We start from the raw sequence: 72,089 nt of genomic DNA on the forward strand, positions 1-72,089 counted from the left end.
TCACAGCCTATACTAATCCAGTCACTTGGATTAGGTGTTCTGATCCTCACTTAACTATTAGGCAAATTCATTTCTGTCAAACATCCAGCATTTTAAATGCTCCCCCCACCCCCTCCCGTTTCCACAGTCTCAGTGCTACAGTATGTAGCCTTAATGCCACTTTAGATAAATTCTGCAGTTGTTTTCTATTCCACTTTATCCTGGATTAGGATCTCATCCTCATCACCAATTTGTTGTGGCTTTACTTCTTACACAGTACTAAAGGCATGGGGAAGCCGTTGTGGGACAGTTAAGTATCAGATAACTTTGCTTAATGTTAAGTGTATCTGAGCTAACTAGCCGTATTCAGTACGTTCTGATAAAATGGTGATAGCATCCTTTTTAGAAGACTACATGACTCCCAAACTGTTTAAAAACCCATAACTGAATTTCTGCACATAGCAGCACTATACAAACAGAAGGATGAATTTGTAATAATCTGCTTTCCATTGTGTATGAGTTCTGTCTTTAATCACACTTATGCATATACGTTCTGATTCAAAGGTACTTTGCAATTACTACGGGAGGAGTGCACAGAATGGATAAGTAGCTTTTCCATTACCAGCATTGCAGTCGATAGGCTTACTAAACCAGCTGGAGTAGAGGCTACACATTTTGTACACAAGCATCTTTTCTTGCATTCTTCATGCCTTCTAAGAACAGTAAGCCTCTCAAAGATAGAACTGCTCCAGGAACAAAGCTTTACCTAAATGATATACCCCCTTTTTTCCTAACTGTGGTTTAGACTTTCAGTGAGTCTGTTACCACTATCAGTGAGAAATTTGGTTCCACTAAAGTGGTTTAGATACTAATTCAAATGCAGTTAAAACTTTTTTTCTCCCTTTAATCTTAAAATATATGGTATTGTTGTGCAATTTTGACTTGTTTATTGTGTCAATAAAGCTTTTGACTGTGCAAATCCTTGAATTGCATTTTTCTTTCGTAGTTTACACAATGAGTGACAGGCTTTTAAGCAACTTAAACAAACTTCTGCTCGAGTTTGGTAGGTCATTACATCTTTTTTAATTAATAATAACTAATGCAGTCCATATAGTGATGTTTTCTGCTTTAAACAGTTATATTAACTTCAAAGAAATTTATAATATTAAGGTTTTGATGTTTGCCTTCATAATGTTTTGTTAGCTGTGAGGTTATGGAAAGGGGTACTAACAGCTATTTAATAGTAAAATTGCTATTTAGATATTTTGTTAAATTCTTTGATAATCAGTGTTTGTGCAATTAATGCTGCACAACATACATTTGTTTCACAGCACAACTCATATATATGTGTGTGTGTGTGTATATATATGAAAAAGTGTTTATTTTCTTCTTAGTTTTCCAGCTAGAACAAACTTCTTATGCTAAGGAACATGTGATTCAACAGATAAATTGTGAGTAGTGATAAATTATAATTTTATTAGACATTGAACACACGGCTTTTGTTTCATTAGTCCTGGTACATGTTCTGTTTCAGGGACGGAAGCAAGCCTAATAATGAAAGCTGTCCCATGTCCTGCCCTCACCCTACCTCATCTTTTGCCATCAATACTTGCTCATTCTCCCTAGCAGACTTTGCTTTTGCTTGCGACTTTTAGCTAATGCTGTTCAGCTGTCTCATGGACAGCCAGTTTCATGCTGCGCCATTTCCTGCTCTTACTCTGTAGCTCCTCACAGTCACTGGCAGTTCTTTGATTCAGCTGTGCTTGCTCAATACATCTGCCACTTGCCTCCCTTTCTTTCTTCATGTTTTTTGTTCTTTCCAGATTTGGACCTCTGCCTCGCTGCTTCTTCTCCTTTCTGTTTTCTTAAAATAATGAAAGTTCTCTCAGTTGCTACTACCTACTCAAGCCTGGTTCTTCTCTTTTGCAATCAAGCAGCTGGTAATTTTATTTGAAATTCAAAACAGTAAACCCAATGAGAAAGTCTTGCTCTACGTCAAATTCTTTTACCCCAGGACTTACAGGCAGCATAATATTATGGACTTAAGTCTGGACTGATTTTTTTTTTTTACCATGCTACTATGTGGAATCACTCACTCAGGAGAATAGTTGTGGTAAACTATTCTTTAGACAATCTGAGGACATCTGTGCTCATCACTTGTACTTCATAGGTAAATAGTGAAGCTCATAACCTTCAGGAAAAAGAACAAGACAGAATTCTGGTCTAATTGGTGTTCCTCTTGATGGCAACATTTCTAATAATCTTGACTGATACGTCCAAGCAAGTACTTACTCATTAAGAAGATTATCAATATTAAATTGAAACATCTTAAACATTAAAACATCTGTAACACTAAATCTGGTACACCTAGAATTCTGTTTTAACTCTTCAGTCACATAATTGAACCTTAGAGTCGAGGTTTTTCTTAACATTTATGCAAGCTTATGGTAAATAAGCATGCTTTTAGGGAAAATCCAAAGGCTGTGTAGTAACATGGCATAGCTATTTGCGTGTTCAGTTCAGAGATACCTAAATATGTGTGAACTCACAACCAACACTCAAACTTTTAAAAGTTTGGGTTAAATCTTTCAAAAACTTACTCAGAAGTAGTTCCACTGATTTAATTTTGTCTTTGTGTGAGTATTACTTGGCAGAGGAACAGTTGTAGCATTCAGCCTTGGACTTTTAGTGTGAGATTCATCAGGCTTTTTGGCTAGAGTCCCTTTATAACAAGTGGAGGGAAATAGGCACTTTTAGGGTGTGATTTGTCTTATCCTGAAGAAAGAGTTTAAAGTAGGTTAGATAAAGTCAGCTTTAAAAAATGTCCGCTTGTCTCCGCTGAGTGTAGCTGTAGCCATGGGTGTCTAGTTCTGAAGCAGGTGCCTGCATTGTAAAGTTGGGTGAGATGGATCTCATCCACAAGGTCCTTGCGAAAGCAAAGGGTGAATAGAACAACTCACACTTGTCACCGAAGTGCTCATCTAGCAAAAATACTACATGAAATGTTAAGTGTATAGCTTTACTTATGTAACAGATATTTTGTTAATACAGTTACGTTATACCTTGGTAAATCTCAAAATGTCATCTGCAGGATACTTCCAAATACACCTGTTTTTTTACAGAAATGAAGCATAAATCAGTTGTCCAATAGTTATGCTTCATGCTAAGTAAAGGCAAGTTACTGATTTAAGATATTGAAAATACTAAGATACTGAAGATATTCAGGATAACTCAAGATATTAAAATACATTGAGAATCTTTTGCTTTTCACTGTCTGATGTTTCTCTGGTATAAATGCAGCTGCCATTGAAAGTGAATATATAACAAATACTGCAAAACCAGGCCCAAACTTCAGGATGACCTGAAGGTCTAGAGCAGTAATTCAAACAACACAAGACACATCTCGCATAACTAAGATGCCCTTCCCGGTTAAGTAGATGAGAAGGGCAGGATGTCTGTGATTGACTTCTGTTTAGGGCCACCAACTTTGGCATATAGCACATCAGGGAAGCAGTGATGGCAAGGGATGATTTGGCACTAATAAATCTGAAACCTTGTATGAAAAAATAAGAAAGAAACAGCACAGAGAAAAAAAATGTGCACCTAGTTGTGCTCATTGTGTTGCAACATGAGCATGCATGATAGCTCTCACAGCTTTTACTGGTGAAAGAGAACACTGATCATGTTCATCGATATGGATTCTCTACTAACCACTCATTCGGAAAATGTTATCAGCTGTCTGCTGTTAGAAAAGGCCGAATTAAGAATCTGCCTTAAGAATCTCTGCCAATATCGTAGTGCTTGAGGATTTGTCGTTATAATGTATTTTTTTCATTAATTAACCTCTGTCTCCTATATTAATTTATCATACATTACACATTCCCACCTTGAGTAAGTTCCCTTTTTATTTTAATTTCTCTGTTTCTGTTTCTAGTGATAATTTACTTATATGCCTTTAGTGATGTTTTTATTTTTCCCTTCTTGTAGCCAGCTTTCCCATTCAAAACATTTGTGTTTCTGGACTTCTGTAAAAGAAAACAAATGTTTGAAAGAGACCTTTATCTCAAGCAACTTTTGTACTTCAATCAGTCTCCCCAGTTGCAAGCATTACCGAGGGCAAAGTGCCTTACACTCTGGTTTCCCTGTATACTGCTTCTAGTATCTGCAGACACTGTGGACTGCAAAAAAAAGAAGGGTCAGCTCTAACTGTTGAGTGCTTTGCTTTCTACCACTAATAGTTACTTCAGTTTTATATAGACTGGGATGCAGAAACAGCACAAATAATTTTTTTCTTCCAAAGTCAATCTCACAATATTAGATGATAATTAAGGTACTTGCCACACAGCTGAAATTCCCTAAGTTTTTACTCACTTTGTTGTTGCTTTGCTTAATTGCAGGCTGTCCACTCATCTGGCACTATTGAGATTAAGTATTTTGAAAGAAATACTTAATCATTCTGAATGTAGACTTTTTATTTCATGGATATGTTCAAAATACATATGCTTACTTTTTTATTTTTTTTTAATTTCAGTGTATACTGTAAAAATCACGGAAAAAAAGAATGAAATCGCTAGGTTGCAGGAAAATATAAATAACAGCAATGATGCAATTGCTGATTTGCACAAGCAAAATGAGAGTAGTAAGGAGAACTGTAATGCGTAAGTATAATATAGCCTGAACTTTGGGTTATGGATGGCATTAAGAAAGTCAGTGAGGAAGTAGTGTAAAAACATGTATGTGTGTGTTCTGACAGGAGTGATGTTAAAACTCTACTATTCTCCTATTTTTTTCAAGCTGCAAATCATCAGGTACAAAAATTGCAGTATTACCCATCCCCTGAAAAAGGAAATTATAGAAAAACAGACTACATTTAAGTTTGTTTTAGTTTTTAATTAGAATCAACAGTTTTCAGAGATCACAGGTACTGTCTTTGCAGCATGCTAAAGTATTCAAGTAGTAAGGTAATAGAAACATAATTTTTCTATATTTGGATGCACCTGAGTTCTGTCAAATTTGAACGTTATTAAGAATACTGTTCAAAAAAAGTTTTTTTTAACTAAAAAAAGTTAATAACTATCAGTGACAATAAGGCTCCATTATGTTCTTTGTTTAATTCTGAATTTGGCTTCCTGAAATCGAAGCATCTTTCTATTCTTTGTTCACAACATGTTTCACGTTACCTTTTGTTCTATACATATTCTCTCCTAAGATGTGTCATAACTGCCTCTACATACAGATATGTGTGTACTTCTACTAGCAGATTTTGGTATAATTTTTACTGCAGACTGCAAAATTGTTCTTCTAAGCATACTGTTTTGATGAATGCAATGGGCTGCAGTTCACAGTTTTCTTCACAGAAATTTTTCTATCAGATTATTAGTGCATGTTTTAAATGCAGATCACCTTTGGATCTTAGTAAGTAGAAGTTTCTCAAGCAAGGATCTGGCTACAAGGCGTTTTTTCTTACTGAGATGGAATGTCTCATTTTTAAAAATGGAAATCTCAGGTGTTTGCAAGGGTAGCTAAACAGGTAAATCTGTATTTGACAGTACAGGGAGTTTGGCCCAGACGATATAATCCTGTCTTTTCATTGCAGCGTTCATCTCTCCACAATCTGTCTAGTTCCTTGGCAGTTGAAGTGATGATTTGTTAGCAAATTCTATCAATTTTGTTTTCTTGCAATTCTATACCTAAAGATAAGTACTTGAATAAAAATGTTTATAACATAGATTTGAAATTTTTTTTTAGGATGTGAATGGAGAATGTGGGTGTTTCTAAGAATAAAAAGAGAAGTAAAGATAGCATTGGGGTCCTTTCTAGGTTTATTTTGAACTATCTGAAAACAGAAGAAAGAATGGAATCGTTAGAGAATGAAGTAGGTACAGTGGCTAGCTGTTTGAATCAATTGCCATACCATACTGATTTGCTGCTTTATCCTAAAAAGAGTTAGGAAAAGATTTGACCTTAACAAGAAAATTCCAGTTTTCCTTTACATTAAATTCTTGCCTCCAATGCAGTATAAAATGAACACTTTTGTAAGTTTCTGAAACCATTCACAATACTTCCTTAGATATCTTTTGAAGTTGCAAATCTATGTGCAAATCACAAACTGTTAAGTGATGCAAATAAAGAAATAAAAAATTAAGGGTAGAACTAAGGATCTGATCTAAATTTTAATCATTGAATTCAATGGGTTTTGGCTCAGGTCCCACAAAGGATAATTAATGGCATTAGTGTAAAGAGACTGAAAATGAGAAGTGACTCATTAATGAATACGTGTATTCATAGAAGGACAATGCTTGCAGAAGAGTAGAGACTTTGTGTCTTAAATTATTGAAAATGTCATTTAACGACATACTGAAAACTGCGATAAACAAGCCCTAGCTATAAGATCAGACAATTAGAGCACTTATGTAGTAGAATCATCTTAAACTTCTAAAATTTATTCTAGTTGATACTCCATACATACTGGACATGATTCGAATGTTGATTTTGTAAATTCAAATGTTGTTTTGGAGTCACAGTCACCCTCATAGTTGACTAATTGCCAGTAATGTTCAATAGAGTTCTCAAAGAAACAACTTTTTGTCTGGATTACTAGACATGGCAAGAGTGTTGAAGCATGTTTGAAGACTTTGAACAAAATACAGAATTCTTGTATTCAACAAGTGTACAGAAAATATGATATATAAGACAGGTGTATTGGGATACTACTGTATCCAATAAAGAAATCCATATTGGTCTATATAACAAAGAACTGAAGGCACAAAATGACCAAAATGAAATACATATTTTTAGACAAGTGATGACATTTTTCTAATATTTATCTTCTTCAGTGATTCAAACTAGAAATGTTGATCCCAGAACAATAAGAAGTGGTGAAATACTGCTGATGGAACCTATTCCAATTTTATTGTTTCTCTTCTATTTTTTAAATTTGGGTTCAAGGATGGTGAGATTTCATGGAAATAAAAAAAAAATGCCAGATGACCTCAGAATGTTGCTAATTTGGAAAAGAAATTGTTGTCTTGTCCCGCTAGCTAAACTACAGGATATTTTTATTGCTTTCAGATTAGTGTGGGTAAAGATTTTTTATACCCTAGCTGATGAAGGGAGGGACAAATAAATGGGATGATAGCTACCAAGAACCTCTGTGACACAGTGATGCATTTAGCAAACTAGTAGATGAGCTACTTGAATCCTGTATACCTTGTTGTGTTTACAAAGCAGTGTTCTTGTACTATGTGTTTTTTGCACGTCCGCAGAATAGATGTGAACACAAAATGTAACGCACAACATGGTTTGTACTTTAATTAATAAAAGCTCTATGACTTTTTCATAGCTTGTTTTTTTTTCCTTCAAAGAAGGGCATGGAGTTTTCTGAGTAGAAGATGATCACAGTGTTTGTGTGCCAGTACATTTTTATATAAGTGTATAAGTATCTTGGTTTCTACTTTTTAAAAACCTGACCCTTTAAAAATTCAGCTTTCTGCTGAGTTTGCAGTAGATATGGTGAAGTAGCATTTTGTAATTACCTTTTTAATCACCAGTGGTGTCAAACAATTTATGCCAATAGTGCTAAATTTCCTGAATGGATGCTGCAATTTCTCATTCAGCTTTTTTGTTGACAAACTTCATTGCTGTTTTGAATGTTGATTATATGTTGTGTTGTCTCACCACCTGGAGTACATTATATTTTGTTCAAGGTTATTGGACTTCAGTTCAGCAAATTGTCAGGTCTTTGTTCTTTATTTATTTCCTTGGTGGAAATTGCATTGTTAGCTGTTACTGAAGCCTCTATTTTATTCCACCTTTGGAGTGATCATCCAAATGCACATACTTTGTGTGATTGCATGCTACAGACCCTCCGGTTTTGAACCATGGGGCATACTCAGATCCAAAAATGACCTTTACTTACCCTACTCATGAATATGCAGTGCAAAGTCCCAGCTGAAACCAGGACAACCATACATCTTCAGTTGCTCTCACCTGTCCCATAATGAATTATTTGCTTTGTTCAATTGCAACCTTGTTCTGTATTGCCATTTCTCCCCTCCTCCTCATTGATGTAACTCTTTAAATGTAATTGTATTTCTGCTGTTCCAGATTCACCTAGTCTCTTCAGGCCTTATGGATTTTTCCTTCTTCTATTTCTTCAATGTTTAGCTTTGATAGTATCTATGTATGTGTTCCTAAAATTGGGTTTTGTGTGTACATCTCCTAGGACAGACAGATAGTTCCACTCAGACAAACTTCATTGTAGGTGTTTGTGTTGCCTTAGGGTAGCTTGTATTCTGGACAAAAGCTGAATTTATAGATCACTTTAAGCCCTGACTAGAGAGAGGATGAGCTAATTCTTTCTATACAAGGTGCCCTTGGAGGGAGCATATGATTTTTTTTCATCAGAAATAGGATCTCTGTCCTACTCTAGCCCAGTCTGTTCAGATGATTCAGCCCAGCATGTCAGAAGTTGCCTGTTGACAACTTGTCATTAGAGGTTATTCTCTCTGAACGAGCAGAGTGCTTGTCAGTAGCACATAAACCTATTTAGCTCAGTAGACTTAAGTAATTTTTCTGTTCTTTCCTTCACCTCACAACACTTTGGTGTCTGTTAAGTCTTATTAAGGTATTACTTGCTGTTTGGAGGCTCCATGCACCAAAGGTTTCTGAATTTGTTTCTTACCATCTTTAACTGAGCAACATCCTGGCCATTTGTTCAGTTACAACTTTCTGTGAAAATGTCTTTTCTGATAGCTGTTACCTCAGCTGGGAGGGTAGGAGACACCCAGCCCTGGATGGCTCATGCTCCTTACACCATCTTTTTTCAGGCAGGATGCTTCTTTTTAAAGATCCATTATATGCCTCTCCTAAAGACCACATCTGAATTTCACTTGAATCAGAAAGTTTATCATCTGCATGTTTTTCTAAAGTTCCCACATCCAAGGAAGAGGCATCTCTAATACCTGGATGTTGAGAAAGTACTATTAGTTTACTAGTTGTAAGTCCTTCATGTATTCCCTGAAGATTCTGTGCTTTCAGTACAATCCACAGCATCCTGCTGTAAGAAAATCACTTTGGTGGGCTGCATCATAGCTCTTACATTATAAGAGGCTTGTGAAATGAGAAGAACAACAAAAAATGGATTAATTGTGTTTCAGGGCCGTAGGGGAGACACATGAGAGGAGATCCAGGCTAAGCATTACAGAATGTGGACCCATCAGTTTGCTCTAGAGGAATCTAGTTATGAGCTGGGTACGAGCCACTCAGCACCTCTTGTCTGGAGACCGGTTTCTGGAATGGGTGCATTTAACAATGTAGACATACTGTATAGCCACATACCAACTGCATGAAATATGAAAATATATGTGGATGATGACTTAGAGGTGGAAAAGAATGTAACTTCACGGCAACTGAAGCTCAGTTCTCGTCTGCCATTAGTTTATTATTAACTATTAGCTGGCATGTTTTTCTGAATCTGAGTTCAAATGTAGTCAGTAAGAGGTGGTATGTGGACCTGTGACTCCAAACTGCTAGGTCAGTGCTCCCAGTGTCTGGACTATTGCACTGAAAGACAGCATCTCTTTCTGGCTGTTTTCTGAGCAGGACTTGCTTAGCAAATGGAGGAAATTCTGAGTTTGTGACTGCTGCTTGCATTTAGGTATGAGATAGGTGCTGGTGATATCGATGAGAATGAAGCTGTGTGCTTCTCCAACAAGAAGATCATACATATCTAAAGGATTTACTGATGGCGCTGTTCTGAGTACCTAATATGTGGACTTAGATGCCTAATTGATTAGCATTAGGCTCCAAAAATTTGTGAAGCTCACTCTATTTATTCCTTAAAAAGTGCTTTATAATCTTTGTTAATCCTATATATATATTTTCTTGAATTTGCAGCTTTAAAATCTTAAGAAAATAAATGTATGCATGTAAAAGCTTTCTGTACTAAACTCATTTATGTTTTACTTTCAAAACATTAAGTAAATTATTTGTTCTAGTAAGCTAGCTAAAGTAACTTGATGTCTTAATTTCTGAATGGCTTTTTATTAGGAAAGGCCACTTATATGCTTTCCTTTTTTTTTACTTTCTCCACAGCTGGAAGCCCACCTATGTAATTCTTAGCAAGCATGAAGAATATTTGAAAAATGAACTTGAAGCTTTACAAGAAGCCACAGAAAATGAGAGGTATCTATGATCATGTGAGATGAGATTTCTAGCAGTAGTACTTATTGACCTGTTTAAACTGATCAGCAAAGATAGTGCAGTCTGCGTGAAAAAGTTGTTGTAAACTTTTCAGGATAATATAAGTAACTGAGTAATTAAAAGAATTTTCAGTTTATATTATTATGAGGTCATATGTTATTTTGTAGTTACCAACGGAATAGGGTAAAATATGTCTTGGTCAAATTCAATTGCTTCCCAAATGACTCTTATAATTTTTTAGAACATTGTTCAATCACCTACAATTTCAAGAAAAGCCCAAGAAATAAAAGCAATGAATGTTTCAGCTTTGGCAGAAATATGAAATATCAGACCATATTTACAAGAGCATACATAAATTCTGTCTATGAATGATTTTTTTGCCATTATTATGACATGTCTTCATGTATACTGTGATTTCAGTAGTTTCAAATATTCAGGTTTGGGAAGACTTTTTTTAAAATACACAGATTTTATGTTTTTTTCAGAAGCATAATTTAATTGAGCCTAAGCATTTAAATTCATATATGGACTAAGTAAGATAACAACTAGAAGCATTTAGATAATTTTATGCTTTTCTTTTTTTGTGCATATGAATTGCATCTGATCATTAGAATATACAAATCAAGGTTTTGTATACTGCTGTATATTCTTCAAAATAACCACAAAGCATACAAATTCTATATTAGATCCTGAAAAAAAGGGTGAGCGGCTCAGGAAAGCCTGGTCTAAAACCATTTTAAGACCAGTTGTGAGTAAGATGCTAGTCAGTATTGATTGCAAATTCAATTCTGTTCAGTAGGCATTTCAGTTGTTTCATCTTCAGTAATTAGATTCTGCATTTTAAAGAAATGATTAGTTGTGCAATGTAGCTGCCTACATTCAGTGGAATAGAGAACAGTCCCTGAAGATTTTCACTGAAATGTTCAAAATGCGGTGTGCCAAGTTAACCCTCTGAAGTTCTATTTAACACTCAGGTAAAATTGGTCTTCATTTTAGAGAGGCTGCTCACCTTTACTGATCTGCTTGTGAAGGGGATGAGGTTGGTTAGCCCTATGGTGAAAAAGTCATGGCAGACCCATCTAGATATCTAAATATAATTTAGAGGTGTAACTTTAGGTAATTTAAAATGTTGGCTTTGATTCTTTTGTAAGTGTTCTTTTTGCCAGTTGTCCAAGACAGCAGAAATTGCATGCCTGATAGCCTTTAATTAACTCAGTAGCTTATATGTCTTCTTCCTGTTCAGAGCTCTATATTTGGTGAAAAATAAGGCTAAATTGGCTTTCTATGAGTATATGATTAAGCCATTTTGGCTTTCACTAATTTGAGCTGACAAGCCAAAGAAGCATTACTTTTAAATTGCTTCTTTAGATAACTAGTTTCAGTTCCAACATAAAAGTGTTTGATCTGTTTTCCTGAGCTTAATTATAAGACATCATGACTATAAATCATACAATAAATTTAATTAATGTATTTTACAAAAGTGGTCTCTCAAATATAGTCCCTCTGTACCAGAGCATTTGATGATATATTCAAATCAGCAAGATGTACCTTCAGCAAATTCTAAATATTTAAATTAGGAAGAAAAATAAGTACATTTAGAACTTTATGCGCTGAATGTGCTTTTTAGCCAGGCATTTGGGGGCACTGAGGACATACTGCTTTAGATAGGAAGATGTTTTAAAACAAGATGGGCAGATCAGTTTGCATTTAATTAGGCACTTATTATGGAGGTTTTAAAAAAGTTCCACATTTTTTTGTTATTATTCATTTAAGAACATATAAAAACGCTTATGTGAACTGGTAGTTCCTCCTGAAAATAAGTGATACAAAGAAGGAAAGAGGAATAAATAGCTATCCACATAATGTTCAGAGGTTTTGTGAGTGCTGTCCTTTTCCCATTGTCATTAGATTAAAACTTTTTCTAATGGCTTTAACATGAACAGTGCTGAATTCTAAATAGCCTATGTTTAACTGCATGAACTGGAGGATGTGAATTACTGAGGAAAAATACTAAAAATAGTGACAATTTCTCAAGACTACTATACTATATTATATAGGGCCATAAATATTAATCTGTGGAAAATACATTTTAGGAAAGGAATATAAAGTTTGAGGATTATTTTCAGAAGCTTGAAATGCACCTGTTACAACAAATTATTTTACTTATTTATATTTTTTAAATTTATTTGTAATGCATTCTTAATTATATATCAGCAAATTTCTTTGTTGCTCACTTATTGTTTGTAGCATCTATTAAATTAAATAGAACTGAATATTTTCCATCTTTCATACCTGGGAAATTTTGTACAGTATACACAAATATTCAGTAAATCAAGAAAATTAGATTCCTGAGACCACCTGTGTAGAAAAACAAATCTATTAATGTAATTTTCTACATGAAGTTTGGGAAGTGTCAATTCCTTGGTTTCACAGTGTTGATCTATAACTTCTTTCCCCTAAACAGGTGTATTGAACTTCAGTCAATTTAACAGCAACTAGTGCCTGGAGTGTAGTTTTATTTGAAAATTAAGAGCTTTCTCACTTTTTTCCCCCTGTGAATTTTGTTTTCCTTTTGTAAGACCAGAAGATTCTACTATTGAATTTCGACACAAATTTTTCTCTCTTCCATTGCCTGGGCTAGCCAGCGGGCAGCCAGGAGTGTCTGCCTTTCAGTCATGCTGCATTTAAATGATTAATAGCAGTTTGAGATAAAACGTGTTCTTTAAAGAGGAATACTGTATGCTTTGCAAGCAGTGAGAGTCGTTCCTTAATGTAGGCTTTATTCATGGTGCAGGCAAACAGGTGGGTCTCTGGCTTTAGTTGCTATTATGCACCATAATTTGTTTCATAAAGGAATTTCTGGCTAATCTACAGGTGTACTAATGAATTAATATTTTTAAATTTACCTCTCTCTATTGTTCACATAACCTTTTCCTAGATGATGACATTTCCTTCACCTTCTGTGATTTTATATTGGCATATTCTAATATCAAGCAACTTTGTGTAATATTTCTTTCTCAGTTAAATGACTAGTCTGCGTTAATGGTACATGCTGGATGTCTGTAGCTGTGATATCTCTTTATAAACATATGCCATCTGCATAAATGCTCACCATCAAACTCTTAGTACGTATTTTGCATATGCCTAAATTTATCTTTTTTTTGGGAATAAGGAGCACAGAATATCAACATTTGAAAAAAATGACATCTTTTAATTTCATTTTAAGCAGTTATTAAGCTTTTGCTTTCAAATGCAGAGAGAAATATAGTTACTGGGCACTGGTTGTTATGATTCATCATTTTAAAAACTATTAATAGTTAAATCTGGTCTATGTTGGAAATACAGACTTCCTGCAGGTCTATACTTAGATTACCTGTGTGTGACATTAAGAACCAGAAACAGTTCCTTGATTGCATTGTTAGTTATTCAGCTTTCCCAAGAGATACTACTTTTGTACTGGAAATTACCTGTAATAAAAGTTATGCCTAGCAGCATTATTAGTGTAATAGAAGACTCATCCCAATGCGATAGTTGAATATTTGATCTGTCATTAGCAATTTATCCTCCAAATTCCTTGCCTGAGTGAGAAAACCTGAAAAAAAAAAAAGTCTTTCCCAATGTAGTCACTGTCATTGATTTAACACAAGAGGATGGCTGTTCTGTGCAACAGCACTTCTCCTTCTCTTCTTTCCAAACATAATATTGATCAATTTTCAGCTTTCTGTGATGAGTTACATCCTATTACTTGTTATGGTATTTGTTTGGTTTTATAGTACAATTTTTTCAAAAGCCAATTTAGAGTTTTAAAAATGTCATGAACATTAACTGAGGATACCTACCTTAATAATTTGTAGCTATGTACTCACATGATGTCAGTGAAATTATATTAGTGTAACAGTAATTTAGAGGGCAGTCCTACAAGAAGCTGAGCATTCTGGCTCTTTGCCGGTTAAACATTTAAGTGTTTGCTTAACCTTAAGCATGAATAGTTCTATTGTTTTAGTGTGACTAATGTGTGTGTTTAAGGCTTCCCTGAGTCAGATACAGATTACTCAGCATCTCCTTGGTGGCAGCTCTTAGTCCAGTGATGCATCAGGCTGCTCTAAATATGGGATGCGAGGCCAATTCTCTTTTACTGTAAGTTTGATACAGCTCCACCGAAACCGGTGGAGTTGTGCCAATATACACAAACAGAGAATTTGGCCTGCTGTGAGTTTCGTGATAATTACACAGGGAAAAAACATTTGTTATCTGCCAGGCTGCCTTTGAATATGGTATGGTCTACATTCCTTTCAGAACAATGAGGTTTGACTGTTTTGTACATCATGAGTGTATTCTTTGTTACATACAGCATAGTCTTGAAAATAGCTGGAAGATAAAAAATAGAGCTGAATAGTGGTATATTAAATATAATCCAACTTTTTTCCAGGGCAGCAGCAAGTCTAATTGAGCCGATGCCGTAAATTAATAGGTTTTTTCTTATAAACAATGGCTTTGTGTGAAAAAAATTAAATTACATGTATTTTTATAGGAAAATGTATCAGGATTACATAACACAGTATAAAGAGATTTTGAAGCAACACCGGGAAAAATATGCCGAAACCGCTCTTGCACAGGAGTATTACAAAAAAAAGAAAGAACTTGAAGAAATCCAAAACAGAGTTTTGAAACAGTCTGAAAAATATAAATTGAAAGAAGATGCTTGCTTGGATATTCTTGGTACTACTATTATCAATGCTTTTACAGTAGAGCCTGTTTGTAGTGCACTGCACATTAAAAGTGCTGTACAGAAATCCTCTAATTAGTTTTCCACGGTTTCTCTTAAGCTAATAAAAAGGTCTTTTTGTTACACCATTTTTAGGAAAAAAAATCTGTAGCAAATGGAGACTTTGAACAAGAATTAGAGTATACATACTAATATTCTTTCCTCCAACCCATGAATGTAATGGGGAGAGGTTTGCCATTGGGCTTCTTGGGGTAAAAAAGTCCTAAAATTACTTTAGAACTAGCCTCTCAAAATTTTAAATTTATTTTTCATATGTTTTTTAGTGCTGTTTTTAATGGCATTACTCTCTGTTATACTGCTGTTTCTGTTATGTATATTAAGTAAAGATAAGTGCTCCGGACCTATTAATTTCTCTTGTATTTCTAAAGAAAATTAGATTTGTGAATTAATGATCTGAAATTAATTTTTATTTCTGCAGAGCCTGTTCCTTTTAAATCCCTAAATGATTGGGCTTTACAGATGTATCCTTGATTTGTAGTGTTTATGTAGGTGACAGAAAAGAAAGTTTATATTTACCTTTCACAACTTTCTATTAGAAAGTATAGTCATCATTTATATATTTATGTTTAGAGTGGCAGCATTAGCATTTCTCTGTAAGAAAATTGAAGGTCAAATAATACTCTTCAGTTGAAATTTATGGGAGCATTTTGAGGAAAGAAAAGAAAATTTCACTTAATGACATATCTGTAAAAATTCTTGATTAAGGAGGAGAAGCCTAATTGAAGTTTGAAGATTTGTTTAGGAAATGTAGATTTGTCAGAGCTTTCTGCACCTCTAGCATTTGCGCTTATGCCATAGAGGGGTCAGGGATCTGATAGTATCCCTTGCTTGAAAAAAGTAATGTTGCAATCTATATTCCATAACATGAAAGTGCTTCTTCGAGGCAAAAAACACAGGAAATGTTAAAGCTTGCTGCAGTTGCTACGCAAGAATCCACTGAACTACAAAAAGAAGCAGAGGAATTAGAAATGAAAATTAATTATTTAAAAAAGGTAACTGTATTTTAATTTTATTTTATATAAATACTTCTTATGTATGTAGTTATATATACCACCATTATATTTTCTGAAACATAAAAATAGTAGTGTCTTTTCAAGCACACAGATCAACAGGATGATTCCAGTATTAGTAATTACATTTCTATAGCATCACATAGGTTTTCTTAGAGAAGAGAGGTCCATGAATGTAAAGGCTCTTAAAGCTTACTTTCTATTGACCTCAGTTTACACCATAATTTCCGTCAAGGTACTATGTCATGGTGACTTTCGTGCTAGCTCAAGAGGGCCAGAGAATACACTTCAAAATATAGCAGGGCCATTCCTTAGTGAGTCCCAGGGCTTAGTGAGTCCCAGGGCTTGAGTATACAGCTTTCACAGGCCCTACTGGTTTTTAAGGTTTTGTTAATATGAATGCGTTTAACTAAATATGCTTTACAATAAGAATCATGTAAATTCTGCCTCCTTCCCCCCCCAAATGTGTGGGTAGATAATACTCAGAGGTAAAACTGGCTGGTTTTAGACAGGAGATCAAGATAGCTCCACTGACTAGAAGAAGCACTGATTCCAAAGGGATGGTCTTCCAAAAAAAGGACTTTGTCAGGACAGCATTTTGACCCACTCCTCTGCTAGGTGGTAAAAGGTCTCTCCTAAGCCTGCGTAGCCCAGTAGGCCAACCTTGTAAAGAGTTTGGTAAGTTTTTATAGTATTGCATCAGGACACTTTTACCTCTCCGGTCCAGATGATCAAGGACTCCATTTACTGCTGTGTCAGCCGTGTCTGCTTCAGCCAGTGTTATGCTGATAGAAGCATATTGTGCACAGGTGGTGTTTTCTATTTATATTTTGTGATACTGTTTGACACTCATAGTTATAAAGTTCCTGATGTGGTATATGCTGTATGAACATACAGTAAGAAGGGACATGGTGAATTTATTTATAATTATGAAGGAGACCATGTGAGGAGCTCCTTGTTCTGAATAAATATGTAGAATCTGTGCTCAAAAACTTATGTGTTTATTCCAGTTGTTACAGTTGGTCCAACAAAAAATACTGCCTCTCTTTAACCTTGTTCTGCTTATTTCTTCAGACCATCTTGGCTACAAAAACTCTTCTACTGTGGACTAATTCATCAGGTTTAGAAAACATTTGCAGCACATAGCTATAATTTTTCAAGTTTTTTTGATTTTTATTTGTTCTTTATCCTTTAAGACATTTGAAGAGACTACAGAAGATCAAAATAATTCCAAAACGATTGAAGGAAAGAATCAGAAAAGTCTAGAGAAGCCAAAGGAGTTTAAAGAAAGGTACACTTAAAAATTATTTCTTTCCCTTGCTTTCATCCAGAGTACTATATCAGCATTTACACAAAGACTGACACAAAACACAAATTGTTGCTAAATGATGACTAGCAAGCTTCTCTAACCCTGGTCATGTGGTTTAATTACATAATTTTAGAAGTTTTATATTTCTTGGGGTTAAGATGGTGGCAAATATTGATTCTTGGAAGCTAAATGTATCTGGAAACATACTATTCAAAAGTATTTTGTAGAAACCTTTGCTCCTCACAGCTACTGCTGATAGATCTATGTGAATAGTTTTACGAGTTTTGAATACAACAACAGTGACTGTGCAGTCAGAGATAAAATACATTAACTCTACTAAATGCATATTTGGGAAAAAAGAGTCAGGGTTCCACATGTCATTTGTCTTCAGCTCTGAACTACTGAAGAAATTTAACTCTTAGTTTAGTTCTTAAAAACAAGCATGAGTGAAATTTTCATAGACAGGATTAATGGCTTAGTAAATTAGTCAGTAGTCAACAACTGGGACTCACTTTAATTTGAGCTCAATTGTAATGACTGAAAATCACCATCAGGACTATCTTGCACTTATCTAGAGTCCTTGTGAATGTTGAAACATCACCCTTAGAGCTGATGCTTTTAGACCAAAATCCGTTTTAAACTGAAAATATGTCCAAAAGACCTTGTCCAAGTGATTTTACATTATGGTGTGCTTGAAAAAGAAGCTTTTTAGGGCTTTAAATAGGGATTTAGTGGACTGTATCTATAGAAATGTGTCATTTTAATAATCCCTAAGATCCTTTCCACAGGGGTATTTTAGGTCTTTAATATCTTCTTACAGACCTGTGAATTATTCAGATGACTATTTTTGTGTGGTTTAAGCCTTTACACCCGTTCTACCTTCTTATGTAAGCTTTTTGTAATTGGCAAGACCTCAGAAACATAGGGAAGCAAGAAATCCACTTAGTTTTAAGACTAGGTAAAAAAAAAAGATAGGAAGCACTCCCTTTGAATTTTCAAAGAAACCCATGTATGTTCAGTCTGCAGAAAGCAAAATGCCAATTAAAGACCTATTATAAAAGGCAGAGATCTATGCTCTGCGCATGGAGGCGTAAGGAGCACTCAGTCAGGCTCCTCATGGAAAGGAGTTCATCGGGTGCGTTGCCATTTGTACATTTACCTCTGTGTCACGGAGTCTTCAGGTGCTGCTTGTACCTTCACCTGAAGTTGTGTCTTGATTGCATACAAGTAGATCTTTTTGTTGCTCTTACTGAAGCAATAATTCCATGGCTTTGCATCATGGTTGTAAGATGTTGTAAACATTTTACGCTATCCTAACTCACATTGCCTTTTAACCTCCATGTATGCATTTACATGATATAGTGTATGGTATCAGACCATAACCTGATTATTAATTGATAAGTTTTTCCTAGAGTAAATTTTAAAGCTTATTTATGTCAAAGATATCCATAACATAAAGGCTTGTAGAAAATGGCATAAAAATTGTTTTTAAAAATCCCTATTTGGCATTAGTGTATTAAAAAAAAAGTCTTCACTAGGAAGCACAGAGGTGTCTGATTAAGTAACTACTGATGTTGAAAATAGGTGTATTACAAATCTGTGATTATACACTATGAAAAAAACACAAACAGAAAATGTGCTAAGATAATGAGTCATATGAATTAAAACCTTTGCGGACTCAAGGCAATGTACAAAAATATAACAGCAGAATATGGGTACCAAAGGCAGTAGGCTCTTGTGAGCTGTTCTGCAGTCACTACAAGGTTACTACTGAGCAAAGAGAGCTTTGTGAAGAAAAAGGAGATATCTTCATCTTCTGCCACAAAAGAAGAAGAAGAAGGAAAAAAAAAGAGTTGTACTGTGAATCTCCATGAACTGATGGAGACCAGCATGAAGAGAAACCAGCAGCATCAAGGGAAAGAACTAAACAGAGCAATGAAAGCACGGAGCAGAACAATGTACAAATTAATACCCCTTAAATGCTTTAGAGGGCTACAAGACAAGAAACCAACTTGCAAGTTAATTAATAGGTGCTGATATATATGTTCTCCTTTGGGCAGGAGGACGGCAGTGGTAACTGTTCTTTTAAAAGGCTTGGAACATTTTAGTTTGAATCACTTATTGCTGGCCAGCTAGTCGTTGATTAGGCTGACTGCGAAACACAGATTCCTCTTCTCATACGAGCTGTTTTCTCTGATTAGTGGGCTTTCATAGTTCACCAGTTACACAGACAAGTATCATAGTTAAAATTTCCGAATCAAGAGTTCTCATCAGTCACCAAATAGGACTCAACTCTTTTGAAGCCCTGGTCTTGATTTCTCAATTAGAGATTATATTTATTAAATCGAAGGGCTGACACCTTGAACTGTGCTTTGGCATAAATCATGTTCATTCTCTCTGCTTTTATAAAATGTTTGAGAAAGCTTTAATTCCATTATTCTGTAATTCTGGGTTGGTTTTTTTTTGCAATTTGATTATGTATTAATTCCACCTCTGAATACCTAAAATATCTTACGTTCCAAGTGAGAGATTTTTGCTAAAACTTCTTTTAAAGGATATTCCATGGCGGATTATTGCAGTTCTTCTGGTATGTTTGCATTACAAGTGATGAGCTTTTACTGATCAAAGAAAAAACTTTGTAATATAATTCTTGGAAAAATACTTATAAAGCTGTTTCTGGACTTCTAAATGTAAACATATATGAAGAGTCAACCCTGTGCTCACCACAACCTTGTAGGCAGTTATTAGTTACTAGTTATTATGGCAGCTAGTTATTAAAAATCCTGCTTCCAAAAGGCCTTGCTGGCATGCGCCTGATTAGAATACTGAACATGGCTTCAGCAGAGAGTCCTGGTAAATACCACAGTAGCAAGTGTGATTCTTCATAAATGTAATCAAATACACTTGATTCCTATAGTGAAGTTAAAGTCGTATTAATCTTTGGGCTTCATTCTGCTACAAAGAAGAAACTACTGCTAAGGAAATGGGATTTTATTTTGACTTAAGAATATTTTTTTCTTTGCACTTTAGTAAAAAAAATATCTATTTTGCAGTATGGATCAAGATAAAGATTTTTTATCTACTCAGATGTCTACCAACAATGAAGTAGAGAAAGAAGAAAAATGATCTTTCATGTTGTTACTGCAATTTGGACTATTTTGAGCTTCAGTATGCAGTTTGATTTTTCTTTCAATGGTTATTAATTATGTCAGAGAAGATGCACGTGGGTTTTTTTTCAATAGTGTTTTTGAGGAAGGAAGGGAGCAGGTGTATTGCATATGCATGAAGTTTAACCGCAGGCTCTTTTGGAGGGTTTCGTTACTTAAAAAATATATATCTTAAGAGCTTCTGAGTCCTGTTTGTAACTCTGCCATTGATACATTCTTCTGAATAGATATGCATTGTAAAAGAATGCTTTATTTTGTGGAGAGTGAATTTTTAGAAATATAGAGTTGTCTGCTAGGCTCTACAGAAGCACATGGAAACTGACTCCAGGAACTTTTAAAAACACAATTTGGCATCCTAAGTTCTGTAAAAAAAATGGTTTATGGCAATCTAACTCATGACCTCAGCAGCAGCAGCCTTGTTCAATTCATTTTTGAATGATGACTGTGGTAAAGTGGCCAAATAAGCCATTTTGAACAAAGTGAACCAGTTTTAGCCAGGATTATGTGCTTAGCTCTGTTTTTATTTCTCGTTGTTTTTGCACTCTCTGCATCTGAATTTAAAGATACACCAGCCATATACACATCTTATTTCCTGTAGTACACATTCTTGACACAGGTAATATCTATAATTACTGTAACTGAAAGAAATACAGATTTTTAAAAATCTTTTATTATTCCTATTTTTTTCATTGATGTATTAGATGGTATATAGTTTATATAGTTTGTTAGATCTCAGTCCAGCACAGCACTAGGTGTGTATGTAACTTTACAGGTGAAGATAGTCCTTTTCATCAGAGTTATTTGACTGAGGTGCATTCATGGTTTTATGTGATCACAGTTGTGCATGTATATTAGTTTAATGTGTTGTTAGGTCCATATATCTTAACCAGTGCTTCCAGTTTGGTATTTTTTTAGTAGTGTTGCTAATTTTACTCCACACTACCTTATAAAGTGCATCCTACATTTTATCTTATTTTTATTTATGGCAAATTTCAAGAAGAACAAAAAGACTGACTCAATTCTTCATCTGTTCTGAATAGCATTGTTTAGTCAGCTATAAACCAGATGTTGTAGCTAGAAGCACAGAGGCGCTAAACGGGAATGCCAGAGAGAAAATAAAATAGAACTCATTATTTTAAAAAATGGTAAATGTTCCTGTGCCAAATAGCCACTTTACCCTTCATTGTTCTCCTAACCTTTGTCTTTCTACACTGTAAAAGGCTATTTACCCTACACAGATAATTACCCCACAAGTGAAAACACTTGCTGCAGTTTTCTCTTTTGTGTATGTATAGTGTGAGTATTCCAGACAATCTCAGAGCGAGAAAAAGTGTTTTTAAATGTGAAAATGTGATTTCAGAAATACAATAATGAAGTACTTTGATTGAAGTGTAAACTCCAAACTACTAATACTTTTCTTTGATACTGACAAAATTTAAGTCAGCAATGTTCTCATGATTGGCTTATGACTACTTTATGACTTCTTCTTTCAGTGATATTCTCTGTCTGATATTATTTAAAGAAAACTCCAATTTTTATCAGCTGCTGGGGCTGAAAGAGGTAGAACCTCCCTGGCAGCATGCATCTCCCTTGAAAACTCCACTTATTTGAAGCAGTTGTATTTTATAATTTCCTTTCTTTTGCAATTGTTGACTTAAATTTTTTTTTAATTTAATTTTTTTTAGGATATATGAAGAGAGTGAACATCCATCTTTGCTAAATGAGAAACATCAACTGTATAAACCATTACATGTCCCATGCATTCCTCGGAAATTAGTCCAGTCTGTACAGAGTATTAGATTCTCAATGCAACGAACAGAAACAGGTGCAGTATGTTTAATGATCTTTCTGTGAGGATTTTGGATTATTTTTGTGTAAATGAATGGAAACCATGATAACAAATATAGCGAACTGCTCCTGCTGTGATAGTTGAAGCCAGGCTTTCAATGGAAGTTGGGTACTTACCTGTCTTTATGTTCTGAAAATCTTCTATGTCTGATTTCTCTCTTATCTGTGCAATGAATAAAGTAACATGACAGGTACACCTCATGCATAGTGTCAGAAAAATCTGAAACATACCTTTAGCACTGTTTGCATAAATACAGTAAATGTTAACTGGGTATTATTTGCAGTAAATTGATTGATACTTTCACATTTTGTGATAATTTTCTTTTAGCTCTCTATTAACAGGAAAATTTATAAGCTTTGTTCCCAAGTTCAGTTTAACCATGCCATGCTTTGGATACTTAATTCTATTGACAATATTAAGTAATATTTGTTAATTTAGGGAGAGAAGAAAAAGAAAAACCTGTGGAACTTTCAGTGGCCACTAGCAGTTCCTCCAGCCTTGCAGAAAATTCATCACAGGTATGCAGCTCTCCCACTGGTAAAAACATGAGATTATATAATCTGTTTTATGTGGTTGTTTAAATTTAAAACACTTCAAATATATGTAGTGCTATTATATCTTACATAAAACTTGTTAACATTGTAACCAGGATGCTAATCTTGGTAATCTGCTGTTACTTGGTAATCATAATAAAAATCTTTCTTTGGTGCCATTTCGAATTCAGCTGAAAATATGTGTGTTCTTAGAACGTGCAACTGGTAGTCATAGTAAGCATTCTAATGCCAAACTTGAGGTGGACCATCTATCCAATTAATTTTATATAATAGTTTTTAAAATTTAGAATAACCTTTGTAGATTCACTTGGCTGTATGTAGCAAATTTTTGGAATTCTAAAGGAGGAACACAATCTTCTATTACTCATTAATCATCAACCATCTACTCCATAATGAAGGATTTCATAAAGGACTAAATGTGCAGGGTGCTATACAGGACTACCTACTGTTAACAGCTCAGTTCTGAGGTTTAACCAGCAACAAAAATTTGGGCTGAGAGGAATAAAACCACGAGCAGCATTGCTTTGTACACTTGAGGAGTCCACAACTACATTTTCCATCTCTCACCCGTAAACAAATAGTTCCTATAGCACTTTTTTGAAAAGGTGAAGTGTATTGCAGCTTAACATCTTAAATATAAAAACACAATAAACCAATCCAGGAACAAGTTGGAGGAACAACTTGCACAGTTATGAAAACCACTAATAAAATCTCATTAAGTACAAGAACATTCATAGGACCAATAGATTGTTAAAGTATAAAAGGAGTACTCAGATAAGGTAAGGCCATAGGAGAGAAATAGTTTGCAACTGTGTTCACTGTGCAGAAGCTTGGGGAAGTTTCTGTACCAAAACCTTTCTTTATAAGGGACATCTCACTGGATGTATTTAAAACCAAATTTTAATGAACAACAAAAATCATCAAGTAAAAAATTAACAGAACCAGTTGTGATTTTCTTAAGAATTTCAAGAGAACTGCAGGATGAAGTGAGTGAACCACTAAATGGTTTCGAGTGGAGCCTGTGGTAGAAGAAGAAGCCTTCATAAGATAAGACAACATGAAGGGCAATGGCTAGACTGAGTGGAACAAGACCAGAAGAAATTTGAAGCAATTCTGATTTGTGACTGGCTGAGGGAGCTGGACATGATGAGGATGATGGAAGGGCTGTTGCCAGGGTAATCCAGAGATGAGGATGGGAATCTGGGACCTAGAATTGCACCTAGAGAATAGTGGGAAGCAGTAAGTCAAGGTTAAGGGAACTTTAAGAAAGGGTGATAGCAACAAGGAAAAGAAGATGGAGTCTGAGGAAAAAGAAAAAGATTGGAAGAAAGAAGGTTGCTATGCTTCAGAAAAAGTGTGCTGTAAACTACAGGAGTTGAGTGGCAAACAAATTCTGCATAACCAGCCCTTTTTTCCCCCACCCCAAATTGAATTTAATTTGATACATTTTGCAAATTAAAAACAAACCAGAACTAGCAGCTCCCTGTGAAATAATGTGTTATGTGATGCTGAGGCATAGATTCCTAGTGCCGTTCTGTCCTTAAGGCACAAATACATGCTACATATGAGAGTTAGGGCTTCTGAACTGACGAAAATCTGTGAGGTGGGAGTATTTCCATGTTTTCTGCAGTTTTTCAGTCCACACAGGAGACATTCAGTGATGTGCATACTCACTGTGGCTTTTGGAGGTGGAGAGAGGCCTGGCTCCAGCCCTTTCTGTGTTGTCAAGCAGGAGCAACCTGGCTGCAGTAGTAGAAAACCTGGATAAAGTTTGTAAATTATGTAATGTTATCTGTGTGACAGAAAAGTTAGTTGTTCACATCTAGTTATCAGTGCTGTGAATGAGACTTCATAAAAAATTATAGAAGTGGTTTTGTGTATCATGCTGTTAAAATGTAGGTAAAGCAAACATAGGCAAAAAAGTTTTTATGTTGCCTCACCCCTAAAGAGTGGTTAAAAGAAGGGATTTCCACAGTCTAAGGAGAAATCAGAGTGATATTGTTGAAGTGACAATTTCATATGCTGCCTCATTTGAGTTTTTTGCTATGTTTTAGATGGTTATTGACACCGCAGGGACTAATAACCCACAAATTGCCCAAGTGCGATCAATAGCGAGCTTACAAAACCAAATGCAATTCAGGTAACTTTTCTTTAATAAAGTAGTTTGCATTCTTGAGAGTGAAGTTTATAGAAATAATTCATATTTAGACAAACAGGAATTTTTGTCTTTTAGACTGGTAATTCCTCCAAAGCAGACGACTTCCAATCAACAGTTTGAGAGTGAAAATGCAGTAATAGGTAAAGTACCACTGTCATTTTTTTGATAAGTTGTGCTGTTACTTGTCCTGGTTTCTGCTGGGATAGAGTTAATTTTCTTCTTAGTAGCTGCTACAGTGCTGTGTTTTGGATTTAGTGTGAGAATAATGTTGATAACATGCTGATGTTTTAGTTATTGCTAAGTAGCACTTAAGTTAAGGATTTTTCAGTTTCCCATGCTCTGCCAGCAAGCAGGTGTGCAAGAAGCTGGGAAGGAGCATGGCCAGGACAGCTGACTGGAACTAGCCAAATGGATATTCCATACCATAGAACGTCATGCTTAGTATATAAACTGGGGGGAGTTGGCCGGGAGGGGCAGATCGCTGCTCAGGCATCGGTCAGCGGGTGGCAAGCAATTGCATTGTGCATCACTTATCTTTTCTTGTGGTTTTTTTTCGTTATATTCCTTTTCATTACTATTATTATTATATTTTTATTATTATTAGTTAGTATTACATTTTATTTTAGTTATTAAACCATTCTTATCGCAACCCACGAGTTTTACTTTTTTTTCCTGATCCTCCTCCCCATCCCACCGGCAGGGGGGAGGGGTGAGTGGCTGCGTGGTGCTTAGCAGCTGGCTGGGGTCAAACCACGACATTACTGTATGCTGGATCACATAATTATAAAAGAGAACATTCTAGGGGCCAAATTTTCATTCTGGTATTAAGTGGGCCACCATTTGTATTCCTTTTCCACCTTGATTACTTAGTTCAAACTTTGAGTATAGTAGACAGACAGTGTCCTAATTTAATTGACTGAACCGCTCAGTAATGTGGGATTCATTCTGCACTGGCCATTGCTAATGAAAGGAACCTTCCAGCATCTCTTGTAAATCCACGCTCTAGTCTCAAATTACTTGGGTAAAATGAAATCCAGTCTGAAAATCTGCCCAGAAGGCATGAGAAAATGCGCAGAAAAGGGATATAATGAACTCAGTAATTTAGGAATCTTGAAGCATCAGATTAAGGTTATTAAAAATGAAAATTAACTTGAGAAACACATACAGAATGCTTACAGAAACAAAACAGGGTAGTTACAAATACACCTATAGTTTTTGAAATCACAAGGCACTGAGCTTCAGTTTAAATATATTTTTTTCTAATTATACTGCCAATTTAGATGCATGTCAAAAATTATAGTATTTTTTTTTATAAATAGGATCCTAATTATGTGTCCTGAAACACAGGATCTTAACCCACAGTGCGTGAAATGTTGCACGGTCTGAAGCTTAGAGCAGAAAGTCTCATAACATTCTTCTCATTTCTCATCCTGGCTTTTGCCCAGTTCTTTAAGATAGACTTTATCAGTGTCTTATGGATGTGCTTTTTGTATTGTTTCCAGCTGGTTTATATTGACTGGTATTAGCACTCTCAGAGAGCAATAGCTGGACTAGACAAACATAGCACTCTCGGGGAACAACAGCTAGGTTTGAAGAACATACCAAACCATACAAAGCAGCCTAAGCATTGCTTTAGCAATAGCAAATAAGTGGCAGAACGAGAGGTAACTAATATAGACATAATGTGGGTTATTATGAAAACTACAGTCAGAACACTTCCTTACCAATAGCAATGCCAAGTTAGTAAAACTTTCTCAACGATTCTTTCCCACAACATAATTTTTATTTATCCATTTAAAATGCTGTTATAATACAAGCAGTGCTGTCTTTTTTGTATAGCAAACCAAGAGGCCAAATGTGGCGATAAAGAAGCAGAAGATAAGCCAAAGGATTCTTCATATGTACCTCAAGTAAGCAAAGCATTTATGTCATAAATAATTATCTTATTTAGAATAGTGAAAGTATCTTGACATATTTGAATCTATTGCTAAGAGGTAAGTCTCAGAAATTGGCAAAAAGTGACTCATTATGAGGCACCCAACAGGTAAGAAGCCAATCAATGCCTTCTGATTACTAATATAGCGATCATTGCTCTTGATCATGTCAGTGTTCTGTGGGTTTTTATGCTACCTTAACCATAGGCTATTTAGGATGACTATCCTATGCACATTGTAGTTTTTGTATAAATTGGTGCATATCGTTTTCATCAGTGTGAGCAGATGAAACATTTAAAAAAAATGATTGCATTTGAAACTCATTTCTCCCACACAACTATAGTAAATAGGCTCTGTGCTGACTACACAGTCTGTATGGCTCCATTGGCGTTGCTTTTCCTAGCTGTGCCTGAATGTGTGATCAAGCTCACCATGCCATAATATTCAAGCCAGTTGTGTGTACAGCTTGCATCAAGATGTGGTTTAACACCGGCCAGCAGCTAAGCAGCCCACAGCCACTTGCTCACTCCCCCCACAGTGGGATGGGGAAGAGAATCAGAAGGGTAAAAGTGCAAGAACTTATGGGATGAGATAAAGACAGTTTAATAGGTATAGTGAAAGCTGTGCACACTAGCAAAACAAAATAAGGAATTCATTCACTATGTCCCATCTACAGGCAGTTGTCTAGCCATTTCCAGGAATGTAGGGCTTCATCACACATAATGGTTACTTGGGAAGACAGATGCCGTAACTCGAAACATCCCCCTCCTTCCTCCTTCTTCCCCGCAGCTTTTATTGCTGAGCACGACATCATATGGAGTGGAATACCCCTTTGGTCAGCTGGGATCAGCTGTCACAGTTGTGTCCCCTCCCAGCTTCTTGCGCACTCCCAACCTACTCACTGGCGGGGCAGCATGAGAAGCAGAAAAGGCCTTGACATTGTGTGAGCACTGCTCAGCAATAACTAAAACATCCCTGTGTTGCCAAAGCTGTTTTCATCACAAATCCAAAATATAGCACCATACAAGCTATGAACTCTCAGCCAAAACCAGTACACAAGAACAAGTTTGAGGTACTCCTCATCTTCTGGTTGGCTCACTACAGGCTGATGCCTGCAGGCAGCTGGCGGAGAAGAATGTCTTTAAAGCAATATTGAGTCTGGTGGAAATTGCTCCACAGAATCCAAGTGTACATTCTCATTTAAGATTTTCTGAGGAAAAAAAATCCTTGACTTAAGATAAGCGCTACTTAGCAACAACTAAAACATGAGCGTGTTATCAACATTCTCACACTAAATCCAAAACACAGCACTGTACCAGCTACTAAGAAGAGAGTTAACTCTGTCCCAGCTGAAACCAGGACAAGAGGAAATATCTCAGTCAACAGAAATATGTTCTGATGGTGATGTTCCTTTATTTCACTAGGGCGTATCAAGAGGATTCCAGTGTGACTTTAAGTATTATGCTAATAATAACATACTTTAGAGTGAAATAGTTCTTTTATTCAAAATCAGTATTTTCAGTCAGTTCACAAGTTTGTTTATTTTTTGGATGAAAATTTTCATATATAGTTTCGTTCACAAGAAGTCCATTTTAAATTAAATAAATTAAGGTTACAGTTTTAAGTATGGTGAATACATCACTGTGAGCATTTAATTAAAAAACCTTTTATTTTTCATGAGAATAAAAGTAACTAACTAATCCTAAAACATATAATGAATATATTTATAGGTAAATGGACTAATGATATTTTGGGAAATTTTATATGCCATAAACATTATTGTATATTTCTTTTTAATAGGACATACACACATGTTTTAAGTCAAATGAAGATAATCCTGACGCAGCAGAAGAAAGTGCAGATCATTTTTTAAGAGCACCTGAAACACCTGAATTTGTAGGAACGCCTGACTCAAAGGGGAAGAAAACCCAGTTCTCTAAAACACCTCCTTTTGACTTGTATGATTTCAGTTTTTATTTTGATTTTGAGCAAAGTTTTATTGATGTTTATTGTATAAGCATTTCTGCTGTTTTTGAAAGATACTGTAGAAAGGCTTCTTTAGAAAGCTCTTCTGAAAATATTCAAATTTCTTTCTGAGTTATGCTAGCTAATTTATTAGATTTTCTTCTTACCGTATCATTTCCACTGGAAGCTGTTTTGAAAGAGGGGGACTCTGCTTAGAAATATATGAGACACAGGTTCTTTGTAGCTCCTTTGCTAAAATTGTTGTCTTTTCCTGCAGTAGTATTTGTTACACCAATTTCTATATTTAAAGAGTTTTTTTGGTAAAAGGGTAGGGAATTGGTAAGAACACCACCTCACTTTGCTTTAAAGAGTTGTGTTACCCATTCTGTGTTGGAAGAAGCAATTATTGGTGGAAGCTATGGGAATCTAAAAAAGTGACAAAACAAAAAAGAAAAAAATAGGAAAAAAGCCATCTACACTACTTTTAAAAACTATTAATGTAGTTTCTTCCTTTCTGTCTTTACAGCATTCACAATTTAGGTTGTGAAGAAGGTACATCAAAATCTCCTGCTTTCTTTTCTCTCATGAACTTCTCCCAGAAGTCATCTGGCTTTAATTTATTTGATTCTTCTGTGTTTGGGGCAGAAAATTCATCTGACGAGGTAAAAATGAGTACTTGGAATATTAAACTTCCACAAAGAAAAATATGCTAAGAAAACAGCATTGACAGTGAATGAGGTTTTTCAGATTGCAGTAGCAAATAATTTTTTTACTAGCTTGCTTAATTTTACATTTGATGTCCTTTGAAAATGCTTATCTCCTTTCCTGGCGATCCCCCTATGATGACTTCTGATCAAGTATGCATCTTTCCCATATGGGCAAGGTTGGATCTTGTGCAAATATACAGGTGACTAGATTCACAAAAAGGCTTCTGCTTCAGCGTTGCAATGCAGAACTTCAGGCACCCTAAGAGAATTCACAACTCACATGCCTATCCTGTGTGGTTTCGTCTTGCTGAAGTGGGGAATAAAGTACTTAAAATTTTATTTTCCCCCCTCCATTTTTCACAAAATGCAGAACACTGAGAAAAGGAAGAAAGGACTATCTATTAGGAATATTGAAGAGCAAATATGGATTAGCTATACTTAAATGGAGGAGATAGGTAGGCAACTCATTGGAACAGGGAGTGGAATCCAGGTCTTCCTTTTCCTTTGCAGGTTCCCTAACTACAGTGCTCTAGAGTCATTTTTACTGTCCTGGGCTAATGCGTAGATAATTGGGTATTCAGGATAGATGCGTGCCAGTGCATAGTGCAGTGGTTAGGTATCACTGCTGGCAATGTAGATTCAAACCCCATTATGCAAATGAGGGACTTGAACCCAAGTATCTCCTATTTCAGTGGGTGTGCTCAGTCTTGAGGTTACTTGAGGTTGCTATAAAAGCTGAAGGAAGGAAGAAAGAGGGAAAACACTTTTATTTTGTGTTTAGCAAGATACATGTTGTTGATATCTCCTAGCATTAGCTGTGTGTAGGAGAGAATACATTGGTGAGTAGTTTGTCAATTGTTTAGGAATGAGGCAGGTATTAAGTCACCTAGTGCTGTCGGAACCCACGTTATTTTGTGCCTGCCCAGTGGCAGAAACCAAGAATTTACCAGCCTGTAACAGTCATGTGGGATGCTCTGAAGTTAGATGCGAGTTTTGAAGGACTTAAGTATCTATTATAAATCTAGCCTAAGAACTCCTCTCAAGAGTGATGAGTGGTTATTCTGCTACTCTTTCTGCCAATATCAGGTCCTACTCAGTAGGCAGTAATTATGTTGTTGCTGAGAGGTTTTCTAAAATGAAATTATTTTGAATCTTTTCAGTTTAAAAAACAGCAGTAAAACAGATCAGATTTTGGTCTGTTCTCAATCTGATTGTTTTTTTTCCAGGAGAATGGAGGGAGTGTGTTTGCAGATGTAAGCAAATATAATGAAACCTATCTCATCAAAGAGTTTACCTTGCAACTTTAGGGACTGATACATACATTTAAATGCAGATTTTGTGAAGGCTGCTAACATTCACTGGGACAGTGTCTTTCTCACAAAAAGCAAATGAATTTATTAAATATCAGCATTAGAGCTTATCTTTTGTCTTTCTCATTTGTTAAATAAAATGGCTGTTTACATTTCAGACAGAGGAAAGTTATTCTGTGGGAAACTTGAACCCTCTGTCCCCACACAAAGATATTGGTAAGTCTGAAACTCAGATGTGCTTGTGTATACCAGCTGTCTTCTACTTGTTCTTATGTGACTGACAAGCTCGTCATCCTGCTTAACAAGGCACCCTTGGTTGTCTAAAAGGATGTTCAGTTGTGATATTGTAGTTCAGTGGTTTATTGTGTTCATTTGTGTTTTGATTAGCATAAATCTTTCCCTGCATATTTGGCTTCAAATGTATGAGATGTCATGAAAAAAGATGTATGAGAAAGAAAGAAATAGGGATAGTGTTAGGTGGGTTTGAAGCAAACTGAGAGGATCTGCGAGGGAGAAGAAAAATTTAAGTGTCAAAGCTTTTTCACTGATAAAAAGAACAGTTCTTTTAATGTAAAAAGCTATAGTATTTGGTAAATACTACTGTTTAACTTAAGGCTACCAGCTTAGTGTTGGAAAGAGTATATCTGTTGGGTTTTTTCCTCCCTCAACTAAAATGAAAATAAAGTTTCCATTTGGTTAAAGAAATCCCAATAGTAAACTGACTTCCATCAGTTTAAACCGTTGGAGGTACACAATGTAAAAATAGCACAAGTGAGAGAGAGGAGAATCAGACTTAGACAGTGTCTTCCACTTATACTGAGCCACACACGTTTACACATTCTGTGTGAAATCCTGGCTTTACTGAAATGAAAGGCCAATTTTTCGTGATACCAATAGGATCAAAACTTACTCTTGATCAAACACTTTCCTGAAGGGGACTGTAATCTACTCTGTTTTTTGAGGTGCTGCAAGTGCAAAGCTACTTTTTTGAAGTGGATGAATATAAGGTTGTATGCATATATAACTGTTGTAGAGAAAAGTGTGTGAATTTTGTGTTACTAAATATAAAACTCAGGTGTTTGTAGCTTTGTTTCTCCAAGTATTTCAGTGGTTTTGAAGGCATTGCTCTCTAGAGAAGAAAGAATCTGCAAAAATGTGTCAGTTTACAAAGACCTCTGTTGCTTAGTATTCAAAACATTTCACCCAGTATATCATGCAGAAATGTTTTGTTGTTCTAAATCGTTAAAGTACTTCACACTTCATTCTATGTAGATTCTAATAATGCCCTCCTGGAAGTACCATTTCTAGTGCAGAAATAAACACACAACTGTAGGCTGACATTTAGCGGGATGTTGGGAGTACAACATTATTAAAGAAGCATGTTATGCTGAATGCAGTATTCTTTCAGTAAGATTTAATCTAATAATTAATATAATATGTATTCCTTATAGGAAGCTTGTTTGGGAAATCAGAAAATGAGGATGCATTTGCGTTTCCCTTCCCCTCGGAATCGACTTCCCATGCATTTGGAGATGGAAAAGATGACTTTAGTTTCCCATTTGCATTTGGACAGGATCAGAGATCATCACAGTCTCCTTCTGTGAAAGGTTTTCATTCTTCCTTACGAAATACAAAGCCATTTACATTCTTTTGAACACCTTTGACTTCCTTTTATATTCTTTTCCTGCTTAGCCTTGACAAATGTTTTCAGTTTCTTAAGTTAAAGTACAAAGCATTTCATCTTCTCCTTTCATTTCATGTAAGAATACATTATTGCAATTGCTGCAAGAGCATGTGTATGTTCATCAGGCACACATGCTTTGAGATGCAGCTTTTATTTTTCTTATTTACTTTCTAAATATGTTGTTTTCATAAAATGTTATGATACGCTCTTGCTAAATTGGCACTTACAAACAGCAGAAATATCATTTTACAGTAGTGTGTCAAGTTAATTCAATCTGTGAGAGAGCATTTAAACTTCTAGAGGAGTACTTTCAGCCTCTGATATAAACTAAAGAACTTGTGTTAGTAAGAGTAACTGTTTATTGTAGCAGTAAAAGCTGAATTTGAGTTAAAGACCATGTTCTTAAATTAGCTGTTATACACGGAATATTTATAAAATTTTTGAAATAAACATTTTTGTTAATTTTATGTACAGTTTTGTAGGTATTTCCTGATGTCTGAAGTGAAATAATGTTGCAATTCTAATACTTAACATTTCAACTTCTGTCTTTCTAACTTGAAAGACTGAAAACAAATTCCTTCCTCTTTATCTAGTATCTTTCAAAAAAAGATGCAAAAGCAGACAGTTCCCAAAGTCTAACTGTGGTCAGTACAAGTAAATCCACCAGTTCTCCACAAATGGCTTTCCTTATGGAATGGCTGGCTGTGAAGACAGTATCAGGGTTACTCAGCAAGGAATGCTGACTGTTCTGAGCCACCACAGCACTGTGTCTTGTGAATCCCTCAGAACCATTTTCTCTAGAACCAGCAGTTTCACATTTATGGCCTTTGAAGGAAATACCAGATCACTTTTGAGTTTTTTCTGTTACATGTGAAACATAAGTTACTAATTTTTTAAACTCCTTATGAATTTATAAGGGAAATTGGGTTTCTCAGTCACTTACTATGAAGTAAACAACCTGCCTGACAGCGGGCAAGCAAAATGCGGAAATGGAAGCAAAGCATATAAAAGGGAGACCACATCATTGAGCAAACTTCAAAGAAGACATTGCAAATGCACAAACTAGTCAGAAGGTCACATGGACTGAGTGGAACAAGTTGACAAAAAGCGTCCTACCAGTATAGTCTGCACAGTCTGCCAATAAAATGTCAACAAAGTCCAAAGTGGAGTAGAGTCCTCTTCCCTCTGCTGACCTGCAAAGCCCTAAATGACCAAAAGCTCAGTTATCTATGCCACTATTTCTTTTCTGCCAAACTCCTAAATGCCTTAGGACTATTTTCATGCAGCCCAGCTTCTCCTTAAGTACTTGTGCCTACAGATTTGTGACAGTTGGATTTTTTTTTACTGGGGAGGGATTCAGGAAATTCTAGTGAAGTGCTGCTGAGATCCAGCTAATAAGAAGTGAGACACATGGATTTAGTGGACTTCATGCTCTTCAAATGTGGATTTCCACATTAATCTATTTTAAACAGCTTTTCTAATCTACTGCATACCTTGCAATCTGAAAAACATAAGCTAGAGGCAAGTCTGAGAGCATATCTACGTTATTTGGGGTAGTGTTTTAGTGTACGCTACTGGCAGATATTCTGAGATCATTGAGAAAGCCAGAAAGTACAACTTTGCTCAGTTATTCCATAACTGAAGCTTGCTTTCCTGTCTTCTGATGAGTTCTGTCATCTATGTCTCTGACATTACAGTCCAGTAGTCAAGGCTGCTGGCTGAAGTGGGAGAAACCATAGTTCTAGGTCTTGCTGGATGTTTACTTACACAAATTGGATAGGCTGATTAAAAACATAAAAGAGAAAGCTATTTAAGAAAAGGCAACTTGTCAGTATTTGGGATACTTTTCTGAGATCTAAGAGCATGAACTGCTTATAAACATGCATTGAGATTTTTCATTAGTATCTGTCAAATTCTGCCTAATGATCCCTTGTTATTATGCCTATAAAATCAATAGCAGTCATGTTGCTGGATTGCTGAGACTAGTATGTATTGCACTGACCAATGTAATTTCATGTTGTCCTTTACACACACACCTGACTACATCCATCTCTGGTCTGAAAGCATAGACAGAGGTCCTCTTGTCAATGTCGTGGGGGCTGTTTGAGAGCAAAGTGCTATTTGCTCGTTACCACTTGTTATTTGCAGTTATTGTCCCTGTGGTGCAGATACAGTAAATGGACTGCGCACTTGTTCCTCATTCCTCAATGATGTGGAGTCAGTAAGTTTAATGTGTATCGCTGTTGAAAGTGCAGAAAGCTAACTTAGCTGACTGTGTACTCCAGTAGATGAGGAACAGGTATTACACACATGACTACAACTTAACTACAGACCAGTAACCTCCAGCAGCAGGATAGCAATGGCAGCTGGGAGCTGTAATCTCTTAAAAGCAGTGCAGCTGTCTGCAAAGTGGTAATATGGTTATACTGTGTACTTCTACTGCGAATCCTTGGAGGTGGGAGTTGCCTTTTTGTTCTGTCCTTGTATTGCACCTAGTAAAATAGAGTTCAAATTCACAACTGAGCCCTATGGTAATAACAATAAAAAACCTCTCTTAAATAAGCAGAGCAGCGATTTGACTTTGAATCTTATATGAGTATCCTAACCAGAAGGCCAATGTTTATTTAGGGCCCTGATATCTTTACTGTTCCATTTAAGTTTTTAATGACGTTTTTGACAGAAAACTATTTAACTTGAAAATTCCTTGTAAAAGCTAGTGTACCACCCAGCATTAAGTCAGTGCTGGTTAAATACTTTATATCACCAAAATGGTAGGAAATATCATGATATTTGAATAAATCAATTTTTTTAATGTGTTGAGTAAAATTTTTGAAGAGTGAAGAATGAAATTTACACTCTTGCCTGCTGCTGCCAGGAGGAAGACACTGATGCCTCAGTTTTCTTTCTCCCACAGAATAATACCTATATGGAGATGTCATTTTTCCGATCAGAAATAACACAAAAAGCATTTCTCCACATTTGCCTTGTTGTGCAAAGTGGTCTTCCAGCAAAAAAATTTCATTATAATTTGTAAGGTGATAGAACACTTTGACTGGAGCCCCATCTACTATTTTACTGTTAATTTTACTGATGCATAAATGTAAAGCATGCTTATAAACGGTGCAGGATATTTGGCTAACAAATAAGCAACAGCTGGACAAGTTTGACGCTAAAAAATTAATGTAGAAACTAGGAGGTAAACACTGATGGAATGACTTCCAGCAGTTGTGGGATATAGCATTTATTTTAGTATAATGCTGTTTTATTGCTTCACACACCACCTTTGACAGAAAATTAGACATTTGTCAAACTGTTCCCACTCAAAAATCAGGTTTCCAGTTAAGAGCAATTTATTAATTTTCTGTAACTTCAGTCTAAGTCTATCAATATAAAGCGTATGTGCACAGCATAACATTCTTTAGGAGAAATTTCATTGTGCTGTTATATATAATGCTTAAGGTGATAAAAACACAAGAGTTCCTTAATTTTACATCAGAAAAACTGTTCAGTGTTCAAGTATGAATGCGGTGTGTAATATTGTTAAAATTAATTCTTTACCATATTAAAATTTCAATGATAATATTGTGTGCATACTTTGAGGGGAAAAAAATATGTATATAGCATCACACTGCAGACTCGTCTCATATAATTGGTCACTTATGTGTAATATAGCAAGAACAATGAGAATTCTGGGTTGGAAAAATTGCAGTGATACAAGTGGTACAAAACTGAGTTACAACCCGCAGTGTTGATTAGAGAACATTAAATGTAAGTAGCGGTTCTATTTCTAGCTACCTGTTAAGATTAATAGTAGGGTGCAAAAAATATCACCTGGATCTTTAAACATCAAACAATTAAGTAAAACCCTGGTTTCAGTTGCAACTGTTTACAGTCCGAGTTGCAGTCTTTCCCCACAATTCAAGAAAATTACTGCACTGAACTCCATTGAATTCTGTACACAGTTGCCTGCCCAGTTTGGGCCCTATACAAAGAAAAATTATCTATTTCATCTTTCATTTTGAGACTATGAACATAATTAAAACTTAATATTGGAAGTAAAGGGGCATCACTGTGTATATGTGGGTAAATGCAAACTTTGGGGGCAGGAGTAGAAGAATCATTGCATCGTAAGAAAACAATCTTACACTATAGCATTAATACGCTTAAGCATTTCAAGGAAATAAGCTTTAAGTGCTACTTACTGTAACAGATTGGAATGTGTAGACTTACAGTATTAGATGGTAGTAATCTCCCCAGTGCAAGGCTGATTGCATGGGTAGCAAGAGTTGGCTAATCCTTTTTGGCCAATGGCATAAAATAAGGATTAGTTTTTCATTTACTGCAACTGAGTGGGTCATTAGGATCCAAAGACATTAATGAGCCTGAACAGGCAATTGGATTCTGGTTTCAAAGTTATGGGCTAGTTTAAAAGGAGATGATTGTGTCTTTTAATGATTTAAAACATGATGTTTCAGTGACCTTTTTCGTGAAAAAAATGAATGAAGGATATAACCATGGAACACAAACCTGGAACGTTGACTTTTTCTCTTGGAACTTGAGTTGTTGCCAGATTTGTTGCCTTAGAGGCTGAATGGCTCATTTAGAAATATCTCTGTTGCCTTGCTTTTATGTTCTGCTCTTGATGTCTCCAGAGTTGACACAAGTCACATGCAATCAAGTCTATATTCCTGGTGGACAGGCACTGTCCTAATATTCTCTGACTCACACCCAGGTTGTTTGCAGCTCAGCAGTTCTGCTTCCAGACACATCGCTTTGTGTTCTGATGCTAACATCTTGCTGAGGAATTGCCTCTTGGCACATTGTTTCTTGAATCCTGTACCTTGCTTGATTTGATGTGAAGATGATGCTCTTTTTAGCACTTGCAACATGTTACCTTTGGAAAGGTAAATTTTTCCCCCCACCTTGCTACGTCCCAGTTTTTCTTCTTTTCAGTAATCACTTGAATTCAGCAATAATAGGTCGCTTGTATTTGGTGTCATTCAAATCAAAAGATGCTGCCAAAAGGGTATAAAAGAAAATATCAAAAGATGGACATTTCCATGTTAATAGAATGTTTAAACATATACAAAAGGCAAATACTTTGACTGTTATGATTTCCCAGGAGAAGTAATGTCCAATGTTTTAATAATATGAACTTATTTTTCTGTATTGTACCACAATCCGCAAAGCAGCCACAAAATTATTTCACACAGCACAGGATTTACTCCGTAATCCTTTGAGACTTGGGTTGGGGAAAATCAGGGAAAGTACAGGGCTAAGCAAAAAAAGTTCTCGCTAGTGGGGAACCAGTTGTTATGACTGGTGGGAAGCTTGGTAGTTGACAGTCCATGAAGCTTGGTAGTTGACAGTCCATACTGAAACTCAGTTTGGAGCTTGCAGTTCTTATCTGCTCCCTTCTGCTGGCGCAGGACTGCCTTGAGCTAAGCGTGGTCTCTTGCTGCTTTTTCGTTTTTCTTGAGGCACGTGTTTGGCTAGTTTTACTATTTCCACAAAATGCATGATGCTGTGATCAGTGATTGTTGCTCACTGCAACAGCTGCAAAGAGCTCTTGTCCAGAAGCTATGGGTATCAGAAGCGGTTAAAAATGTTTCTTAACAATTATCCACAAAATCCTTTGTAAGCAATGTTTCCGTTACATTTCAGGGAGGTGCCAAGCCTTTGAAGCACTCTAGCCATTACCCAAGCAGGACTGGTGTGCACCACAACTTCAAATCATGCCACATGGGCTGACAAATGTCACTGGCTACACTACATACTTCAAGGTGACTTTTTTGCCTTGGGAATCTTGCCCCGAACACTTGACCAGTCATGTTTCTCACTGCTACATATATTGAAGGAGTTATCATATGCAGCTGCCTATTTCTTTTTCTCCCTCACAGCTGAAAGAGGCTCTCAGAAATATGCCGTTATTACCAATGCGATCTTAGAGGCAAGATGTTAGACTGAGGCCCTGACCACCTGTGCTCATTGCAGACCCATTGCTTGCCACTGTTGTTGTTTTGTGTAAGAAGAGTGATGCAGAACATGGCTTCTTAGATTTTTTTTTTTCCCCTCCATCTTGAACTAATACTTGTGACTCATCATTGGAGGCCAAAGAGCAGTAGAGTTCTGATAAAAAAGATGTAAATCACAGATTATGTGGAAACCAACACTGAACTTCAGAGGTGCTTTTAAACGCATGTTGGCCATCCATCCAGAGCACTCAAAAGAGTCTGGTTCTTTGAAGTAGGTCATTACTTCGTGTAAACTTCCACTTTACCTTGGATTGTGCACTTACCAGGTTTCAAAAAAATAGGCAGTTTTTTTGCTAGCAGAGGAGAAGCATTCTGATCACAAAACCGGTGCGGTAACTGTTGGATAGATTTTTCTGCTTTAGGCTAACTTCATAGACCTGAGAGCTATGAGAGTGGCTCTACACTGTGGGGCTTGGGGAGGCTGATGTTGTTGCTGCATAAGCCTGTAATTCTCATTTGCCAATTACAAATTAATATAGTATAGTAGTGACTGAAAATTATAGTCTGCTGAGTGCGTGGTGCCACATATGGTAAGAACGTAGTGTTATTATCACTTGTAGACAGAGTTGTATTAAAATTACCAATTGTAGTGACAATTTTTTGAAGAATTGTTAAAAAAGCCAATAATTTGATAGACAGAAGAGATTAATTGTCTAGATCGGTCTTCTAAATAGTCCTGAGATATTCTTGGTGCTTATTGATAAGACACTTGGATTACTTGTCTTGTGTTGCATTGAAACTATAGATCTGCCTTAGGTGATTATATTGCCACGTTATCACAGTCATTGAGCATCTCGCAATCCCCAGTAACATAATGAGGAACTGAGTTTGGGATCAGGTTGTTGAGGGACTTGGATTGTTGTAGGCTTCCCACAGGCCTACAAGCAGGATCACAAGCAAGAATATTAGCTCAGATCTTCTGAAACTGTTGCTACTGCCTGAACCGCTGGGCCATCTATGGGTATGTAAAGAACATTTATCTCCATGGCGGTCAATAGTAATATTTCCAACAGCTACACATTCACATAAAAGAATTAAAAATATTAACAGTAGGCAAGAGATTTTTGTGCTAGCATCAAGGGACCGTAAGAGTTTCTTTTGTGAAGAATCAGAAATATTGCATCAGAATGATAAGATACAGATCAACTCCCTTTGTACATAAACCATCTGTGGGTTTGGCCTAAAGTCTATGCACTGCCTGTGTCATTACGATGACCAGGGTTTGCTGGAATATGGAAGATCCACACACACCATCTGCTCATGTCCCTGTGCTGATTTTGGAGGAGGAGGAAGGGACAGATGAGCTAAATCAGAAGAATTCCTGTGTTGCCAAAGTTATTTTGGTGTTACCTTGGGCATCTCTGTGATACACAGCAAAAGCAAAGGGTTGAGGCATGTCTTTTTCAGTATGTAAATTACACGTTCACAGCAGCATAAGGCTGGCAGCAGCATACGCCGCTTTGCATGTTTATCGCAGCTAGCTCACATATTGCAGTGTCAATATTTTAACACAGAACATTTTACAGCACAAAAAGAAAAAAAAGAAAGATGCTCCAGTGGCTACTGTGTGTATTTCAGTTCCCTTTGTTGAGTTTTATCTAAGCTGACACTACTGGAATAAAGTAGATTGTCAAAGGCTGGGCAGAGTGCTTTTATCATTTGCAAGTATTGGCATAAAGTAAAATAATGATTCGAATTTCTGTTTTCTGTCTTTTGTGGCTTACATTGTCAGTTATGGTGATGCTTTTGACAAGGAAGTGCTGCTGGGTTAGTGATTTCTTCCAGAGCTTCAGAAATAGTTAAGTTATCTGTTATTATCATCATATCAGGACTGACAGTTGATGGTCAGTGCTTATATATTGTCTTTGTAAATTACAAAATGAAGTTAGGAGCAGCAAATGCATCTCTGCTTTTATAAGGTTAATTCCATGGGATTATCTGTCATGTACGTCTATTCAGACTTGGTAAAATTCTATGGTACTTGTTAAGTTGTGCAGAACAACTTCAGAGAACAGAGGGGTTTTTTTCTGTAATAAAGCAGGGAAGACAAAAATACTATGCTGAGCATGTCTCTTGAAAACTTGTAGTGTTTTGGAAATCTTTAGATCTCTGCAAGTTCCTGAGTGGAAGTTATTATTAGAGCAAATGCATGCTTCCATTGGCTGGTTTTGTCATGTATTACCGTACAGTGACTCTAACGCTATTGTAGTTTTATAACTTAATGATTTACACAGGTAACATTTAACTATATGTTACATTTCCCTAGCTGAAGCACTAGTCCTTATAATTAGAAAGTTCTGTCATTGAGGGTTTTAATAGGAATACAGTTTAATTAATGTACCAGGATATTAAAAAAAAAAACAAAACAGCAAAGTTTAAATATTGAAGTCATAGAATCATAGAGTCATTTAGGTTGGAAAAGACCTTTAATATCATCAAGTCCAACCATTAACCTAGCACTGCCAGCTCCACCACTAAACCATGTCTCTGAGCGTCACGTCTACACATCTTTTAAATACCTCCAGGGATGGTGACTCCACCACTTCCCTGGGCAGCCTGTTCCAATGCTTGACAACCCTTTCAATAAAGAAATTTTTCCTAATATGTGATCTAAACCTCCCCTCGCGCAACTTGAGGCCATTTCCTCTCGTCCTGTCACTTGTGACCTGCGAAAAGAGACCGTCACCCACCTCACCACAACCTCCTTTCAGGTAGCTGTAGAGAGCAAGAAGGTCTCCCCTCAGCCTCCTGTTCTCCAGGCTAAACAACCCCAGTTCCCTCAGCCGCTCCTCCTAAGACTTGTTCACTAGACCCTTCACCAGCTTTGTTGCCCTTCTTTGGACACACTCCAGCACCTCAATGTCCTTCTTGTAGTGAGGGGCCCAAAAATGAACACAGTATTCGAGGTGTGGCCTCATCAGTGCCGAGTACAGGGGGATGATCACTTCCCTAGTCCTGCTGGCCACACTATTTCTGATACAAGCCAGGATGCTATTGGTCTTCTTGGCCACCTGGGTACATTGCTGGCTCATATTCAGCTGGCTGTCAACCAACACTCCCAGGTCCTTTTCCACCAGGCAGCTTTCCAGCTGCTCTTCCCCAAGCCAGTAGCATTGCATGGGGCTGTTGTGACCCAAGTGCAGGACCTGGCACTTAGCCTTGTTGAACCTCATACAGTTGGCCTCGGCCCATCGATCCAGCCTGTCCAGATCCCTCTGTAGAGCCTTCCTACCCTCAAGCAGATCAACACTCCCGCCCAACTGGGTGTCATCTGCAAACTTACTGAGGGTGCACTCGATCCCCTTGTCCAGATCATTGATAAAGATATTAAACAGAACTGGCCTCAATACTGAGCCCTGGGGAACGCCACTTGTGACCGGCCGCCAACTAGATTTAACTCCATTCACCACCACACTTTGGGCCTGGCCATCCAGCCAGTTTTTTACCCAGCGAAGAGTACATCTGTCCAAGCCATGAGCAGCCACTTTCTCCAGGAGAATGCTGTGGGAAATGGTGTCAAAAGCTTTACTAAGGTCTGGGTAGACAACATCCACAGCCTTTCCTTCATCTGCTAAGCGGGTCACCCAGTCATAGAAGGAGATCAGGTTAGTCAAGCAGGACCTGCCTTTCACAAACCCATGCTGACTGGGCCTGACCGCCTGGTTGTCCTGTATGTGCTGTGTGATGGCACTCAGGATGATCTGCTCCATAACCTTCCCCAGCACCGATGTCAGACTGACAGGCCTGTAGTTCCCTGGATCTTCCTTCCGGCCCTTCTTGTAGATGGGTGTCACATTCGCTAACTCTCCGTCAGCTGGGACCTCCCCGGTTAGCCAGGACTGCTGATAAATGATGGAAAGTGGCTTGGTGAGCACTTCCACCAGCTCCCTCAGTACCCTTGGGTGGATCCCAAGTCATAATTAACTCTTCACTCATATGACTAAATGATAAGTATCAAGACATATAGCTGCATTATGCTGTAATTGCAATGTAGATATGTGGAGTTATAAAGAATAAGCAGTGTGTCTATGGTATTGACAAAAGAAAACAATAATCACTGCTAAATCATTTTGATAAATATGGCTGAGATTTCAGGAACTGTATAATAAATAAACTAATAAAACTGAATTTTATGCAATCAGCTACTCCTAAATAAAAAGTAGGTTGACTTTCTTAATCACTTTATGTGAGAACTGGATAAACTTTGTGTAAATATTTCTAGTTGGGAAAACAACATATATGTTACAACTCGAATGTGTCTGAATTACTTTGTAGTTATAGCCGGGAGACCTACGTAGCAATTATCATTTATATTACAGGAGTGCCCACAGGGTACAGCTTCGTTGAGGGCTCTATTGTGTTATGCACAATGAGAGTCCAAGCCTTAAACGTTTTGCAATGTAAAAAGACTGGGCAGACGATGATGGGCTGGATCATAAAATGCTGAGTGCTTCCCACAAGTGCTGAGCACGTTTGGGTTCCAGTGAAGCCAATGGGAGTTAAGGTTGCTTAGCGCCTCTCAGTACCAGTCAGTCTGCTCCATCAAGCCTGTAGGACTCATTGAAGAGACAATATCAACTGAAATAATAAAGAATAAACAATTCCCACTAGTTTCATAGCATTCGCAGAGGGGAAAAACCCTTAAAATAAATACTAGACATTAGGAAAATGTGATAGCTGGAAACAGAATTCCTCTTGTTGGCCAGGTTTTGTCAGGATGTCTCGGGAAGGCATCATGCACCAAATTCAAACTGGGCCATTTCCACTAGATCAATGTTACTGACAAGCCGTGCTCTGAGCAGAGTTGTCATCAAGAACTTAAGCTGGGAGAAATTTATAAAATCTGAAAAACAGCAGCTTTCAAAGTGTTGAATGTCCTTTCAAGTGCATGTCAGTCTGGAGAGATGATGAAAGAGCAAATCTGATGAGGGAAAGAGAGGCAAACAGCAAGAAGGAAAAAGTCATGGGGAAAAAAGACAGACTGACAATTAGTGCCAGAGACATAACACGTTTATTCCTTCTTACCCCCAGATTGTAGTAAGACCATGGGTAAGATGAATCAATGTCTGCATGCTCCGGTGCTTTCAGAGCTGGATTCAAGCCGAGTAAGGTAGCTCTGCGGCACAGGTGTACACAGCCCAGCATTTAGCATGTGTCATTATATCGCAGCAATGCAGCAGTAGTCCACGTGCAGGGCAGTGTCAGTCAGCGTAAAGATACTGCGGTCAACAGTAATATGCCAGGTAAGCGGCCTGGGAAGCTGGCCTTATTTTTTTCTATAATGAATACTGTCTCTGTTGGGGTTGTTTTTATTGTCTTTACTACAGCCAGCATTACAGCTTCTGGCAGCTGTTGTGGGAGGCGAAAAGGCGGCCATCCATGTGGCGCTGCGTATCGTATCAAAGGTGTCTTGTGTTGGGGAAGATTCTTACAAATGTCAATGGTGGGTCATTTAAGGCCTGATTTTATTTCAGCAAAGTCAATGGGGATTTTGGCATTTCTTAGTAGGAGCAGAAACAAAACCTTAATCCCTGGCAATTCTGTTTGTATTACATTATACACACACGTGCACAGTATACCGTGAAAAACACAGGGTCATATGCTGCTGCCGCCTGCCCTCCCGCAACAGTGGGACTGAAGCCAGAGTGGATCTGCAGACAGGCAGGCTTGGGCCACCGTTTCAGGCCACAAATTTCATTTTTTCCATGTCCTGTGAAAGAAAATAAATTTTGGGGAAGCAGATGTGATTTACTGAACTTACTTATGCCACCTCTGGTCTCACTGCTGGTGAACTGTCAAGATGCTGAGAGTATCACTTGGCCAGATGCAATGTTAGTTACTGCATGTGTCATAAGATCTGGAGCAGAATGACAGACGCTTACAAACAAAGTGAAAGGGAGGGCATTTAAACAGAGGTTGAAGCAGAGGAGGACAAGCGGGAAGACAGAAAATAAGCAAGAAGCAGGATATCAGAAAAAGAACAGGATCACGAAGTGTGAAGAAGGAACACTGGGTGGGGAAGACAGATCCCAAAATGGGTCCTGTTAATTCCAGCTGAGTCACTTTTCTTTCACCCAAATGCTTTATCTCCTCAGTGTCTCCTCCCTGCTGTGCGATGGCTCCAGCGAGCACTGGGCACTACCCTGAGGACGTGGCCAACTACTGCTAGGCAGCAGCCCCTGCTTTCTTACCACTTTTATAGCTTATTGTTAGGACCTCAATGGCCGATTACATCAACTTAGATGGGCAGTGATCTGAGGAGACGCTGAAGTAAAGACATAGCTAGTAAAACCATTGCTGAGATGGACAGTAGGAAAGAAATTTGGAAATCCCGATGCAGAAATGCCTAAGTCTTTGTGTGCTTCCACTTACGTAACTCCCTCGTTGTACAAAGTGCCAGCCCTGGCGCTGGATGCTGCCACACTGGCCTGGTTTGACCACGGCATAAAGTATCTTTTCATTTGGTGTTTGCTTACAACGTGCCTCATTGTTCTGCAGTGTTGACCTGAATGGGCCAAAGCAGTCGGTCTTTGTTTGTGAAGTGGGCTGCACTTAATCTAGGCACTGCTCCAGCCCGACAGGCTCTGCTAAAATTGATTTCTGCATCTGAGCTGCTTGCACGCTGCTAGAACAGGACTCATGTCTGGCCAGCTTCTTGGATATACTGTCAGGAATGCAAGGACACTTAGAGCATCACGGATGGAGGATGCCTGTGTCACTGGGGTGGGATCTTTGTGGTGGGTGAAGCCAATCCCCTGAACTCAGAGCTCACGTCCTTCTCTGTCTCCTTGTGACAGCTAGAGGTACCAGCTGATTTCAACAAATGGGTTTGTTGAAAAAGTTATCCAAAAGTGGCAATATTTATCATATGATAAATTTGTTTCACATGACGAGTTTGTTTAATAAGAAGCCAAGCGTTAACTGAGCGTGGTTACATTCCTGATACTTTCTCAGAGCCTTGGAAAGTAGAGCAAGGACAAAGTGCATGTTGCTTTTCAGCTTTGTTCCTCTTGCCAGTACTTATAGCATGGTATAAGTACCACTTACACACTCTATGGCTGGCAGACCTTGCTGTTCACGTGTTCACGATCAGTTAAGAACATTATCTCCATAAACTGATTATGTGCAAGCAGAGGCGCATGCACACCAACAAACAGCAGCACGGTCCCTGTTCCACACGCACTTCAGTTGTCAGCCTCTTACTTCCCGAAGCACATGTGGATACGGGAAGGTGTGGTACTAGTGCAGAGTCTAAATAAACTGCTGAATGAATGTAAAGCCACTAACATCATTGCGTATTAGTGTCATTAAATAAATTTGTAATTAGAACAAGTATAAGTGTTGTGTCACCATTTCTGGGGCCAGTCCTATTTTATTAAGGTCAATGGCCAAGCTCCGAATTTATTTGTTTCATTTAGCCTCTGGAGAGCTGGATCTGTCATTGGGCCAGTCACTAGTCTTCCTGTATCTCTGTTCTCAATGGGTAAAAGTTAACATGTTAATAATGGCTTTGTCATCATCATTATTATTTTTATGTGCTACAAGGTCTGTAAGAAGAGATAATGTCTTTTATTAGACTGAACAAGTGGGAAAAAAGCTAACTGTTAGTTAATTTGACTTAGCTTCAGTTGTGCTGGTACATCTTCCAGTTGTTTAGACTGCAAATTGAACAGGGCATGAATAATCTCTTCCTGGGAGTGAGCTGAGTGCCTCTTACACAAAGGTTTTAGTCTCTGAATGTGCAGTCATGATTCCGATAAAGCTGAATTATGATCTTAGTAATACAAAAGCACAACTCATCCCAGGATTCCCAGTGAAAACAGACCCATATGCCACCGCCCCGCTCCTCCACTGATGCGTCTAGCCTGTCTCGTTGACTTTGCCTCTTTCCATTCCTGTTCCCTCTTCTCATACATTGGCAGCTTCTCCCACTCCTCCATAAAGGCTGAACATGTAATTTGCAAAATTGATTCCTGTGTCTAGCGTCAGGGAGGGATTTTGTAAATGCCTCTGCACATTTCTTTTCAAGGTCTCATCTGAAAACATCATCTCTACCCATGATTATTATCTGCCATGCTGCGATGTTGTCTACAAGGATTGTTCAAACTGACTCTAAGGTGAAAAAGTCTGGGCTTGTAGCACTGGAGGGGAGCACCCAGGGCACTGACTCCACTGCTGTCACCTAAGCCTGTGATTAAAGCTGTGCAGGAGATGGAAGGTTTTATGACAGGTTTTGACATTGTGAAATATTACCTTTCTTCTGTGTTGCGGGAGAGGAGTAGTTTTCCACAAGGAAAATGGTTTATGGATGTCTGGGGTCAGTTGAAACATTTTTATTTCAATTACTTAAAAACTGGATTTCTTAACAGTGTACAAGATATAAAAGCTGGAATGACAATCTGAAAACTAAGTTCTGTGACTCTGGCCAGATCTGGTAAACCTTTCAGTGTTGATGGAAAACAAAATATTCCAGCTGATGTTGACTCTATTCATATCTTGCTGACCAGCTTTTCTTGCAAAGTGTTGTGTGAAATATTTCGATTTCTTACCAGAATCGAGATTTGTCAGAAGTGTACGTAGCCTTAGGCCTGCGTGAAGCTTGCTCTGAGGTGTCTGCTCTGGGTGCTGCTCCCATTTGCTCTCCAGGAGAGGAACAGTGTCCTCTGACCATGGCTGAGTATTTGCTGCAGAGGTAGCAGAGGAACAGCTATTCTTGGCTGGGGAAATGCGGATCCCTGTCAGTGTAAGACATTTTTAACTTATTTATGACAACAAATGCTTCTTATTGCCAGTATTGGGTTGCTATGCCTAGGATGTGTAACTGTCTTGTTACAGTACTGAAAAGGTACATTTTTCCATACCTGAAACATCACAAACATTCATAGGACATTTATTGGGAATAAATACAGCAAAGCTGTACTGAGCTTTTAGCTCCAAGAACTTCAGGTGGAAACCTGGTGAAAGTGATTCTAAGCTTTGGCTGAGAAAATTTGGGTTTTTTTTTAAATTCACCACAGACATAGTCTTTCTTTCCCAGGGAAAGACATGGGCTTTCTAAAGCTGTTGGCAGGAAAAGCCAACACTGTTCAGTTAGATGTTTAACCAAAGGTGTATATTCATGCTGGAGCCCTAACCTGCCTGAGCACAATTTGGAACTGCTGTGGGTACCGCGGGCATGATCCTGGTCACATCAGCCTTTCTTTCTAGCACCAGACTGACAGAAAGGTTCCCCTCTCTCCCTAACAAAGTTAAATAAACTCTTATATATAGAATACATTTAAGATGATAATGTGCTGTTAGATCGTACCTCTGTGTCTCTATTTACTGCTTTATTTGATCAGAGAAGGTATTCCGCTAACACTGGGGGTGTATTTGGCCAACTCATCTTTCTGTACTGCAGTGGAAGGGCTGATCACCCAGCATTCAAACCTCAACAGGTGGAAGCAAAAAAAAAGCAGTTGCCAGCACTTCCACCAATTCAGATACAAGATTTATTGACTATTTCCTCCTATATCACAACAATCTTCCCTTCTGCCAGAACATCTTTGAGACGGATCTGTTCTCAGACTGCGTACATCAACCCATTGACATGGTTTCCAAGATCAGCTCACCTCGTATATGTGCAAAACAAACCAGATTTTGATCTACTTTCATTACATTTTGTGAGCTTGCACATGACATAATTTAAATAAGCTTATCCTACTCAGAAAGAAAAAAACATTCCTACCACAGTTTAGGTAAACTAAGCAATTATTCTGTTACTAAGTGTAATTAATGCTTAATGATTTGCTTTGATTAATAGGACAATCAGCATCTGCTCCTAGAAATAGGGATTAGTAACCCAAGCCGTCTCTAATATTAGAAGGTAGGGGGTTCTTTTGTACTAAAATCTATTTTTCCACGTTCATCTCAAAGCAGAAAAGAAAACCCCTGTGCTATATCCTAAAAGCAGAATAAAGGGAAGGTAGTATATTTTTCAAAGAATATAGAGAAAACTTTATAATGTCTTCATGAATTTGTGGTTTTCAGTGAAATCCATGCATCTCCATCCTTTGAGAAAGAAATGACTTTGATCTAATTCTCTGACAATTTTTACAGGCAAAGTTACAGCCAAAGCATTTAAGATTTTGCATCTTCTAGGCAGTAGAGGCATCTCCTGGAACAGAAAGTTGAACTAAATAAGAACAAACATTTGATATTTCTGTGTTGCTGATTACTGCTAAATATTCCCTCAGTTTAGGAAACAATGGAATGGCATTTTTTAGAGATAATAGTAATTTTTCTAAACCTCCTGATTAGTTTCTCCATTTTTTTGCTGTATGGCTGAAGAATTACAACATACAATGAAGCTGCAAGGCTAATCATTCTTTATCATCTTCTATTGATCCTAAAGATAGAGATGGAGTGCAGTTAGATGCACACACTAATCCAATCGTATAACAGACATCCCCATATGGTTAATCACCAGCTTTGCCTTAAGCCAATCAATAATCACTTTGACAGAGAAAAATAAATTTGGATTTTTTTTGTTGAAAGGTTGGTTGTCAGTCATTTGGACTCTGAATGCTGCATCTACCAAGTGATACCCGGGTGTTACGGACTTCTCAGTCACTTCAGCATCCACTCAAAAATAGTGCTTGCAATGGCTGGTAGAGAACCAAGGAAATGGTTCTCATTACTGGGATTACTACAGAGCCAAGGACAGAATTAACTTGAGCCACATGTCTTGCTTCTGAAAGCTTTTAAAAGAGACTGAACACCTCGTAAATGAGTTGGGCTTTCATTGTAATATAAACAAAAAATGTCCCTGAAGAAATGATGTCGATGCAAGCCATTGAACACAGGAGGTGTGTGATGTAGGCTCACCTGGAGGCTTTTATTCTCCAGTCCGTGGTTTAACGTTACAAGAATGGAGAGTGAGTCCCTAGTAGGCACCTGGTAAGCACTTGCTTTATTCTGTTCATGGATGCTTTCACAGAAACATTCATCTGCTGTGATACGGGCAGTGCCGAATACAGTGAAGAGACACCATAAATGCTGACATTTCACGTAGCTCTACTTCAGCCCCTCTCCAAGTTTGTTTGGTTGGGGGCTGACTCCTGTGTTTGATCTCAGCCTGTGCATACGTCCTCTGCACCAGTTCCTCTGTGTCCAGAAACTGTACTTCAAATTCTCTTGCATAGGAATTCATGCTGCAATTGCAGAGGGACTCCAGCAGGTCAGGACTGATGGTGAAGGATGATGACTAATGATTAAACATTCACTGTACGTTCAGTTTAATCCAGTGAATAATTCTCTAATACCAAATACTCAACATTCACAACGAACTGCCTTCGACCAGATGGGAGCTGAAACAAAAACATTGCAATAAACTTAAAAAATAACATCAAATACCTGAACACATGAAGGAAGTAAGACATGCTGTGAGATGCCACACTTACCACGTATTAATTAAGTACATTGTATACTGAAAATTATCTCTTCCCTTGGCTTTATCTCCCCTTGGCTTGTATCTTTACTCGGATGGACTGTCCTATTTCATAAACCTGCATCAGTTACAAGCTTAAGATTTCCAATCACCTTCATACCCTTTTCTTTTTTCCTCCTATCTAATGTGGCTTTACCATGCCTTTCAGATGTGCATTTGCTCCTGTTGCTTATCATGGTGCTGAGATTCAGGGTTTTATTTCACCTTCTGGAATCAAAGCTCCCTTGTTGTCTTCTTTTGTCCTTATGGAGGCCCAGAGACATGATGACTGAAGCAGGACATTTACTCTCGTATCCTCCATTAGAACCAAGTTCTGTCTTCGTGGTCTGTCTGTAATATTTTAAAACTAACGGGTGAGTAACCAGATCCTCTTTGCTGTTGTGCAAATCCCAGCTTGAAGCGTTACTCATTATAACGTACATTGTGGACACATCTAGGAACCTCCAGCAGGATGAAGTAGGAGCTGTGCAAGCACAGTCCCTGCACTAAGGAGGGTGGCCAGGTCTGCTCACTATTAGCCTACTTCACGTGAGTTGCATTACGATATACAGTCAGCTCTGAACTGGATGGTGTGAAGATACTCGAGCAGACTCAGAAAGAGTAGAGCAGCATTTTTGTGACTCTGTGCTAGACCCTCTCCATCTGTATTGCTTGCACAGTGCCCATATGCAGAAGTGATTTATCTGCAAGCTGGATAATCTGCCAGGGGATAATGGCAAGGAAACAAAGAATGCTCAGAGTACGTAACGACACATCAACATTTACAGATACTTTCCCCCAGCAGGTCTTTAAAATAGAGAATCTAAACACTAGCAGGTACCAAGCACTCAAGATGCCAGAATTTATTGGTGAAAGTTATTAGTAAGCCAGTAAAGGTACCGCACGCAAAGTAGGAACCCAGCAAAAATAACCCGCCTAAAAGATGCTCAAAACCCAGCTTCTGGGCAAAGTCTTTCCCAATATGTGTTCTCTAGCTGGAGGACGAGGACCGTTTTGGTACATGTTCTCCGATTAGGCCCCTGCATTCCTCATTGCACTGTGGTGCATTTTTCTACCTTTGCTTGTAATTAGAGCTGCTTCTTGATTGGTCTTGACAGCAGCGTGAAGTGGTTTTTTTGTTCAGAAATGTCACCAGGAAGTATATTAATGGAGAGATGCCAAAGGTATTAAAAGCTACAGAGTCCCACGTTACAATGGAGATATATTCTTGTGTATATTCCAGTGCAATCTTTGCAATATAAAAGCAGAGACAAATCATCTCCTGTGTTTCTCTCCTCCCTTGAATTCCGTCTTTCACCACCCTATTCCCTTTGCAGATTGGTGAGCGCAGTTGCTAAATATATGCATAATAGTGAAAACCACTACATAATACACTGCATTGAAAAAGAGTCCTGCCAGGCTTCTAGGTCAAGGGAAGGAATATCTCTTTCTTTCCTAGTTAGCTTATTTTCCCATTTGTCTCCTTTCTCTTTATGAAAGAGCTGACTGGGAAGGTCTCCAGCTGAAGGAGCTATTCAGAAAAAGACCTGACATTTTGAACCAAAATTCAGGCTGCCTCCAAACATCGCGTCCCCAGTGCTATTAAACAATAACCAAAATATAATGAAATTCATATTTACCCTGAAAACAAAATGCATACAGGTATTTGATTTAAGAAACCCCAGATAATTGCCTTAGAAAAGAAATCTATGACAAATGGGTGCAAAATGAGTAATTTAGGTAGAGCGTGAAAAAAAGTAATGCTTGAATCTATGGGAGAAAGAGACAAGAGCCAACAGTAGGCAGAAGCACAGATATTTGCATTTTTATTCTATAGAGGAATGCATAGATACATGGGGACAAAGGCTTGGAAAGGGCCCCCCATTTCACCAAAGTCCACCCCTGGCATCACAACCAGTTTGGTGATAGACGTCAGGCTCAGAGAGACTCACAGCACAGCACACGCACCGGTCCCCACGTGCCGTTGTGACATGTCCCCGCGTGGCTCTCCGCCATCAAGAGCAATTTTAACACCTCCAGTGTGTTAAATTAACACCTTCAGGGTGTTTAACACCTTTACTGTGTGTCAGTGAGAACTTGGGTGACACTGGGGAGAAGATTTTACCCCGCGCAGCGGGTAAAAGCAAAAAATTGTAGCTCTAAACCAATGGCACACGTCCATCTGATTTATGGCACAAATTCCTTCTTGACCCCAAGCCTGTCATCAGTTTAACCCTGACTTTGTGATAAATCACCCACTACTTGAGAGATTTCTGGATCAACAGGAGCACCAACATAACTCACGTGAAAATCCATCCACGTGTGGGTGTTTCAGAAGAGGCTGAAGAAAAGCAACCCAAAACCCCAAATCTGGCATTAAGAGTGAAAAAAAAATCCTCTCAGAGTCTTGTAAATGGTCAGAATTAGCCTCAAAGAGCATTCAAAACAGAGAAGCGCTTTGGTATTTGGATGAGGGTACTAAAACTAAAATGTTGAATACCTTACATCGCAGACGCACTCTTGCCTATCTCAAGCTCCAGGGAGGTGTAGGAGGCAGATCAAGAAGAGCGAGGACTTGGGTGCTCAGGTTAAAAGTCTCTGTTTGTGGCTTTTGGACCTGCAGATGAAGTGTTTTGTCGGACTTGCTGATTTCATTGCCTCCTTCAGACGTCCCATAGTCCCGGTGTGGACTCTGCTGCCATGGAAATTGTCACAGACCAAGCTCTGTCCCACTCTGCTGACGGTGTGCATAGACCATCTGAGTAACGCCTCTTTGTGGGTGACTACTCTGTCACTGTTTCTTAAAGCTGCTCTTTGTAAGATGATTCCTGAGCTGTAAACCGATCCTGTTGCAGCAGCCAGGTAGGAATTACTGGCGTGTGCTCAGGATTCCCAGGCAACTGTGTCAGGATGTGGCGTTGCTTATCCCGTCAGTCACGGGTATGTAATCACAGAGGATAATGAAAGAGCATAAAACCAATCAGGTGAAAAAGGTCTTTGTACGTACTGGTTGTTGCCCTTTAATCTGTCAGTAAAGAGACAGCCACGCTGCAGTTATTAGGAGCTCTAATGCAATGAGCTGGAACACCAACGAGGACCGGCAGAGAGGCATTTAGGTGAAGATCCACAGTTTGCAAAGGCCCGTGCATGTCCCACACAAGTTCACACGGTTTGCCACAACCAGTGGCCTCATGTCTTACTGGTATAATACATCTCCAAGCGGAGTAATTCAGCAATGGTGACAGCAACCAAGGATAGTGCAGTTGTGAGACGCTTCCTGGCCCACCACCTAACAGCGTCCCTAAGACTTCCGAGCACGGCGGCAGCGTGAGCAGGGTTACTCAGAAGGGAATTAGTGCCAAGTATATGAGATCTCCAGGCTGTTGCTGAGACAGGTGAGCCCCAGATCAGTGGCAGCTTGTGTGTGACCAGAGTGGATTCTGCAGACCGCTGCTCAAAAGTGATGATCTACCAGATTTCTACCATTAGAATCCTCGTGTAAGAGTTTTGCTAAGTAGCCCAATCCAAAGGCTGTATTCTGCTCTCAGGGATATGTACGCACAGCTCCCATCAATACCCATTCACGCTGAACGCATCTGCCTGTTGCCTGACACCAGGACATCTCAAGGTGGTAGAGCATCGCAGGAAGGTTCACGTTCTTCAGAGACTGGATAAGAAATGTTATTGAGCTAAAGAAAACATCAGCATCGTTAGAACTACCCGCTGTGCTTCACGACAGAGCTGATTCCATCAGTTCTTGCCCCTGCCCTGCCTTTCCTACCTCCCAGCTACAGGTTTAAAAAACCCCAGCGATACACGTATCTTCAAAGCTTCCAGGGGCAAAACTTTCCTCTGCAGCCTTCATTGCATCTCTCAGTCTCATATTCACAAGCACAGAATTCATTGTATAATCCACAACCACTCAGCACAAAGATCATTCTTGACACCAGAGGAAAAGTTAATGTACGAAGAAATAAAAGAATATGTAATTGAGATTTCCCCAGAGTAGAAAGGAGTGGAGAAATCTGCCACCACATATCATGCATCTCACTAACAGATACGTATTCATTCTGCTTAAATGTATTCTGGTAGTTCTTATGTATTCCTTGTAGTTCCTAACAATTATATCTGATCTTTTTGTTAGGGACAGAAAATGTAGACTTAATAAGATGTCAACAGACAAGGAGTATAAAGTAATTGCCCATTACACTATAAATGTGTTATAATCATTTGCCAGAGGGAAAAAAAGTCTAATTGAATGAAAACTCTTGATGGTTTCATTATGCTTCTATTAAGAGACAGTCAGCCCTCCTGATCCAAATACAAGGCTTGATGCTTCTTCCTTTTACATCTGTAGAAAATTTGAGGCAACTGCAATGTTACTGATGGATTTGCAGCGACGCAGAGCTGGAGTAAGAGAGATCAGGGTGGGTCCTGAGCATTTCTGAGCCAGGATGAAATGAAAACATTTACCATGCGTGTGGCTGAGGAAGAAAAATTCAATACAAATGAAAGCGAAGCTGAATAAAATGCCAGAGCTCTTTCCAGCAATGGCAGGAATCAAAGTCTACATGTGGGGAGAAAGCAAAGTAAAGGGCTAAATTCTGCCTTTCAAATTGCACTGCTTAAAATCCAGGCTAATTATTTGCTTATTAGTTATTAAATAAAACTTCCTTTTCTCCATCCTCCCTGCCACCCAGGCAGAACACAGCTGTTGAAATCCCCTTCTGTCTTTGCCAAGATCAGCCCAGCCTTTTTCAATCACTCACTAACTCCCCCTTTCTCTACTGCATCTTGTTCAAGCTCCTTGTCCTTGCTTTTGTGCCCTGCATAATTCCAGCTCTTCCCCACTTTGCGTGCTACCCCCCGTGCATCCTTCATGCCCTACGTACCAACTTCAGCACCCTGTGCATCTGCTTCTCTGCGAATCTCTTGGCATTTTCCCCTCCTGCCACTATTCACAGCCTTCCTGAGGTGCTTCACAAAGTCATCCCCCTCTCCTACTTTCAATACTTTTTGAAGAACCTTCTCTTCCATGACCTTAAATAAACACAACTCCTGGTGACTTCATCCACTTACCACATGACAACAGGAATTGTTGCTCCTCCTCTGCATTAGCCTCACTGAATATGTAGCTTCAGCGCTGGTGCGTTTGCCCGTGCTTCCCCAGCCCGTCCGTCCATCTTGGTGGCTGCTGTGGAACGGTTTGTGAGCTCCATGGGACGGGAACGGCGAGTTGCTGTGGGGTCCCACCTGCGCCATGAGGAACGGCACGTAGATTTGGGTGCCTTCAAGGTAACAGCAGGAGGGTGCCTCTGACTCCAGTTGTGGCTCCTGCAGCAGGGGTATGGTGTGTGAGAGGTGGTGGTGCTAGGAAAGGGAGAGAGGTAGCCAGGGCATCGGGTCAGCCTGGGACAGTTGCTGGTCCCCTGCCCGCAGCAGGAAGCCCTCGACGTCTCATCAGCTCCACCTACCCACAGACCTCCATGGGCCAGGGTTTGTGCCTGGTGAGTCTCGTCCACAAGAGGATTTTGGGATGTGGCTCGTACGGTCAGGCAGAATGGACACTCCTAAGCTATGCTGTCTTGGCAAAAATATTTTTGCCTTGTTTTGACTGGTAAATGTCTTTTTCCAGCGGGAGTAAGCATCAATATATCATGCCTTTTAAAGGCTGACTTTTCTTAATCGCCCTCCATGGGTCTCTGAAGCATCACACACAACTCCCTGAGGATGTGCAGACCACCAATGGGAAAGTGTTCACCACTCGCTCGTTGGCTTCCTCTGATCAGACAAATTATTAAAGCTACCTGAGCAGAGGTATTTGTGCTAGCTGAGGGCCTCTCTCAGTGGTGAGGATGTGCTCTGGAGGTAGCAAAGAGCCGTGATCTCTTCTGCATGGGGAGTTTAAAGTGGTTATAAAGCCAGACAGCTGCTTCTTATGCTCACTTACACGTATGGAAGATACTGTGTAAGTTACAAGACAACGAAAAATTATGCCAGCCATTATACATGTTGTGCAGATGATGCTCTAACTAGGATCACCACCCAAAATAGAGGGAAATTAAATGACTATCTGGTTAACAGTACATCCTTCTGGCCCAAAGCCCTTAGGCTTCTCTGTCTTTCTATCTGTGTACCTACCTACCTACCCAGGCAGTCTGTTGCATACTGAGTCTTTTGCAGGCTGGGAGTGTAACAAAGCCTGCTTTCCCTCCTCCTGTCAATCTGGTTTTCTTTTTAGCAGATTTGCATGCTACTGATGTGAATTCGTACCATTATCAGCATCTTCTTCAAAGCTCATGTTCGAGGCTCAGCACAATAAAAACCTGAGTCGTTTATGTAAAAAAAAAGCACTGGGTAGACAGACTCAGCAGTGAAGCTGGTGTTTAGGCATGTCTGACCCCTCACTATCATTTTGTTAAGGAAAATATCCCACCTGTTCATTGGACTTGTTTTTGAGGGAATCACACTGTGTTTCTCCCAAACTCTGAACTCACCGGCCTTTTTCAATCACGTTTGATGGTCGGTTTCCTTACAGTTTTGCCAAGAAGGAACGGAATAGAGAGGCAGGTTAGTCCTGCTGAAGGAAGGACAGGCAGAATTTAGCTGTTACCCAGTGTCCGGACATGAGTGTTTGGCCAGGCAGCATCATGACCGAGCCAAGATGATGCTGTCCTGCCAGAGAGGGGGAGGCAGCTGGGGGCACTGCAGTGGGGAGAAGCTTGGGGAAAAAAGAGCACATACCCACTGCAACTGAGGCATCACTACTTCATGTTGCAGTATTACTTTGTTACTCTGCATTGTATTTTTATCTTCATTTAATTGATTTGTGCATTTACATGAACAAGCCGTTGCATAATTCTCGAATCATGAACATTTCAGTTAATTTTCTGCCTCTGTTTGGCTGGGGCAAAGATACCTAATTGTCCTGCCTCCTTGGAGAGGGTTATCGCTGTATCTTGTCAGATAGGCTGATGAATCCTCTGTTTGGAAAGCCGCTTGCTTGTGCTTGCTGGTACAAAGGTGTCTTGTACCTGTTGTAGAGATTTACTTTGACACCAATCTCCTGAGCTCATAATAAGATGGTATTTTGAAATATTTGCTTTCAAAATATTTAGTGAGAAACAACCCTCTCATCTCAGATCGTTATTAAGAGTCGTACTTCCGTGTGCGCTCCTCGACTTCAGCAGTAAATGGTTTTGTCATGCATCAGATTCAGACTCTGAAAGGAAAATTGCTGGTGGAGCTGTATCTGCAAGTGGAAATGTTTCCCTTCAGGCAGAGCCTGGTCCAAAGCTACCTGGAATTAATGGCATTTTTCTTCCCTAAGGTTTCTGAACACTGTGGATTAAATTTAACCGTGATGAGCTAGTTTATAAATAGAGGAATCTTCTCTATTTTTAGACTACCTTTTCCTGAGCAGGAGTGGTATTGGTAATAAATGTACAGTTTCTTGTGCATAGCAGTGGGATTATTTGTATCTCTGCTGCTTTATATAAATATAGATACTCTCTGTTCAGAAAAACCCAATGGAAGAAATGTAGCTAAAATGCTGAATTGTGTGCAGCCCAGTGTGCTAACAGACACTGAGCTGCTTTATTTTACACTATGTGGGGTAAAAATCAAATAGAATGAGATGATAAAGAAAAACTGGTGTAAAAGATAAACTAGGATCACTAAACCCATGTTGTTTAAAGAGTGAACATCACTGTTGTTTTTAACATTACAAAACCAAGTCAGTTCCAAAATACCAGATTTATTTTATCACTTTTGGCCTGTATCTAAAACTCAGTAGTTTTAACGTTTTCTTTTGGTGTAATACAGTCAAGGCAAAGAATATAAAGGTGTTAGTATAAATTACGAAATCTTTAGACAAAATTTTCAGCTTGGACATGGAAAAATAGGATTTTTTTTTTTTTTAGAAAATCTGACTTTTAGTGAGAATTGAACCATTATCTTTCCTGCTCTTGCAAATTCCCTTCAAATGCATAGATACGCGCTGACTTCAAAAGCATCCCATATTTTAAATAAGTTTCTCCTGTTGCCTTGGAATTGCAGTTGTTCTGAGAGGAGAAAATCCAACTATATTTTGGAGAGATACCAAAGTATAGATTTAAGAGACTAATTTTAGGCACCCAGGCTTGAAGTTTTGACCGATGGGATTACATCGGTATAAAAAACAGCAAAGCCCCAAATCTGGGAGAAATAACAGAGCAGAAAGATCTTCTCAAAGGACAATCCAACTCTCGCAAAAGCTGCCAAGGATTACTGTAAGGCAATAATTAATGACCATTGTTGCTGGGTCTCTGACTGATGCAGGGGGAATATTGATATAATCCTATTAGTGTGTTGCTCTCATTAATGTATTATGTCAATTAGCTGAGCATTTTAGCAGAAAGGTGAATTTATGAATTTTTTTTTTTCTCCTTCCAACATAGATTGCCAGTGCAAAAATCAGTTTTGAACAACCACCAAAGATCAAGGACCATTAATGAATCTTATCTGACACTAATATTGTCTAATTACATTAAAATGTCACAACTAATTTAATGGCATCAGAGCTCCCTGCTCCATAAACAAACACAAGTTTGGTCACATTTCTAAAGAATTTAGTTTTTGAACACGAAAAAGATGACTGGAAATTCCGGTTTTGATCATTTTCTACATTTCTGTCATTCTTAAGTGTTTTGAAATAAAGAGTAAGACAAACCTGAGCTCAACAGAACATTCACCAACATCTCACCAGCCAAAACAACAGAGCTTTGGGAACCATTTAGAAGAATTTAATTATCTTTGCCCCTTTCCTTCATTAAATACTAAGAAAGCCTTAGAAAATTGGTCAAAGCAGCCTGAGCTGCTCTTTGTGAATGTATTTCTGCGTGTGCTTGTGTCTTGGGGCTGTCGCTTGGGTGCAAAGTTGAAGTCAGACGATGCTGTCCTGACTTAAGCACTGGACATCCCTGTGTGTGCGTGGCTAGTGCTCACTCCACGGATCACCCTCATCAATGCTCCTGCTCTGGGTGACCCAGCACCCTGCTCTGTCCCGGCACCCACGTGCCATAATCAGGGCAGTGTGGGAGAAGGGGTGTAGGAGAGGGTAAATCTGGGTGCTGCCCAGTCCCCAGCTTGTATGTCTGGTTGTAAGTGGGTGGAAAAGAAGAGGGACTGGAGACTGCAGTGAAGGCGCAGCAAGGGTTTTCATCACTCTGACACACTTGAGCCTTGAAAATGAGTTAAAATAAGACACTGAACCAACAACTCTTCAAATGACTGATAACTGGGGCAAAGAGAGGCGTTCTTAACCTATTTCCCACTGGGTTTTTTTCTTCAACAAAATAAAACAGCAGACTCTTTCACAGTTGCCAGAGCTGGAGCCTCAGTAAGAGATAATGAGAGATGCAGCCAGGGACTAAGTTCGGATACAAAAGCATTTCTGATTGGTTTCCTGCAAGACGAAATTCTGTTATAAAACCTGCTACTCATTTTCCATTGAAAGAGTAATTTGGGAAACTGTCTCTCTTTGTGCTCTAACTAGGCAGCAGATGGCTCCAGATAAGTTTTACTTGGTCCTATTGATTTCACTGCAGGGATTTAATTTTATTTCTCAGCAGAACAGATTAAAATATGGGAGACGCTTTATAGGCTTCTGAAATGGCAGAAACCTGCCCCAAAGAAGCTACGGCATCAGTCCATCACCAAGAGCACCTCTTTCCCTTGTGTTAGCTCAGAGACATCCGCTTCCTCACCACGGTGTCCTGTAGCATCATTTGGGTCCGGGGAATGGTGTTGGCAGGCCCAGTGTAAAACACAGACAACAAGCAGACAAAGGAGAAGCTGGTGACTCTGAGGAAAAGACGTGCGATGTGATTTTTTCTTAAAGCCCGTCCCCAATGTGTGCTTAATAAATAATTAATTGCTGTTATTTCCAAGCTCAGATCCATTTTCACACAAATGCACTTTCAACTCCAGTGATAAAAAAAAAGGGATGCTTTTTTGTCGATTCTTCTTCAGTGCAGCCCTGAAGCAATAAACCAAATTGACTGCTAAATTTAGACAAGAATACAGTCTGGCCGAGTCATCTCAGAGTCCATAAATTTATTAATAAGGGAGATCAAGACGAGTCAGGAAAGAATCCCTGAGATGCAGAGCTGCTTCTCCTTTTAGTGGGTCAAGGATAGTTTGCGATATGAAACACATATTATATTCTCCAATTTACATGTCTAAGTCTAGGTTTATTCTCTTAACTATGAAAAAAACTGCACTGAGGAAGAGCAACTGTCTGGACAGCCCTGAGCAGGACTTCCCCATGCTGAGGGGTTGCTTGGGGAAGCTTACCCTTTAGACCATGCATCCCACCCCAGCCTGCCCCAGATTTGTACGCCTGTCCCAGCAGACTTGAACCTTGTACAAAGGCTGAAGAGCAAACTCTGGTCTCAGAGCAGTCAGAAAAGCATAAGGCAAAACTGCTTTTTTCAACATGGGTGCTGGCTTCCTTGTGCACAAAAAAGGATGAAATTGCTGCAGTTCAATTCCAGACTTCTGCCTTACGTGATAAGGTCTTTATCTCCTTTTTCTGGCTCCCAAGAAGCTAATAAGAGTGTGACTAGATTTGTACCTTGTTTCGGTTGGAAAGCCTCAGTTGAACAGGTTGATCTTTTATGGGCTCTCGGTGCTTCTTGATCAGCTCCTGCGCGTTTTTTCATAGCCCATATTGCAGGGCTTGGATGCCAACACAGCCCCATGCTGGTGTCTTCTCCATGCTTGCCCTCTCCTGCCCCTCCCTATTACTGTGTGCTGCTCCTCCAAACACTGCCAATTTTTCCTCTCCTCCTCCTCCGGTGTGAAGCTGGGTTTCCCCAGGCAGGATTTTGTCCTTGGCTAGAGGGAAGGAGAAACAACACCACGGTTATGGGTGAAAGTCCCTCCACTCACATTCCCGGGTTACAAACTTGAAGTTGGAGATTGTGGGCATTAATGTGGCAGCGCTCATTATGCTACCTGCTCCCTGTGACCGAATCTGCTCTCAGTGGACCTGTTTCACAGAAGCTGATAGAGAGTGATATAATTTACAGCTCCTGGTGTCAGTAAAGCCTTTTGCACTGGTGGGGAAAGAGTTCTTGCTTAGAAACAGCTACTTAACAGTCTTTGGGATTTTTTTTCCTTTAAATTACCCGAGTTCAGCACTCTGCCAGGCAAACAGGGGGCACTCCCCTAGAAGCAATGACTGCCACCTATTTTCACCAGCAGCACTTCTTACATCTACTTGGCTATTCTTCTTAAATTGCTGTCTAATTTTCAGTATAAAGAGTGTCTAAGGTACATGCTTTCCATGATTGCAGCTTTATTACAAACCTGCAAGAAAAAATAAGAGCTTTCATTGTTGTTTTAATTCCTTTGAACTTCTGAATTCAGCTTCCCCAAAACACATGCACATACAGTGCAGAAAAAAAAAAGCGCTATTTTAAAGAGCACTCAGAATAAAGGTTGATATATATTTTCCTATCGTTTTCTAATAAAAAACCAAGCAAATAATCACATTCCTGTAATTAGGACTTTCACTAAATACCATGTATTTTGGATCAGCTGTTGGAATAAAAAATAAAATTAAAATAAATACATTTCCAGAGCAACTGATGGGTGTAAACCAGGGATATGATTCTTGAATGCAGATCCATCCTCAGAACAACACAGAGCTTCACAAATGGTTGATCTGCGCATGAAAAATAAGAGTAAAAATAAGCAGGGTAAACACTGTTGTTTAATTGACTTCTGCCACTACAAATCTAGGCCAGATGCAGCCCTGGATTTCCAGTCACTGAAGAAAGAGCCTCATACAAAGAAAATCTATTTTGCAAAATACACAAGTGAAAGAGCTTGGAAGGTCACCAAACCTAAACAGTTAAAAGCAATCGCGTTTCAATTAAGTTGAACTGAAACAAACAGGCTTTAGAAAGAACGGTAAACACAGAAATGTTTCACTGAGCATTAAGAAGAACAAAGAGCATATATCTTCTGAAATGCCTTTTAAGAGCCATCTCATCCCAGCGCAGACACGAGACATTGCGCTGCATAAAACTCCCAACTTCTCCCCGCCAAGCGAAGCACAAAAATTAAATAGTTTTTCCTCTCCGTTCGAGATTAAATAATGGCAAGACAGCCATCTGAAGCAAAAGGGAAAGAAATGGCTGCACGGTATTAAGAGAGTTAATTATAGATGCAGATTAAAAGGCAAGACTGAGTGGTGGAAGAAAAGGGAAGAGTAACCTCCGGCGCAGAGATACTGACATGCAGCAGTTGTCAGTCACCTAGCAACAAGTTTCCTATCCCTGCTGTGCTCTTTAATTCAGCAAATCTGCTCAGGATGTTGGGCTGTTCTCCTGACAAAACGCATTATGTAGTAGACTAAAGGATACAAAAATCCACTGTACACAACACTCTGCTCCCTATTGACCACTGATCCTTTCTCTCAACCCACAAAAGAGGCTTGCATAATGCTCTGAAAAGAGAAAAGTCTCAACAGAGAAAACATTTGCTTGTAATTGAGATTGACTACATAATGAAAATGATGTTCTTTTTTAAATTCAGCTTGTTGAGGCCATGCTTTTTGTCTCCTGGCTCTCAAAACCCATCCCTGCTGGGAAAAGGGGCAAACATTGTACAAACTCAAACCTGTGGGTTTTTTCCCTTCTTTTCACTGGAAGCACACACACGCACGCATGCACACATATGCATTTTGTGGCTAAATGGGCAAGACTGGCTCCTAAAGACTTAAACAAGTTTGAAAAAAGAGAAGATAAATAAGAAAATTGTGGTGTGTTTCTGTGTTGGAGGGAAGCTGCCTTCCTTCTGAAGGGAAGCTGGGGTCCGGAGGGCAGAATATATTTTATAATTGTTTTGGCCAACTAAGAAGTACCACTGTCTGAGAAGAAGAGTCGTTTTACTACCGAATCCATGCAATAAATTATAAGCAAACCCACGTATGACCTGTGCACCCACAGACACACACATCCCTACCTCTGCATTGAAGTCAGGACTGTGCTTTGAGATAATGATTATCTAAATAGGAAGAATAAACAGGGGGGTGAGTTTAAAAGACCTAAGTCTTGACACAGTGAACTCTACTGTGGTCCATGGCAGAAGTTTGGGCGAGTGCTCCTCACAGAGCAGTGTCACTGCTGCCACCACCAGGATAGCTGAGGGTGCTGGACCAGGAGTGCTGGCTGTCTTCCTAAGACTTATCGGTAGGTCTCGTCTTGAGTCCAGAAGCTAGTAGAAGGAGAGAAGAAGGTAATGGGAGAGAAACTACAGCCCCATCGAGCTCACACGGATGCCCACAGCAAACGCAGCAGAAGAAAACAAGCCCTCTGAAGAGGGGTTTGAGCCCAGTTGACACACTCAGCTCTTTGGGATAGAAGCGGTTCATTTGTCCTGTTTGTAGAGCACCTAACACAGTGGAGGATCAGCATCCTGGGAGCTCCACAAGTGCAGATAATGGCAATAACACGACAAGCTTTTCCGTCGACATCAACTAGTTGACTCTGCAACTGTGCAACTCCAGATATAAACCAGTGGTAATGCCCAAAATTATCTGGAGTTCCTTGTGGAATAAGACTAACCAGGCACATCAGTGTGGAGCACATTGTTACATCCAAAACTGAGACTGCAGAGGAAAGGGGACTGATCCCAATGAGTCCCAGAGCATAGCACAGACAGGGAACATCATGAAAACCCAGCTTCCTTGGATAACAAAACAGGCTCCCAGCTGCACTGGCAGAAGACCCATCACTTCACTGTCTAAAGCACTGGTGGTGCAGGTAGAACAGCACTTTCATCCCTGGACATCTGAACCGCTTTCTCTTCATGCTCCACAGTATAAATGAAAGTCATGTGCCTGTGCACAAGGAAATGCAGCTGTGAGATTTCTTCCCCAAAAAGGTACACAAAAGACTGAAAAAACACCTTGGTGCTCCAACTAAGAGAAGATGGGAAAGGTGACAGTGTAATTTATAATCTGATGCTCACAGAATGGCATCACTTGGAGGCTGTAACAGGCCAGGATAAAGGTGATGGGTACAATACTTCATCCCATCAAAACACACCCACTTGGATTTTGCTCAAGCTCAGCTGTTTCCACCCTCTGCTCTCCTAGAGAGGGAAGGGATGAAAGGCAAGGGCCATTGTTTACCCAGTGGGTATTTCCAGAGGTGATAAAACACATTCCCCACTTGTACCTCTAACCCCCAGGTGCCCACTCCTGCCCAAATGCCCCCTTCCCTTTGTGGGGCTGAGCACCACCAGGCACTCGCTGGGCATGTTGCCACCACTGTCGCCTGTGAAAGGGGAGAGATTTGGCCACAGCTCGCCTGGTCCTCAACTTTGCTCTGCCCAAGTGACCATCCATTCCCCTGCTGACTTCATCCACAGAGCCCAGCTTGTCACAAGGGGCTGCTCTGAGCTGTAGCAAGTTGGGGGAAACAATTGCCAATGGACTTATCTCAGTTGATAACTTACACCCAGATCTTGGGGTTTTTTTGTGCTTGGCACAGCAGAGCCAGGGGCAATTGGTGTGGGCTTTCCTTTGGGATCATCTCACAGAATAAGGATAATATTGGAATAATGCTTCGCTAATAAGAGATGGGTAACGCTGAGTTTATTCTCTGGCTTATTGAAACATTTAACAATTTCTTTTCCATATCAATGCTTTTGCCAGTCTTTTGCATTGCTTTGTGTATCAAATAACAAGTTAGGTTCTTTGTTTCCTTTATTGTAATAGCCATGACTCTGAAGATAAGGAGGGTTAATGTAAGCAGTATTCACTCCAATGTAAATATAAAACAGTCTGTTAAAAAATAAAGGATTGGGAAGGGCTGCCATGAATGTTCTCTGCACCCACAACCAAGAAAAAGTAGACTTTTATTTTTAAAGGTTTCTCTCTTAAAAAGTATTGTTCCTTTGAAAACAATTCTTTTTCAAAATTTTTGTTCCCCTTTTCAAACAAAACTAAAAATTATTTTCAATCAGAAAATAAAAATTTTACAAAAATTGTGAAGATGATTTCAACCAATAAGTATGAACTTAAGGAAGAGCTTCACGAAGCTGGGAACCATCAGAAGGTAATGTGCAACAGCAGAAAAAGTGGGTTATGTGAACCCCCCCAAAGAGATGCTAAAAACCTGAAATAGTAGAAGGTTTAGAGAAATGAAATGGGAAAAAAAAGCAGAAGATGTGAATAATTGTGGTGCTGGTGAAATACATCTTGCTATCTCCAGAAACAGTGTAGTGTTGTTTGCTATAGAATTTAAGACCCTCTGTAACTCAGAGAGTGCTGACAGATTTCATAGGAGTTACGAAGAAAATTCCCTGTGAAGGAGTTGGATCAATCATAGAATATGCAAGAGTCCAAATTGCTGAAAAAAAAACCCCAAAAAACCAAGCAGTAACTCCTAGTGCTATAGAATGAAAAGAACACATAAAAGTATTTACACCCATTTCTGGAGCTTTGTAAATATGGTCAACAGGGATATTTGTTTAAATCTACCTACGATAACAACCTGTGTAAATCCTGCCCTAGCTTAACTCTGTGTAGCTCCTCTCCTGCTGAGCCTGTGCACACCAGCTGCGGAAGGGACCTTGTCTTCTAAAAGCAGAATTTCTGCTAAGCAGGATATTAATTTTCAGGTATAGTTTTTAGAAAAGTTTTGTCTCAGAAAGGATAAAATTAAAGTGGACACTGGGGTCAACGCGGAATAGTTGGATCACGTCCCACCAAAAATAGGAATCGCGAGGGATTCTCCTGTTGATATTTTAAACTTTTGTTCATGCAAGTTTTAATCAATTAAAATGCATTATCTACCCTCTTAACTTTCTCAGAGAGGATTATCTGACATTTACTATTCACCAGTTTTGCTGAAAAGGTTAATAGTTCACAGGCTGAAGTTAGAAGTAAACAGAATTGATCATTCCTAATGCTTTGGCTGAAATGGAGGGGCTTTGTGTTGACAGGCTAGGAGATGTAATGAGCCTCTAGTACATTCTTAAGGCTTGTTTCATTTGCTCTGTGAATGGGGAAAGTAAAATTATAGTCTATAGGTGTTTTCCGTGGTTCTTTCATAAGCAGGCCTCCTGACACCAATTAAAGAGATTATGTCATCAACTGAAAAGAAAGCTATAACCTTGTATGTTAATGCCGTGATTACTTAAGACAGGGTCACTGGACCCCATAGAACAGTGAATGACCTTGGTGAAATTAACTTCGGAGCTCAATTCCTAATTAACTGTTTTCAATGAAAGAATGTGTGATTTCAGGCTATTGGTCAAAATATTCACTTTTTTCTGTACAAGGACTTTGCCACCAGAAGTTGGTCTCCAGCAGCATAAAAAAAACAGGAATAAGATTAGGAAATGGCAAACAGCATGTCCAGAGCTTTATGAAAGCAGATATTGTGCCCTGGATATTTTGCCTGAAAAACCTTATTCTTTTGAGGCTTCTTTGCCCACAGTGCAAAAATTACAATCCTCAGGAGGAAACGACACATTTGAGCACACATCCAGGACAGATGAAATTGAAAAAAATTGCACCAAAATACTAAAAAGTAGCTATGTATGAAATATAAGCATATATTTATAAATATTATAAATTTACCATTTTTTTAGTGGAATTGCAGCATATACAAATATCTGGTCAGGGAAGCTGTATTTTGTAACATCAGAGGAACGTGAAAAGAAGACAGGGAAGCATTTTTAAGGAGCTCTCTCCATTCTCTCTCAGGTAAGGGTAGTGATGCTCCAAAAGGAGGGTAGATTGCCAGAGTACCCCTTGCCTTTGTCTGCCGTGTGTCACGGGCTGATCCCTATCAATCAGAGATGCGCACTCAGAGGTGCACACACTCAGTCCTGGTGCTATTATATTGGTCGGGGCTGTGTAGTCCCCTTGAAGCCGTTGCTCAGCACTGAACCGATCTTGGATCTCTGATCAGCTATGCTGAAGTCACACTTGTACGTGCTTCACTTTACCAGGAAGAAATACACATCTGAAAACATTTTCGACACTAATAACCATCTGATCTGGCTGTAAAAGAAGGCAGTTTAACCTGTCAGTCTTTTTCTGCTTTCTTAAATAACTCTTTTTAGGTGTGGTCCAAGTTATATTCAAACTGGGCGTGCAAGTCCTGAGGATGTTGCTATTCCAATACTCCAGCAAACAGCACATTCCCCTTCAAAACTGGTACAAAGTTAATGGCAACTTGCTTCATGTGTAGAAAGACTTCAGACCTGAGCTACCCATGTGAACACGTTCTGCTTCCATGGGGCTGAATTTACAGGGTCCAATGTTACGTCTGTGCCAGCTCTGAGCGTGGCAGAGGTTTCTTCCTCTGAAGGCTATGAGCAAGGCAAGCATGGTGGCTATCCAGGGTGTTATACTGTCCCCAACCCAGGACAAGCCGTGGGGCTCTGGATCTGTTTCCGCTGCTGAATTGTGAGATGGAGCCGATTCCTCTCTGTGGGTGCTGTGATGGGATGAACATCGAAGTAGGTCAAGAAGGGGAAGCAGGAACTTCTCCCGTCTGCCCAAACCTGATTCTACAAGAAGAAGTGATTAGACAAAATGCCCAGAGAAAGCCCAGAGTACCTGGTGCTCAGAGACAGCAGAGGTATCTATGTGCCATGGGCAAAACCCCAAAGGGAGCCGATAGCAAAGCCAAAGAGCGAGCCAGCTTCCTGAAACTCCATCTCTGTTCACAAACCACATCTGTGCCAACCATACAGCGTCGCTGGTTGACCACTGGGCCAGCTGCTCCTCTCCTCACGTAGGACGAAAATCTGCCTGGCTTGGACACAGACCTTCACTGTTCGTGGGAACACTCTGAAATATCAGAGTGCAAAGAAGTCTTTTCCCACGGTCATCAGATTATAAAGCAGCGTGCTTAAATGGGGATCCAGCTCTAGGGGACAGCTAAAGAGACTGAAGGAGATGCACTGGAAATTAAATTGGTGTGATTTGGATAACATCGCTGATACCTGCCTGGAGATACAGCATGCGGATGGGAAGGCATTAATTAAACATAAAGATCTGTGAAACCTGTGACCGTGTAATACAGGCAACACAAAACATGCAATTCACTTCAAATCCAACCAAATGTGGGCAGCTGCTTTCTCTAAGAACCAAGAAAACGAAATCTCATATAGCTTTCTGGCTTTTTTTTTATTGCAGGTCAAAAATATACCTCTCAGACTGAGCATGAATGTAACCAAACAAACCCCAGGGTTGGATATCGCCAGCCTCACAGTGAGTTCAGCCTCCCAGAGCACACTTCAGATAACCACCTTTCATACTCCGGCCCCTGGCTAATAAATGGCAAAGGAGCAGATAATAAATTCGCTGAAAGGTGCAATTAAAAGTGATAGGGACATTCTGCCCGCTGAAAGCAATGTATTCTTTACTGCTTGTTTGTGGAAGAGGGGAAACAAAAGGAAAGGAAAAGATTTCTCCCTTCACTGTGGACCACCCATGAAACTTTTTGTCTCCTAATTCTGACACCAGAAAGAGAAGAGATACTTCTTGCTTACAACGATGCCTCAAGCTCTCATGTGCATTTCTCCCCATACAGTACAGCTTTGGGAAGCTAATTGCATGAACGTGTTGTCCGAGTAAAAACAGGTGTTGCAACACCTGCATTTTCTAAAACTGAATGTCATTAAGAATCTGCATTTTCGGAGCATCAGAGCATGTGGTTTATACAGAGATGATATTTAAAGGACTGGGGCTGCACAGAACCACTAAATTGGAAAGGTTAATAACTTGTGCCATGAAACCCTGCAAATTATTGACTACCAGAGCTAAACCCTGGACAGTGCCGAGCTCTCTGCAGGAATTCGGAATGGGAGTGATTTTCAGAGAGTGGCAGTGGAGTCAGTTTGTGCGATTAACGTTTTGGCCCATGCTTTAGCCTTTGCCTGGACCTGGTGACAGTGCTCAGCGTTTTACAGGATGCAGCTCCTTAGATAAGACCTCTGAGCCTGCAGAACGGAAGCCAGCAGGCTCTTTGCCACCATTTTCATTCAAAAGCCAGGTCAGAGTGAATGAGGTAGCTTTTAGTGAATAAATATTATGGTTGCAAAGAACATGACAGCAAGAACACTAAGGCTGGAAAGCCTCCCGGCACTGAGGATTTTCTAGGAACAGGGAGCAGCTTACAGGCTACAAGAACTGAAGTAGAAGATCTGCTTACTCACTTGAGTAAGGGCTACTAGCTGTAGGAAGGATTGCAAGATTAAGCTCTTAAGGAATGAAGTGCTAACGGGTCTGACGGTGAAGTGGCTCTGCAGTTGCCTACACAGTTGAGGATATGGCCTGTGACATAACACACTCAGCCATGCAAGCTTCATGTGCACATGTCCATGTCATAATACCAGCAACTTGCTAAGTGCACATAATCCCTCCCATCAGAGACACGAGAGTTACCTCCTTGTAAAAAGCATGTTAAAATCCTGAGAATATACACTGCTTTGTGCTGACACTCATTCATACATTGAATCGTGTAAGGGGGGGACACATCTTGGGTGAGATACCCTTACTTCAGCAAGAAGTGTTTTCTAGCATACTAAAGGGTCAGAGCAGCAGGAAGAAGTTTGAAAAGCTCTATTAAATGCAGAAAGATGATTCCTGCAGTGGAGACAGCAGAAGGTGGCAGAGCATCCACCTTCCAGGGACAAGTTCTGGTGCTGAGGGTGTGCAGAATAGAGACTTTAATGAGGCAAACCACTGAACAGAGCTGGGTGATAACTAAGATAACTTGGAGAGCTCATTCAAGTACAAGTGGAAATGAGGTTTTCCTCCTCACACTGCCAGTCCAGGGTTGAGAACATTCAGAAAGTATTTAAAATCAGTGTTGCTACGAACACACTCTAAGCTTTGGCGAGGTCCAGCTATATGAGTCCTTTTGAGTACCGTGGCCATATTTCATGCAGTGCTTCAAATTAAAAATTAATACCAAATTCTAGTATTGTTGTTGTTGTTGTTGTTGTTATTATTATTATTATTATTGCTAGCCTCATTACTCACATCCAGCCTGATTGTACTCTCATGATCCGTACATAAAGTGCTGCATGGTTTCATTCCGGCTCACTACAGCTTTCAGCCTGATCAAACCTTTTGCTGAAACTTGCCAGCTGCCAGTGACTGCAGAGAGAAGTGCCTTTTTTTTCCCCCCATCCCTCCTGGGTGCATCAAGTTGCCTGTGTGGAATGCAGTACTTCCACAGGATGCCTCTTGCCCTGGACACACAGGCTAGAAACCCATCACAAGGGAAACAATTTAATTACTAGTATCAATCGAAGTATTTAGTTCAAATGCTTTATAGCACAGAAAAGCAGTGGCAGGCTCTAAACATCTTCCCCAGAACGCAGATTTGCCTTGTAATGGTTTTGGAATAAAATTTTCCAAAGCAGGAATGAGAGATGAGTGGCAGATATGACTGACATCTGTTTCCTTCCTTCCGTTGTGCACTATTTTCAGATACGATTGACGATGTCTTTCCTACTTCCTTCCTCTGAAGTCCACTTATTTTCTAGCAAATACGCAGTTCCTTCCTCCTTTATCACTACTAGCAAGTGCACAGACCCTGGAGAGCAGCTACTTTCTGTGTGTACAAAGATGGCAGTGTGTTCGCACAACTATTTTTCACTGGAGCAGCCTTCCCAACGCAGCCTGAGAAAAAGCACACAGCCCTGGAGAGTCTGCTGGGGCAGAGCAGGCTCCAGCATGGTCAGCTCTTCCCAGAAGATGCTCCAGCAGCAATTTCCACGTGTGCTAACAACAGTAAAACACTGCTTTTATATAGTATTCTTCTCACCAGCGGATCTCAAAGCACTTTTCAATGGCAGCACTGCTATCTCCTTTTCATAGGCAGAAATGACCGGTCCCCTGGTCATTTAGGAGATCATCATACAACCAAGAACAGAAGAAAAGGCACTGGAGTTCCCCAGCTATGGCTCCAGTGCCTAGGCCACACCAGTCCTTCTCCCCAACAAGAACTAGGGAAGAAGGTAAAGCTACTTTTATACTGTTTGCTGATGGAAAGTCAAGCCTATATCACAGCAACCTTGCTATTCACATTTAGGATGCCTGCGATTTAAATCCTTGTTTGACAGGTCTTCTCCGTCACCTTGTGAAGCCCAACCTAGAAAGGCAGGGCCTGTGAAACACAGGAGGTGGTGGGTATGCAGCTGCAGGACGGCTTGAGGAAAACACTGTGGTGGCACAGCTTGTTGAGACAACCTTCCCTCGGATCAGATGGGATGCTGTGTCTTCCCGAGCTGAGAGCCTGGTGCCAGGGAGCCTCAAAGCCACCAGCTCTCCTGCCCATGGACAAGGGCTGACGGCAGCACACGCCGTTGGCCTGCCTGGTTCAGAACTGGTGTCTGAAGAGGAGATGAAGACTGAGTCGGGCTGCAGATTGCAAGAGCTGGAGCAGTCAGGGTGAACTTCTCTTGACCTTTCCCTAATCGGTTGGTGTTTGAGCACAAAACCTCAGGCTTTTACACACCACATGTTTTCATTCATTTTTACAGATACATTCACGCTGCGATTATTCCAGGTTTTTCTGTTTCCATTCCCCTGGGGAAACGGCGAGCCAGGCACAGACAAGACACCTTCTGCTAGCAGTTACGTGCTGCTCTTTGTCACCGTGCTCCAACACTACACCATGGGGGAACTGCTCCTCTCAGCCTTGCTGTGCTCTTTTGATCAGCTGTGATTTTTTTTTTCTGACAAAAGGAACTGGAGCCCTCTTGCGTTGAGTTTTGAAGCTTGCAACAATCCCTTTAGAAATCCCTTTAGATTAAGCCACCCCAGCTTCACCGGGATGCTGCGGATGAGCTGCTATTAATAGGAACCTGTCTGCTCTGCTTGTCTTTGCTTTAGTAGCAACAATACATGCAGTGATACTCCAAAACAGATTTTGGCTTCAAAAG

At 39.2% G+C, this 72,089-nt stretch overlaps 1 protein-coding gene across 1 annotated transcript; it reads left to right on the forward strand.

Moving 5' to 3' along the window:
• Nucleotides 1–993: 993 nt before the first annotated feature.
• C5H14orf39 (chromosome 5 C14orf39 homolog) lies at nt 994–32,585 on the forward strand. The gene is made up of 17 exons (XM_050898451.1): nt 994–1,042; nt 1,374–1,430; nt 4,511–4,637; nt 10,075–10,164; nt 14,714–14,901; nt 15,387–15,429; nt 15,840–15,960; nt 17,175–17,269; nt 22,140–22,279; nt 22,742–22,821; nt 24,912–24,997; nt 25,091–25,155; nt 26,855–26,925; nt 28,750–28,907; nt 29,441–29,576; nt 31,090–31,147; nt 32,383–32,585. The coding sequence occupies exons 1-17, from the start codon at nt 994–996 to the stop codon at nt 32,583–32,585; spliced, it is 1,767 nt and encodes a 588-aa protein (XP_050754408.1).
• The last annotated feature ends 39,504 nt before the right edge of the window (nt 32,586–72,089 follow it).

The sequence above is a fragment of the Gymnogyps californianus genome, chromosome 5 (genome assembly GCF_018139145.2).
Source record: "Gymnogyps californianus isolate 813 chromosome 5, ASM1813914v2, whole genome shotgun sequence".
Lineage (NCBI taxonomy): Eukaryota > Metazoa > Chordata > Aves > Accipitriformes > Cathartidae > Gymnogyps > Gymnogyps californianus.

Bases quoted from the DNA above. Each gene is read 5' to 3' on its own strand.
- C5H14orf39 (XM_050898451.1), top strand. From the start codon at position 994: ATGAGTGACAGGCTTTTAAGCAACTTAAACAAACTTCTGCTCGAGTTT. The intron at 14,902-15,386 runs GTACTACTATTA...TTATTTCTGCAG, and splicing joins TGCTTGCTTGGATATTCTTG to AGCCTGTTCCTTTTAAATCC. The intron at 28,908-29,440 runs GTATGATTTCAG...CTGTCTTTACAG, and splicing joins AAAACACCTCCTTTTGACTT to CATTCACAATTTAGGTTGTG.